The 72,089-nt window shown below is 32.8% G+C and overlaps 8 protein-coding genes across 8 annotated transcripts in view; 3 read left to right on the top strand and 5 right to left on the bottom strand.

Annotated features, from left to right (window-relative positions):
- The first annotated feature begins 19,211 nt into the window (after positions 1-19,211).
- Positions 19,212-28,148, top strand: HELRODRAFT_98795 (hypothetical protein). Its single transcript, XM_009016700.1, has 29 exons — positions 19,212-19,301; positions 20,303-20,374; positions 20,697-20,750; positions 21,089-21,187; positions 21,446-21,544; positions 21,942-22,049; positions 22,199-22,252; positions 22,401-22,473; positions 22,847-22,935; positions 23,062-23,115; positions 23,265-23,355; positions 23,493-23,617; positions 23,786-23,893; positions 24,035-24,142; positions 24,234-24,341; positions 24,441-24,602; positions 24,728-24,781; positions 24,913-24,966; positions 25,124-25,177; positions 25,452-25,505; positions 25,713-25,784; positions 25,928-25,963; positions 26,088-26,123; positions 26,445-26,513; positions 26,655-26,687; positions 26,810-26,933; positions 27,040-27,218; positions 27,314-27,529; positions 27,690-28,148. The coding sequence occupies exons 1-29, from the start codon at positions 19,281-19,283 to the stop codon at positions 27,834-27,836; spliced, it is 2,553 nt and encodes an 850-aa protein (XP_009014948.1). The 5' UTR covers positions 19,212-19,280; the 3' UTR covers positions 27,837-28,148.
- A 2,760-nt stretch (positions 28,149-30,908) lies between these two features.
- HELRODRAFT_77097 (hypothetical protein) lies at positions 30,909-31,924 on the bottom strand (the record flags this gene model as incomplete). Its single annotated transcript, XM_009016699.1, has 2 exons — positions 30,909-31,349; positions 31,565-31,924. 2 exons carry the CDS (start codon positions 31,922-31,924, stop codon positions 30,909-30,911), a joined length of 801 nt encoding a protein of 266 aa, XP_009014947.1.
- A 1,501-nt stretch (positions 31,925-33,425) lies between these two features.
- Positions 33,426-38,446, bottom strand: HELRODRAFT_170875 (hypothetical protein; the record flags this gene model as incomplete). Its single annotated transcript, XM_009016698.1, has 16 exons — positions 33,426-33,644; positions 33,780-33,980; positions 34,071-34,299; positions 34,452-34,588; positions 34,656-34,784; positions 34,871-35,066; positions 35,139-35,326; positions 35,602-35,829; positions 35,927-36,059; positions 36,251-36,447; positions 36,574-36,819; positions 37,053-37,131; positions 37,352-37,518; positions 37,684-37,770; positions 38,011-38,067; positions 38,234-38,446. The coding sequence occupies 16 exons, from the start codon at positions 38,444-38,446 to the stop codon at positions 33,426-33,428; spliced, it is 2,706 nt and encodes a 901-aa protein (XP_009014946.1).
- Positions 38,447-43,475: 5,029 nt separating this feature from the next.
- HELRODRAFT_170874 (hypothetical protein) lies at positions 43,476-45,002 on the top strand (the record flags this gene model as incomplete). The annotated part of the gene is made up of 5 exons (XM_009016697.1): positions 43,476-43,526; positions 43,633-43,723; positions 44,054-44,172; positions 44,462-44,534; positions 44,710-45,002. The coding sequence occupies 5 exons, from the start codon at positions 43,476-43,478 to the stop codon at positions 45,000-45,002; spliced, it is 627 nt and encodes a 208-aa protein (XP_009014945.1).
- Positions 45,003-45,850: 848 nt separating this feature from the next.
- Positions 45,851-48,065, bottom strand: HELRODRAFT_76904 (hypothetical protein; the record flags this gene model as incomplete). Its single annotated transcript, XM_009016696.1, has 6 exons — positions 45,851-46,009; positions 46,131-46,174; positions 46,316-46,457; positions 47,201-47,251; positions 47,489-47,592; positions 47,957-48,065. The coding sequence occupies 6 exons, from the start codon at positions 48,063-48,065 to the stop codon at positions 45,851-45,853; spliced, it is 609 nt and encodes a 202-aa protein (XP_009014944.1).
- Positions 48,066-49,940: 1,875 nt separating this feature from the next.
- Positions 49,941-58,732, bottom strand: HELRODRAFT_170872 (hypothetical protein; the record flags this gene model as incomplete). The annotated part of the gene is made up of 16 exons (XM_009016695.1): positions 49,941-50,096; positions 50,486-50,611; positions 50,891-51,012; positions 51,503-51,593; positions 52,430-52,590; positions 53,787-53,853; positions 54,130-54,222; positions 54,588-54,809; positions 55,023-55,083; positions 55,439-55,504; positions 55,827-55,973; positions 56,407-56,503; positions 56,744-56,827; positions 57,204-57,370; positions 58,008-58,060; positions 58,601-58,732. The coding sequence occupies 16 exons, from the start codon at positions 58,730-58,732 to the stop codon at positions 49,941-49,943; spliced, it is 1,845 nt and encodes a 614-aa protein (XP_009014943.1).
- Positions 58,733-59,180: 448 nt separating this feature from the next.
- HELRODRAFT_76926 (hypothetical protein) lies at positions 59,181-61,073 on the bottom strand (the record flags this gene model as incomplete). Its single annotated transcript, XM_009016694.1, has 5 exons — positions 59,181-59,326; positions 59,534-59,654; positions 59,850-59,964; positions 60,346-60,506; positions 60,867-61,073. Coding segments are annotated over 5 exons (750 nt in total), but the record flags the coding sequence as incomplete, so codon positions are not given.
- A 10,539-nt stretch (positions 61,074-71,612) lies between these two features.
- Positions 71,613-72,089, top strand: part of HELRODRAFT_77115 (hypothetical protein) — a gene marked incomplete at both ends in the record, with an annotated part of 1,949 nt that continues 1,472 nt past the window's right edge. The window contains one exon of the mRNA XM_009016693.1: positions 71,613-71,717. Within this exon, the coding sequence (XP_009014941.1) occupies positions 71,613-71,717 (105 nt within the window). The remainder of the gene's footprint in view (positions 71,718-72,089) is intronic.

Below are 72,089 nucleotides of genomic sequence, written 5' to 3'. Positions count from 1 at the left end.
CAACAGCGCAAACAACATGTGTGTTGTTTTCCTCGATACGCAAAACTTTAAAAAATATTGCGTTGCATCGCCGGAACAATAAATGTGTGGATGCACATGCGCCGTTGCAAATTATCTGAGCAGCCGTACGCTAAGTAAGAAGCAAGAAATGTTGATTTAAACAACACGCACAACAAACGCATGGTGGCCGACGCAGTTGTTGTCGTCGCCGCACTCGCTTCCATTGCAAGATGTGGAGTAATCAAAGTGCCCGCTTGTTATTTATTGGGCAGTGCACGCGCAGGCACTGATACACAATCATTTACATAAATAGATATACAGATATGCTAATAATTATAATGTTCTCACACTAACGTACACACACACACACAACACACGTACACAAAGTATATACAGATAAATACAAGTTACACTCACTCACGCACACACATATATAGAACCGTACACAGTTATACGGTACATGTACAGACATTAAATAATCTTATTCATAAATAGGTAAACCTATCTAAGATACTGCATAATTATTATTTAGTATGAATGTGCATGTGGTGCGTGCGTGTTTGCGTGTGTGTTTGCCTGTGTGTGCGTGTGCGTGCGTGTGCGTGCGTGTGTGCGCATGTGAGTACTTGCGTAACATCACATTTATAACTTGCTTATTGATTAATTGTTATTGGACTTCCGATCAGAAGAATTTACGTATGAAACAAGAAATGTGCATGTTAATGAAGGGTCGTTGTTTGTCGTACTATTGCTGCTTTTCATTACTTTGTAGTTGCTGCTATTGCTGTTTTTGCTGCTGCTGCTGTTGTTGTTGTTGTTATTGTTGTTGCTAAATTTGAAGCCAAATTTATCTTGGATGTTCACATTGCTTCTACCTTGAATTTATTTCATCATACGTCATTACTACTATTAATCATAATTTACTTCAAAATCTGTGAATCATTTGTTGCTCCAAATTGTTTGTTTTGTGTTTATACTGTTGTTTTTTGTTTTGAAACTTGTAGTGTTTTTATGGTTCTCAGGCAAAGATATATTTAAGTACAACCGAAATGATAGTTTTAAGAAACGCCCTCCTACCCCTTTCAAGTTTCCGTAATTCCGAATTAATTTGGATAACACGTGCAACAAACGGACGAGTTAAATAAATTAAAAATTCATTTGACTCAACCAAAAAAAACAAAGAATACAAATTCATAATTTCTACCACAATACTTGAACAAAATACTCACAGTTAACAAAAACACCTCTTACAAAAACACTACGGCTAAGCCATGCAAGGAAACTTTCAAATCATCATCATCATCATCATCATGTATCATCATCAGTATAGATCATCATCATCCCCTACCATCATCTTCATCATTCATCGTCGTCATCATCGGCGTAAAAATTAACGCAAACACATCCCCACAAACTTCATTCTTCACACAATAAAAAGACCACGTACATTTGACATCACACGCCAACATACTCGAGTTAAACTCTATTAAATTAAATTAAACATGAAAAAAACTTATAAGTAAACATATTTATACATATTATTTTATGTGTTTGCCTGTGTGTGCGTGTGCGCGCACATAAATTATATTACCGGTTCAATGATACTAGCAATGATACTGAATTAAATAAAAATTGTACCTACGGCACTGTCTCGATACAACAAAGCGAATACACCGGTGAAGATGACACTAAAAGTAATAATAATGACAACAACAGTCATAATAACAGCAACAACAGTATAACTGCGAATGCATTTAGTTATAACACATCAGAATCCGTGTTCAAATGCAATGAGAATCCTTTATGTGGAGGCAGTGTGATGACGTCATCTTATACACACATACATACATAAACACTTTGTCTATTATTTAAGTTACATGCACGTAAAATCAGGATTTGTCAGAAAGTTTTTGTGACACATACCAAACAACACGTGACTGTACGTACAGCCAAAGGTTTATATGGCAAAACATGAAAAAGCAATGTGATGAGCAAAAAATTGCTAATTTGTTTTAGAAACTCCGTAAACTCGAAGGCCCAAGCCATATGACACTCCCGAGTGAGCCAATGTCAGCCTACAACACATACACACACACCACACACTTACACACACACACAAACACACATACATAGTCACACACACGCACACACACATACATATTATATATATATATATATATATATATATATATATATATATATATATATATATTGTATATACATAGAACAAACAAATGCTTATAAATTATTGTATTAACAACTCATTTACATACATATCGGCATCACCCATACAAACAAAGACACACACACACACGCATGCAAACAAACAAACACAGATAATGCATATTTTCACACAAACACCTAAAAAATAAAAGAAAAAACACACACATACACTTACATACTCAAATAAACATACATATTAATGACCAACCAAAACGATCGAGGAATGTCTAAAAACAAAAACAGAAAAAAACATGACAACAAAAGATAAACACACAAACAATTATACAAACACAAACGCACATACACAGACGTACTTACACACACACATACACAGACGTGCATACACACACACACATACACACATTTATATATATTATTGTATATATGTTCAGTGAACTCGTTCTTTAACTCTCATTTCAATATATCACGTTATATCAATGTATGTACATAGAGAAGGCATTGATTTTATGCGCGTAAATAAATATCCATGTTCTTCTTTTGTCTATGTGGTTTTGTGACTTGTGCTATGTGTTACCTCTTACGTTGTATTTTTCATGTTATATGTTGCGTGTTACATGTTGCGTGTTACATGTTGTAAGTTGCGTGTTACATGTTGCGTGTTACATGTTGCGTGTTGCGTGTTACTTGTAACATGTTGCGTGTTGCGTGTTACATGTTGTGTGTTATAAGTTTCACGTTGCGTGTTATATGTTGCGTGTTACATGTTACACGTTGCGTGTTACGTGTTACATGTTATACCATGCTACTGATATATCTTGTACGTTGTAAGTCGTGTGTTATATTATATCAGGCGCTTGTTATTCTTTTATTTCCCACCGATAATTGTTATTGGCTTTGATGTAATTTTATTTCGAAGTCGTCATCACGTTTGACGTAGGTATTTTAAAGAGACACCTTTCTTGAGATGTTAGTGTGTGTGTGCGTGTGCGTGCGTGTGTGTGTGTTTGTGTAGAGATGTTGGAAAAAGTAGCAGACAGACGAGTAGATAGCCAGAATGAGTGACGTATATACATACATATACCCATGCACATACAAACAAACCACACACATACATACATACACATTTAAACAAACAAACAAACAAACCACACACCCACATACGTACATACACAAACAACGTTATGCAGTTTTGTACAATTGATCAGTATCACTCCGTGAATACCATATTGAGCAGGTTGACATTTCTTTGCATATAAAAACAAAAAAAAACTACACAAACTACAAAAAACAAAACAGTTATACAACCACAAAAAAAAACAAACAAAACAAAAGCAATAAATATTGAAACAGAAATCAACAACAACAACAACAACAACAACAACAGTAACAACATCAACAACAACAACAGTAACAACAACAACAACAGTAACAACATCAACAACAGTAACAACATCAACAACAGTAACAACATCAACATCAACAACAACAACAGCAACGACATCAACAACAACAACAACAACAATACTTATCACATCAAAGAGCGACTAATTCGCAACATTACAACATTTCAGTTCGGTCGCTAACAACAACATTAATAAAAAATTAAGAATGACAATAAAAAAATTGCGCAACTTTGCATCAAATTTAGAAATAACACACAACGTACAAGAACACACATGCACTGGCAAACAAATACAACCAACACACACACACGAACACACACATACAGACGCACGCATACAAACAAACCCACAAAAATAATAATCTAACATAACATGATATGACAAAACATGTCATTAGTCAGTTTGATGAGCTTGTAATTGTGACACAACAACAGCAGCAGCAACAACAACAACAAAAACAGCAACAACAACAATAAAAACAACAACAACTGCAACAACAGCCTTACGACATAATGTTTGTTTATTGTTTTGACATTGTTATGATGATTGAATTATGCAACTTCCGACGTTCAATTTAATTAGAGTTAATTTTTTAAAATTCCAACTTTTTGACTTTCAAACAAGATACATAGATGCCTATGCCTACATATTATCTTTATCAATTTGTCATTTGTTCATTTGTTTATTTATCATTTGTTTATATTCTCTTTCTCTCTCTCTCTCTCTCTCTCTTTTCTCTCTCTCTCTCTCTCTCTCTCTCTCTCTCTCGATATTAAGTAAAGTTAACGAGTTCTCAGAAATATTCATCTATATAAAAACCATTTAGGGTTTTTCTCTCATTATATGATGACAGAACTTATTATTATTGTTGTTGTTGTTGTTATCATTATTGTTATAGCTGTTTTTATCACAATTTTTCCTATTGTTTACGGGTTTGTTAATATTTAAATGCATCTATGGTGTCAATATCTTTAAACCACATTCCAAGAAGTGATCTGATTTATTCAAGGAGATGTCAATATTATGCTAAGCAACAACGCCAATAAGAAGTTTATTATTATTAACATTATTATTATTATTATTATTGTTATTATTATTATTATTATTGTTATTATTATATTTTTATGAATAAAAGATTGTTTCAATTCATTTCAATTTAATTATTATTATTATTATTTATATTATTACTATAAATAATTATTATCATTGTTATTAAGGTAATCATCATCATCATCATCATCATCATCATCATCATCATCGCATCATCATCACCATCATCATCTTGCCGATATTGTCGTCATCCTCATCGTATCATCAGCCTCATCGTCGTCGTCGTCGTTATTATTATTATTGTTGTTGTTGTTGTTTGAATAATATTAATTATACTAATAATTTTTAATAATACTTATGTATTACTGATATTTTTATATTGTTTGATCGACCTAAATATGGTTATCTGATTTCTCTACTATCTGCCCTAACTTAGTCATTGAATATTGATCGAAACACTCAAACAAAATTAATAATAATAACAACAACAATAATAATCAGTATAATAACAATTATTGTTATCATTATTATTATTAATATTATTATTATTATCATTATTATTATTATAAAAGATTAATACTACTAACGAATTCGTACACACTTGTTTTATGCCGAAAAAAAGTAAATAAAACTAGCAACAGCATAAATAAAAGCCACAACAATAAAACGAATCCATGAATAATTCATGACTCTCCCGCTAATTTGCATATTATGCTAATTTCAGCGATACACTGAGCTACTCGTTTATTCATTCATTAATTTTTTTTCTTTCTTTTTTTATTATTGACATTGTTCGTACTGAATGTTCTGTTTTATTGCATTCATCTGCAGCTATCAACAGGTCGATGAGGGTGGGGGTGAGTTGACCTCCGAAGGTCAGCGAATCACGTGCTTCCTTCGTGAATATTTAAAATGCAATTCTCCTCCTGGCATCATAATTGGGTTTCGGCCGCTGCCGCTGAACGTCGGAATTTTTTCTTCTTCTTTCGAAGAGGATTATTCTACATCGGAGATGCTCAATTCTTTCAGGGTGGTTGATTGTTTGTGGATGGATAAGCGAGCGGATGTGGTTATGCGTGAATTGACGGATGCATGGATGCATGCATAGATAATTATGGATGATAGATGAATGTGTGAGTGAATTAATGAATGAATTGACGATTAGTTTTCAAAATATTTCTTAAAGATAAGATTACTTAGCTGTTGAATGATAATAAAAATGAATTAATCAAAGGTATAGACTTTGAATATTTGATCAGTTTTATTATCTGGAAGAAACATTTTCATTCATTCATGTACATTTTTTGCAACGGTCAGCTTCTTACTCTTCAAGTCGAATTGATGCTATATGCTCTAATATTTGGATACAAAATGACTAGTTTTTAAATTTTCGCGAGTTCGAATGAAAGATATAATCATGACAATGATGAAAAATAAGTTAGATTTTCAGAATAGCAGGTTATGATGAAGTATAAACTCAGCCAAACATCCACGCTGGTCAGTTTAGTTTGACGATGCAAATTTTCTGTTTCAGATTAACTTATTTAAAAATTAATTGTTATGTTGTAAACATTACTTCGAAGTATGTTTGAAATTTAATTTTGGCACAAGTTTCAAAGTCGACGGTAGGGGGAAATAGTGGTTGAAAGAAATATTTTTGTTCAGTTCCAATTCGTGCATTCGGGTATATTTTTCGTTGGCATTTTAATTCTTACTTAATGATGAACAGTACTGGTCTAACTATTCCGATGGCTTACTGGAACATGTACATAATATGTTAATTATCTGCAATATGCAATTCACCCCATAGCAAAATATGCTAATTACCCTTTTAACAGGAATATGCTAATTACCCCTTAAGTTGCGACTTGAAAATTAGCATAGCACTTACAACTCTCGGCGATGCTTTTTATAACGCAAAATATTTTATTATACATATATATATCATTAGAATCAGGCCTATGTAGCAAAAAATTATATATTTTATTTATTGCTTTTTTATTTGCGTGAGAATGCGTGTTTGTGAGGGTTTGCATATGCAAATTGGCATGCGTTAAAATGCAGTTGTACGCAATGAAACACAGATGCTTTGTATTTATATTGCTTTATTAACCTGGGGATAAGGCGAAGGACAAATGTCCGACTGACTGAGCAAACAAGGAGTGAGCTGCGTGTAAGTTGAGTTAGGAGGTGATGTACGAGTTGCATCGCGTGGCGTGTATGTTGAATCAAGTGCTGGTGTGTATTTTCAGTTGTTCGTGTGTTTGTTCATTGTTCTCGTTTGTTGTATGTATGTGAGTGTTGGTGTGAAATAACCATTGGAGTTTTTGGGTCTCTGCGATGTGTGAAGTTTTTATGCAAACCAAACTATACGAGCGTTCATGAAGTACCTAATTGTATGTATATGCTGGGCTGTGTGTCTGTACGGTTTCCATGTAAGGACATTTGGTCGGTTGCTTCTGGGCAAATTTGCAGCTAGCCATTCAAGAAGAAATTGCAAATTCAAGAAATATAACGCCGGCATGTTCGTGCATATGCCTTCCAATCAGAATAAGAAAGTGCATGTATGCATGCATGCTTCCATCTGATGTTTGCCTGTGAATGGAGACTTGAGGGCAAGGAACTTTGTGTGCACGTGCAAATGTATGTGTGAATGTATTGATGAGTGAGTGCGTGAGTGAGTGCGTGAGTGCGTGAGTGAGTGAGTGAGTAAGTGAGTGAGTGAGTGAGTAAATGAGTAAATGAGTAGTCATGCATGCGTACGTACCTGCTGGCGTGTTTTGCTTGACAAATGCGTGGGCATTTGCATATGTGCCTGCATATGCTTAGGATGCATGCATATGTTCTTGCGTATGTTTGTTTGCGGTGCATGTGCGCTTACGCGTTTGGGTGCAAGCGTTTCTTCACGAATGAGTCATTATGAAACATGTGCGTGAAGTTCCACTTGTGTGCGTGTTTGCCTATCTGCCCTGCAACCCACACAAGTGGTGTGGTATACTTTATGTGTGCATATTTGTATTAACGCTTACATGTGATTGTGTCCTCTTGTGAGTGTGTCTTGAGTAAAAATGCAAAAGTATGTACCGATTTGAACAAAAAAGAAGTAGAACTGTGTGCGAAAGTGTGTGTGTGTGTGTATGTGTATGTATATATGTGTGTGCGTGTGTGTATGTTTGTGTGTGTGTGTAGATGTGTGTGTGTGTGCGTGCGTGTGTGTGTGTAGAGATGTTGGAAGAAGTAGCAGACAGATGAGCAGATAGTTCGAATGAGTGGTCATATTATTTTATCCTGCAAGTTGTACGCCTGTGTTTTATTGTGTCATATTTCAGTTCACATTTTGACGAGGTCATTTGCTTTCGTTACGTATCACGCTCCCACCCTCCTCCTACCTCCTACCGTCACGCACCTCACATGCAAAAAGTAAACTTGACGTTTTGATAATGAGTTGATTAGATGATTTTTTACCTCAATAATTTTAATTTAATTCAATGAATCGTAAAAATTAAATTATAATAAGTAAAATTTATAAGTTTGTTCATGCTCTATGTAATTTTTCTATTGTGCAGTTTAGTTTAATTCCAACAATTTTTCTGTTATTCATTATCGCATCGATCAACGTTCTCAACGATCCACCCTTTCACACACACACACACACACACACACACACACACACACACACACACACACACACACACACACACAACACACATGCACACACATGTTTGTATGTCAACATGGCTGGAATGGTGTGGTGGGCATTTATCTGATCTCTCCACACTGAAGATTTTTATGCATGTTGGTGTGTTTGATGTTGTTGTTGTTACTGCCACTGCTTCCTAGCTGATGCTATTGTTGATGTGATGTTCATCCTCTGACTGCTGTGTTTGTTGATGTTGTTGAACAGCTTTTTGCAATTTTCCATATTGTTGTTAATTGTTTGACGTTATTATAGATTCAGGTTGGTTAGTGTGATTAAATACTTTTTGACAGTTTGTGGTTTGTGGTTCCTTAATTTGAATCGGCAGTTACATCACATGCAGTCAGATAACATGTTCTGAATTGTACTCACTCAAAAAATTTACAGATTGTTGGTCGTGTTCGCGTTTTTTATCAAAGTTGTATGAACGCAAGAATGATTTCACGCCGTTTCTATCTGTATTATACTCTCTTTCTCTCTCTCTCCCTTTTCTCTCTCTCTCTTTTTTTCTATGTATGTGTGTGTGTTTGTGTGTAATAATATATGTATATATGTTCGTTCACGTATGTGCGGGCATGTATGCATAACATAAGCGGAAATGAAATGCTAATAAGTCTATGCAAATCCAATTTTATGTCGAATGTATTAGAATAAATTTAAATGCATTGAACGGCGAAACATTTTCGTCCTTTTTGTTTTTATTTTTCTTATTTTCTTTGGCGTATGATTTGTTTTTTAGTGGTTTTCAATATATCTTGCATCTATTTACTCCTAGAAACACTACAAACTAGCAGAAAAAAGGTTAAATAATGCTGTTTCACAGAAAACAAAGCATATAATTATTTTATCGGTAAGTTATTTTCAAACATTTTAATTTGTATCTTTCTTAAGTTTGTAACCGAAGGATTGATCTGTTCAGTTCACAGAATATCATACAATAAATGAAGAGGCATCATAAAGAGCGATACTGCTGGGCGCATCCATTGTCATTCGAGACGGAAAGGAGCTATATATATATACATTATATATATATATATATATTTAGAAAGCTCTCGTGGACTAGGTAAATTTTTGACTCAATAACGTCAAGCACATTCAACAAACTGTTGATTTTTAAAATTTAAAAATTCAAAGTCAAATGCATAAAAAAGATTGCGCTAGGATAAAATTGCTTTTGGAAAATAATGACCAATAGATGAATTTGTTCGCCCTCTTCAAACTCTCCTGCTTCCAATCTCTCAAAAGTGTACAGGCAGTCTGAACATGAAACAGATTTTAAAAAAAAATAACACTTATCATCCTTTCATTTTGCCTGTCAATTACAATGACTTGGTTATTATTTATTCACTATTGGATATTTCGTACACTGCTCAGCTCAGCAATGTACGCGAAGTGTGAACACAGCACACGATGAGTACAAACGTGAGGCCGCCAAATGCTGCATGTGCTGAACTGCTTATTGAATAACTTTCTACAAATGTCCTAGCCTTAATTAAGCCGATAATTAACGATTGATCCACAACAGTCTTGCACATATGCTTATTTATTTATTTATTTGTATATTTATTCATATATATATTTATTTATTTATTGAATCTTCTATCTTAGCCGACACCCAGTTCAGCGTCGCGACGTATTATTTGAAGTGTACTGCAAGTAGCGTAAATACGTAAATACCTATAATTACTTTTATTAAAAAGGCCATATACATTTTCATCTTTTGATCTAAATGCACATTATTAAATATAGGTGCAGATTTGCTTGCTCAACTGTTTATAAAATTAAAAAAAAAACATAGCCCAAAATTGAACTCTTTGTTCCCATATTTTTTGAAGGCTATGGTTGTATCATGTGTTCACACTTGGTGCCGAATACTCGCTTTATTTCATACTTCGATTTCCGTTTAGCCATGACAATCGGAGTGTCGGAGTTGGATATTTCTCATTCGACTGACTCCAGAGATTGTTATGAATTTAAAAGGAATGGTTTTTTTTAATGAATTTATTTAGCCTCAGAAACGCAATTATCTTTAATGATGAAAATAAAATGCTTGTATAATCACGTGCAATTTTTTCGAAACGTTTCAAAACATGAATATAAAGTAATTTTACTGAGAAAATCAATTAAAATCAAACCAACCAAACTTAAACAATTCAAACAGACCAATCAAAATATCCAAACATACTCTAACCAATCAAACCAAACCATATCGTCTAACCAAACAACCAACAATCCAACCAACCAACCAATCAATAAAAAAAGTAAATAAATTTATTACAAAAACGCACAAAACGGACACGAACAGTAAGAATGCATGACTAGCTTTTTCGTTTAAAATTTGTTTGCATATTTTGTTATTATTCTTAGTAAATTTCAATAGTGTCAAAATATTTTTATGTATTTACCTAAGCAAAACAATTGCATGTGTGTGTTTAACTAAACTGTATATATGCGTTTAGGGGATTGTTTTCCGGCATTAGTATACGCATAACTCCATGTTTCATACCGGTTTAGTTTAATAAGTTTGCATAAGATGTAAACATCCTTTTAACATGATTTCAAGTTTGCCTGCGTTGTTCAACTTGTTCAAAGTTCAACTTAGCTCCAAGTCAGTTTTAATTGTTGACAGGTTTCTAGTTTGGTTTGTTAATTTAAATTTGCAGCGTTACGTGATGTTGTTTTGTCGGAAACAGATTTTTAAAATTAGTTTGATTTAAAATTTGGTATGTTGTAGTTGCACAGCACATTGTGTTATATCGGCTGCTCTGATATAGTGTATCTACTGTTTCGATCATTTTCCATTTACGTAATCACTGTAGATAAAAATTGAAGTAATGAAATTGATCTACAGATTTGTTTGTTTGAAAACATATTTGGTTCATTGTTTAACACAAACGAATTCATTCTAATTTTAAGAATGTTCCTAATTCATAACTCATGTAAAATTAAGAAATAGATCTTGCGTGAACGTAAAAACGAGCGATGCCAAAAAACGCTCACAATATAATTAATGTGTTGCAATGCACTGACTAGTCACAAAATGATGCAAGAAATGAAGAATGTGATCTTTTCGTTTCAACATGTGAACATTTTCCAAAACTAAAAAAATGTTAGCAGTGGGCAATTATATTTGAAGACAAAACTTTTTAAAACTAAATAGTTGAGAGTGGTTAACAAAGTTGCAAATGATTCAAATTTACACAGAAGAAACCAACACTACTATCCAACATTCAACATCCAAAAAAAGCTAAATTAATTATTTATGCAATTATTTTCAAAAGAAAAATTATTATTTTTTATTTGCACTTTATAGATTTGATGGTTTTAAATTTTATGAAAAACGCTCATTTGAAATTTTGTAGAGTGTGGTGTTATTTTCTTTTAAACAATTATTTTTTGTTGTATAAAACCAAACTCAATCCAACAATTAAATTTTTAATGTAATTCCTATTCGAAAATAGACCTTAAAACCTGAAAAATTAAATAAAATATAATCTTAAGTTGAGAAAATAATAAAATGGTGCCGCGTGAAAATACCGCCATTGATCATTTACCATTTGTCAATGACCATAAATTACGTTGTCAAGGCTGTTCATGCTTGAAACCAAGCCTCCTACAGAAGGAATCAGTAATGTTTGATGTGGAATGTATGGATTTGTTGAACGAAATGATTAGACAACGTCAAATATTTCACATTATTTCATAACCCTGGTCAAGTTTTCTCTTTTTTTATCTTTCTTTATTATCATTGCAATTTTGTTATTTATTACAAATTCTCTTTGAATTGTATCCAATACGCCAAAAATTCTGATAAAAAGTTGCCATTAAATAAAATAAATTGGATTTAAAGCACAACTATGTCGCTACGATACGATAATTTGAATGCCTGTAGTTTCAAACCATACCTATTTATAACAAGTCGAAAAGCCTATATGTTTATTTGGAGGAAGATAGCATTGCGCATGTTTATATGTTTTCTCCGTATGAAGTGTCTTGAGCCTGTAGAAAGAGAGATAGTGAGAGGGAATGGGAAGAGTAAGAAGTTGATGGAGTAAAATTATATAGATGAGACATAACGATGTTTATATAAGTATCTGCTTCATCTATTTATATATGTTATACATGGTTTAGCTAAGCAGTAGAAAAATCATGGTTCTCCTATATGGCTTTATAGTCTGTTATATGTTACGTCAAGGTACTATTGCAATGTAACCGGGCATACATTTAATATGGAATGATCGTTCGTGAGTTTTATATGTTGATAGCTGATGTGTGTGAAATGTCTCGAAAAGAAGGAAAGAAAGAAAGCAAGCGCCTGAATAGAGCTGCATATTCAATAATTCGTTAGTCTTCAGTGCCCAGTGCCAGCGTTCAGGATTTGTTCGTTGCTGGGGCATTTGATGGGATTATTGTTTTGGTAATTGAAAGCACAGAGAAATTAAGCTTTACAGTATCTGTGCGGACTGCGCCGTTTAGTTTTTTGTCCTTTTCTTGAAGGAATCCTCCGAGGCTATGGGGAAGTTGGGTTTTGTTTGCCTTCTTCTCCTCGTCGGATACATTAGCATTGAAGCCAAGGAAATCAAAGGTCAGTAGTCAGTCCATTCATACTCAAACTTTTAATTCATTTGTGTTTCTGTGCAAATCTAACGCGTGTGATTTTTATGATTTTCAAAATGTTTATGTCGAGTGATAATTTTTGATGGATAGTTTTTATTTTTTCGTTTTTTAATGTTTTAACTCTTTAATGGCCTCCTCGCGATACAATTCAAAATAATTTCTTGTCGTTCACCATTCATGCCTCGACTGAAATATTCACAGTAATCAAAAAATTACGAAAGAATTTGTTAAAAAAAAATTTCGTTGTTTAGTAATAAAATAAACAACTGTTGTTATTAGCGTCAAGTTGCATGCATTATAATACAATTACATTGGTTATCATTGCTCCAAGCATTTACTACATTAGAGTAATACGAAGAAATACATATTGCATTATTTAATAAATACAGATCGTAACACAATGTCAACATCATGCCCAAATGATAGCCAATCATTTAGTTGCTAATAGTACAAAGAAATTTTCAAATGTTGAATACAATGACAAAATAAAGTTAGGGTTGAGACTGCCGTGCGTACATTTATTAAGATATAAAACCGCTGTTTCAACTTTCGTTAGTTTCTGGTTCAGTCTTTCAATATTTCGTAACGTATTTTTATCATTGTTTATCAACAAAATAGCAAACTATTTTACCGTAATTTATATAATAATAACAAAAATATTTTTTCACCAGATGGAGTCAGAAGCGCAGTGAGTAATTTTCAATTGAAGTATTTGTAAACGAATTATCCCCAACAAACCGACCACCGTGTAATTTATATAGCGCTATCTCCACGTAACATCCATAAACCTGGAACATTCAGAGATCCTTTCTACGTTCGAATCAAATCGCTGTTACTCTAGGCCTGGCGCTCTAACTAGTTGAGCCGTTGGGCCTAATCCTAACTGAAAATATTTAAATGATTCAATGGATTAAATACGGATCATTAAACCTTACTTATTGCTATTTTTCATTGTTTATTGATTTGTCAAAAACGTCATCGTACATAATATACTATGAAATATGTACGCGTTTGACGCTATGTGATGTATAGGTCTATATATTTCATTCAATCAATCCTATATATAATGTAATGTATAAAGTATGAACTTTTTTTTCTGTCCAATCAGAAACGAGGCCCTAAATTGAACCCTGAACAAGTCAGGACTTATTTTATTAAAATTAACAATTTTTATTTCAATTTAAAAATCTGGTTTTAAACCGGGTATATTCTTTAGCACGAAATATAATATTATTAACATTATAATACTCTACCTACACAATGTTCATCAAATCTTTCCATTAATCAATTGAAATTTCCATAATAACTTTTTGGCATATTCATATTTGAATTCAGCATTAATTTAGTCATAATAAATGCATATTTGTTTATGTCTTTGATTATTTATTAAGAATAAAATTTTTAATTAAATTGTTATTTATTTTACAGCCAAAAGGAGACGATGAAAGTCAACCTGAAGTAAAAATTAATTATTTAATAAATTAATTAATTGATTGGTTGGTTGGTTGATCAATTGATTGATTGGTTAGTTGGTTGGTTAATTAGTTGGTTGGTTTGTTGATTGATTAATATATTGATTGATTGGCTGGTCGATAACATTAATGTTTTCTACTCTGGTTTGTGTAATATGACATGATGTGATGTTATTTGACACGATGTAATTGGACGTAATGTAATTTGGTTTGATGCAATTAGAAAGATTTCAATGAGATACAATGTGATATTACGTGATATCACATTATGTGATGTGATTTAATGCCATATGTTCCACTGTTGTGTGACCATCATAGAGATTCAATGCAATACGGTCAGCCACAAACATCAACAGATCTGCGAGGGATATATTTATTATAAAATTTTAAAAATACGGATATAAAGAAAGAATGGTGACGAGGACGATGATGATGACGATGAAGATGTTAAGGATGATGAGGACGATGACAAGGATGATGAAAATGCAGATGACGAAAATGATGACGACGACGACGATGGTTATGACGTCATCGTAAGTGTAGTGTTGATGAATGTGAAAACAATTTTATATACATAAATCCAAATTCATCCACCGATATAAAATTTAGTATTAACAGCATTTTTAGTTTTATTTAGGGTACAAAATTTTGTAAAAACAAAATCCTTCAATATTCTTGATTGTTTTTCCGTTTTGCTTTTGTAATGAATTGTCTAAAAAAAACTAAAAATTCAAAAAAAAAAACAAAAACTTTTCAAAGGCCAACCCGTCAGAAATGTTCAACACTGACAAAGCAGGACCATACGGAGGAGTCCAACAATTACCCAGTGCAAGTGCTGTTGTAAGTCAATCACACTCTTTTATTTCTTATTATCTGACATTTTAGCACTTAGATTCAAATGCCTAGGATTCATTTATTTTTATATCTAAAAACACCAATCATTTTAATATTATTAAGTGATTTATTATTCACAAACTTTTTTTAATTTTGTTAAATTAAGTTTTTTTTTTTATTTTTTCCCGAAGGGTCAACCAGGACCACGCGGACCACCAGGACCTGTTGGTCTTCCGGTTAGTGATCAACACTTTCCTAATCCAATCTCAATCTTTTTTCAATATTTTATCAACCTTTTTTAAAATCTAATCCCAATCTTTTTTTGATCTTTTTTCATTTTATTTATTATCAGGGGCCACAAGGTTACCCTGGTACCAGAGGAGAGCCAGGAGAGGCCGGACCACTTGTGAGAATTTTGTTTCCCAATCGATAATTTATTTTAATATGTTAATAATTTATTTATTTTTTGCTTTTTTTTATCGACAAAAGGCTTTTTATTTTTATTTTAATTTAATCCGTTTACTAAATTATCAGAGTATTTTGCTTGTTAATAAAATAAAAATTAAACAATTCAAGTTTTTAAAAAACTTGATTTAAATAATTCTTAGGGACCACCAGGCCCTCGTGGGTTGCCAGGACCAGCTGGAGCTCCAGGAAAGGATGTAAATCCACTTTTTGCAAATTCTAATTTAATTTTTTTTTTCTAAATAAAAAACATTTCAATAATTACTTTATTAACAATTTACTTTTAAATCAGTTATACTGATAACCTTAGAACGTTTTAAATTTTAATAGTCTCCTATATGATTTTTTAATTATCCAGGGTTATCATGGGCGTGATGGTGATCCAGGCCCGAAGGGACCACCCGGACCACCAGTGAGTACCCCATTAACCTAATCATTATCACCACCATTTCCATATTATCACCGTTCGTTATCATCACCATCATCTTCTTCGTCGTCGTCATCATCACATTTGCTGTCATCACCATAGTTATTACCATCATGATTTTGTTCACTATCAAATTATCATCACAGTCATTAGTATCATCGTTATCAACGCAATCTTTATTGTTCTTAGTTTCAAGTGTCTTCATCGTCATTATTCGTATCCTTGTCATCCTTATAAGTGATTTCATTTGAATCATTGATGACATCACATGTGACATCATTTGTATCATCGTCATATTTCTTATAGGGCGTCAATGGAATGAACGGAGCACCAGGAGCGCAAGGAATGAAAGGTCACAGGGTTAGATGCATTTTATTCTTTCTTACATTTTTTCGATCTATATTTTTTTTACAATTATCTATTTATTTACCCTTAAAATGAAATTAGTTTTAATTTATTTAAAATTTGCGTTTGAATTTCAAGATCCTCCATCTACATACTTTTTGAATTTTGCTTTTGTCCGTCATTTCATTTTTTAACTTTTTGTCACAAATTGAAAAATTTTTCAACAGGGTATTCCAGGAATCGCCGGACCAAGAGGAGAGCCTGGCAAAGTGGGAGAGAGGGTAAGTTGTCGTTGATATTACTGATGTTATTGTTTTCCATCGTCGTAGCAGTCGCTTTGCTGCTAGATTTTCTACTGTTGTTTCTTGCGATTGCATTTATATTTTTGCTTCTGTAATGCAGTCATCTTGCGGAGTTGTTATGATTTTCATTGCATCTCTTCTGTTACGTCATACTTACTTTAACATTAATATTTTTTACAGGGTTAAAACTAAAAACAGTTTTATAATACATAATTGTTTTTAAATAACTGCTCCAATATGTGATGCTAAACTTTTAAAAAATTTGATTCCAGGGACCTGATGGACCAGCCGGACCCGTTGGTCACCAGGGAAGCCCCGTAAGTTATACTCACAATTCACGTCATTTTGCATACAAATGCATGAAATTTTATTTTTAATGATCCAATGTTACGTTGCGTTAGGGTGTTTTGTAATCAATAGTTAATTTTTTCCTTCCAAGAACCTACGCTTGTGTTTATAGACGAGTGTTACTGACTAATTCTTCCATTAAATTGTAGGGCGTCCGTGGAGCGCAAGGAGAGAGAGGAAGTGATGGCAAGGAAGGACCCGCCGTGAGTTTTTCTCTCAATTCATCTGCTTTTTTAAAATTTCATATTATATTTTCAAAAACTTTTTATAATTATTAAATACACCAAATTATTTGTCAAACATTTACAGTACAAATAAATTATAAGATATCATAATTACTAAGACACCGTTAGTTTACCGCGCCTTATTGGATTTTAATTTACAGGGGCCCAGAGGAGCTGACGGCAAAACCGGAGTAGCTGGCCCACAGGGACCCCAGGGACCCATTGGCGCCCCCGGAGAGGCTGGACAAGCTGGACCAAAGGTGATTGTTTACTTTTAACAATAGTGTAGATTGCACCTTTATCAATATTTTATATTTTTTTATTTGTTTTTCATTTATTTATTTATATGCTAAATTGGAAAAATCTTTAAGCGTATTAAAATTAATTTCAAATGTATGTTCATCGTGTTACAAACAATTTGATAGGGAGACACCGGTGCAGCTGGAGCCAGAGGTCTTCCAGGAGTTCAAGGTCAGCCAGGGCTAGTTGGACCTGCTGGAGCCCCAGGAGAGGCCGGAAGAGCTGTGTGTAGTATTTTTTCTTTGCTTCATTATTTGTACTTTCATTTCGAATCTTTAATTACTCTCTTTTTAATTATGTTAAATATCATCAACTGGAAGACGAGTTGTTGATCAAAAAATAAATATTTATTTATTTATTTATATACTACTTGCTTATTCAATGACATTAATATATATGAAACTACTCGTTTATAATGAACAAATTGTATAAATGATCAAGATGATTGTGTGATGATTTTTTTAAACAGGGGTCACCCGGTTCTGATGGCTCGCAAGGGTCTAGAGGAGAGAGAGTTAGTAAACTCTTTGATCCTAGAAAAATATTTTTCATTTATTTTATAAAATTTTGCGAACGTAATTTTTCATAATTGTTTAAATATTAACGTTGTGAAATGGAATGTATAAAAGATGAGAGTAATGAAAAAACATTGAAACCAGGGAGAACAAGGAGCTCCAGGAGCGCCAGGAGCTGCTGGTCTGCCAGGAGCGACAGGTATGGTCGGACAGCCTGGACCCGCTGGTCCCAAGGGGGAACCCGTTAGATGGATTGAATATTTCAATCATTTTTTTAAATTTATTTTTAGCTTTTTCATATTTTTTAACTATATATTTTTCATTTTTGTTTTGAAAATTTTTAATACAGTGCGCTACGTATTTTTTGATTGAACAATTGATTGATGACCGATTGATTAACGACCGATTGATCAGGGTGCGGCCGGAGCCACAGGCCACCCCGGAGATGCAGGTGCCAAGGGTTTGCCAGGCCCACAAGGAGACAGGGGAGAGTCAGGAAAGCCAGGAGAGGCTGGCAAAAGAGTCAGTTGTCAATGTTTAATTTTTGTGGTTTTATTAGAATTACCAAGATTAATATTATTTGTTGTTCATAAAAATTTTTCCTATTTAAAAATTATAAACTTTTTGTCTGCATTAACAACCAGGGAGCACCGGGCGTAGTTGGACCGCAAGGAGCTCCAGGACCGATGGGAGACAAGGTCAGATTTTTTTTTCATTATGGCAAATTGTTCCAAATTTATTCGTCAGTTGTACACCAGCTCCACACACTTCTCGCCGTACATTCATAGGCATGTTAGATTGTTCGTGTAAGCGTTGAATCATCGGCGCCGGGTATGATAGTTTTATGGGACAGACTCACCTAATGCACTTATTCAAATACATTTGATAGTTAAGACAAAGTTAAATACCATCAAGTAACGAGTGCTTAACAAAACAGTGCTTGCCTATTTTTGCCCGATTATTTTACGCGCAGATTTCATTGTAATTTTTATATTTGATTTAATTTTCAGGGTGTTCAAGGAGAGAGAGGTAGTCAAGGACCCACCGGAGCACCTGGACCAGCAGGACCCGTCGGTGCTCCAGGTCTCGCCGGAGAGATGGGAGCCAAGGGACCCGAGGTGTGTGCAGTTCACGATTTTTTTATTAATGATATATTCACACAGCCTATGATTGTACAAACATGTTTTATTTTATTTATGATTTTGATGTAATTTTTTATGAACCGTAAAGAGATTTTCATATTGTATAAAAATTTGCGTTAATTCTGCAGTAAAACTTCAGCATGCTTTTATCCCTAATTAAAGATGAAACAGAAACAATTTTGCGAATATGTTACTTTAGTAAATGCTGAAGAAACCTTATTTTGAATATTTTAGGGAGACAAGGGAAAGAAAGGAGCTCCTGGTTTGGTAGGATTGCCCGTAAGTTGAATTTTTTTTTCTTCAAAATTTCATTTGCTATATTTCAGGCGTTTCGTTTACCATTCTTTTCATTCAGTTCACAAGATGCAGTTATGATTTTACTGAAACACCTTTATTAAAAATAATAATTTCAACGTTAACGGTGCATTACAGGGAATCGCAGGCATGCCAGGGACAGATGGAGCTGAAGGCAAACAAGGCGCCGTGGTAAGCTGCATCGCTTCATCTTTTTACAACTTACGTGAATATTTATTCACCAATTAAAAACCAATATCGCACAATACATTTTGTAATCAAGGCAAAATACACTTCAACCTAAATAATTATTCATTGAAATTAAATATTAACTACCCTCACAAACGTAGGGAGCTCCGGGAGTGAAGGGACAAGATGGAGAACAGGGGCCACAAGGTCTGCAGGGCCCCACTGGTTTTCAGGGTGCCGCCGGTATTAAAGGATCCACTGTTAGTTATGACAAATAGAAGCTCATTATTATTTTTTATAAAAGTTTATTTTTTCGTTATAACTATCTGAAATTTTACATAATGTTCGCAATTCGCTCGTGCATATTTCAACTTAACAATTAATTAACACGATAATAAGCTATAATAAAGTTTGTGTAAAATAACAACTTTAATTTGATTAAACTATTTTTTATAAAGGGTGCCGACGGAAAAGACGGAGCTCCAGGACCACAGGGAGCCGTGGGACCAGCTGGCGAGAAAGGGAAGGATGGAGAGCAAGGACCGCAAGGAGCTCCAGGAGTTGATGTCAGTAGAATTTTCAAATTTTCATTTCAATAAAACAAATTTTCATTTCAAATTTGATATATAAGTAACTTAATAGAAACTGTTTTTAACAGAATTTTATTGATTTAAATACTTTGAATATTTGCCGTCAATATTCTAATTGATAAGTTGATCACAAGTATGTTATAATGTAATAACATTTCATCGATCGCTACAGAACCTGTTCTTGTATATTTCTACGAAAACTGTTTCTAAAATTAAATATTTTATATTTATTACTAAATATTTATTAAAAATATTTGAATAATATTAAAAATTCAAAGTACAATAATTATTTTTGAAGGGTGGTAAAGGAGAGGCTGGAGATGTGGGAGAGAAAGGACCAATGGGTCATCAAGTAAGTTCATGATAACGATGATGGTGGTGATGATGATTAGATGACGATGATGGTGAGGATGAAGATAATGTCGATGTTGACGATGATGACGATGACCATGAAAAAAATTACAACGTTGATAACAAATTGACGATGATTATATTCAACGATGATCTGATAAATAGTGATAAAAATAAATTTTGAAATCAATTTGTTCTATCTGAACCTTCATTGGAAACAAAATTGAAATCGTTTATACGTCAACCATTACGGAAAACGTGAATAAGTTGATTCATCTTAATTTAAATGTGAAAAGAGTAAAAATATCAAATGTGAAAACACTAAAATAACTTAACCAGGGACCAACCGGAATTTCAGGAGCACCTGGCAAACAAGGAAAAGCCGGAGACAAAGGAGCCCCAGGTCCCGCAGGTCCCACCGGAGCTCCAGGACCAGCTGTTAGTAATGGTGTTGTTGTTGTTGGTGGTGATTACCAAGTTGTTGTCGTTGATTGCAATGGGGATGATGATAAGATGATAATAGGTGATATTATTATTGTGGCTGATTGCAACAAAGAAAATTTTGTAAGTTAATATTTGAGCAATTTATAAGTTTAAACTTTTAATATTACAAAATAGTTATTCCACGACTATATATTTTTGTTGCTGCGTTGCTAAGCATAGAAATAATTATAAAAATGAACATGACGTCATCAGGGAGTCAGAGGAGCTCCAGGAGACAAGGGAGAACCCGGAGATGTTGGAGGCGATGGCGAGAAGGGAGTTCAAGGTCACGAAGGGCCAGCTGGACCACAAGTATGTTGTTGTTCGTTGTGTCATGTTGTTATCTGCTGTGTCACGTTGTTCGCATGCGGTTGTTTGCTGTGCCATGTTGTTCGTTTTATATTTCACGTTGTCCCTTGTTGTTGTTTGTTCCTTTTGTTATTGTTGTTGTTTGTTTTTTGCAATTGCTTTTTTTATTAAAATGCAGTATGGTTTGTGTTATTCTAAATGTTTTCGTTATCCACAAAAAGTTTTTTATTCAAATTTTTAAACAGAAAGCAGGTTTTGTTATTTTGAAAATATAACTTGTCGTCTTCAAATTTTCCTAATTCATCAGATAACAAAAATAATGAATTAAAATAACAAAACGACTTGTTTAATTTTCAAAATAGTCAGATCTTTTTAACATAGAGTTTTTTTAATAACGTAGGGTGCCAAAGGTCCCCAAGGAGATGATGGTGATGAGGGAAAAGCCGGTCTGCAAGGACAGCCCGGCCCTGCTGGTGACACCGGTGAGCCGGGAGATAAAGGACCACAGGTTTAACGTTGTTTAAATATGATCTTCCTAAAAATTCAATCAAATTAATTTCAATTAATTTCAATTAGAAACCAAAATAGCTTCTATAATTTTGAAATTTTGATAAATCTCCAAAAAAAACTATAAACATACTTGCTTACATTCTTCAGGGAGCTCCTGGCCCCAAAGGTAGAACTGGATCTCCAGGCAAAATGGGAGCACAGGTATCTTTTTTTGTAACAGCTGTATTTTATGTTTGTTTAGTTCTTGGTAGATTTTCAAAACATTTTTTGTATAAACTTGTAATTCATTCCGAACAAATGTTATTTTTAAAATTGTAAGTTTAAATAAACATGTGCTTGACAAAATTAGGGTGCCCGTGGTACTCCAGGATCTATAGTTTTGGCTGAGGGTTCTGCTCAACCAGGAGATGAAGGACCACAAGGTTGGTTGGTCAGGTGGTTGTTTGGTTGATTGGTTAGCCAGCTCCTTAATTGGTGAGTCGGTTGTCCAGTTTTATAGAAAGCTGACTGCTTAGACCTAATAGGTTTTAGTAGATTTGCATAATTTGTCTGGTTGATTGTTCAGCTAGTTTGTTGATTGGTCAGTTGCATTGGATTGGTTAGTTGGTTGTTAGTCAGTTGTTTGGAGTTCAATTCAATATATGTTTGAAATTTTAAACTCTGTCCTTTCGATGACAACAAAATTTTCAAGTATGTCATACCATTCCCTCTATCAACAAATATATTAACATACTGACTAACAACAAAAAAACGAACGAACGAACAAAAAACGAATGAACAAACGAACGAACGTAGGTTTAACTGGAGAGGCTGGACCACAAGGACCCCAGGGGAATAGAGGGCCAACAGGACCAATAGGCAAACCAGGTCCCGCTGGAGTTGTTGTAAGTTTAAGTTTAATGTTCCTATGTTTTATTTTTAGACTGTAACGAGAGGTGTACTTCATAGCAGATGTGCTAATTATTTGTTTATTTACGTTCAGATTGATAATTTATTTTGTATCTTTGCAGGGACCAACTGGACCTCAGGGAGAGAGAGGTGACACGGGAAACCAAGGACCAAGAGTCAGTTCATTTCGATTGCGCATGATTTGTTTCTGCTAATTTGCCATAAAACAAAATTAATAACGTATTAAAATTCTTAATTGACTCAGATGTGTTAATAAATGACGTTTATCAAGTAAGAGTTTAAAATATTTGTAATTTTACTACAGGGTGTAGCTGGAGGTGCAGGACCAAAGGGAGAGAGGGGAGCTCCAGGTCCCCAGGGTAGGGAAGGCCTAATCGGTGCCCCTGGATCAAAAGGCTAGTCAGCTGAATATTCAGTTCAGATAGGGTTCTTTGTAAACTGACATTATAATTGAACACGGAAAATACAATATCAATTATTAAAAAATCTTGAAAATAATTAAATTTGGCATTTTCATTGAATGATGAACCAGGACCAAAGGGGGGAACTGGAGAGGCTGGACCACAGGGACCTCAGGGACCGGCTGGAGCTCCAGGACCCGCTGGAGATGCTGGACCTCAAGGACCAAGAGGAGCTCCAGGAAAACAAGGGCCTAAGGTTTTTTTCATATTTACAACGATGTTTGTCTTATTGATCACAGTATTCAACGTTTAATATTTTGTGCTTTTTGCATTTGACGATAGTTTTGTTCTGATTGCGGACAAAATTGTTAATTAATAATTATTTGAAATAAAAAAAATTTAATTTGATGATTTCTGTTTTCAGGGTTTCCGAGGTGAGGAAGGACCACGTGGTGAGTCTGGTTTACCTGGTGCTGCTGGCGAAGACGGCAAAGATGGAGAGAGAGGAGAGAGGGGAGAAGTCGGATTGCCAGTCAGCATACACGCTTCAATTGATTAGATTTATTATTTTAACTGTTATTTACTGATTTAAACGTTTTTATTTTAATAATATACGTTGAACATTAGATGTTGAATAACTATTAAATCTATATAACCATGAAAACCAATGAAGGGCCCAGCAGGACCTCAGGGTAAAGCAGGTCAAGATGGAGACAAAGGAGAGTCTGGCGTTGTTGGAGCTGTTGGTCTTCCAGGTGCCTACGGAGCAACAGGAGCTAAAGTACGTTCTCATTCTTACACGTTTGTTGGTTTTTTTCATGCTCAAACCAAATAAAAATTAAATTCCAAATATTGTCAAATATAATTTGTAGGGAGAACCAGGCGCTCACGGAGACCAGGGTGACAAAGGTGACAGAGGTTTGCCAGGTGACCAAGGACCTCAAGGATCTCAAGGAGCTCCAGGAGAAAAAGGACCCGAGGTATAAACGTTTCCGTATCATCGTCATTAATATTTTTTAATTTTCTTCTGTCTGACATAATTGATTGTTTTATTTCCAATTTATTTTATTAACGTTCAGGGCGTTCCAGGAAAAGATGGACCACAAGGAGCTCCAGGTAAACAAGGAGAAAGAGGACCAACTGGTCCAGCTGGACAAGTTGGTGCACCAGGTCACGTTGGACCTCAGGGAGGAGTTGGAGCCCCAGGTGCTCAAGGTCAACCAGGAGAGAGAGGAGAAAGGGTAAGTGACGTTGGTTGGTACGATGATGTCGATGATGAGCATAGCAACGATGATCTGATGATGAAGTAAATGGTGTTTGCAGTATCAAAAGATGATGCCTCAGTAATGTAATTTTTTCTGTTCAGGGCGAACAAGGTCCCACAGGAGCTCAAGGACCAGTTGGACCAGCTGGACCTCAGGTTTGTCCTCTTGGCGCAATTATTTTGTAATAATTGACATTTCACAGAGTTTGGTAATGCATATTTTGGAATATCTTCATCGTAACGGTTACTTTATTTAACGCAAATGAATGAGTTTGAATGAATTGCAGGGCAAACAAGGTGAACACGGCGCTAAAGGAGAGAAGGGAGAGGCAGGAGATAAGGTTTGCTAGCTAATTTCATTATTTCATAAAATATCACTAACTCCTAATTTTGTTGAAATGTTTAAAATAACATGATATATTCATGAAATAGCACTAGTTTCAAGTTGTGTTAAATAATTATTTTTTTTATAAACTTTGTTAAATTTTTGTGGGACAGGGCGAGCCAGGATTCCAAGGTGTGACAGGACTTCCAGGACCAAGAGGACCACAAGTTTGTACATGTTCAATTTGTTGCTTGTTAGCTCGGCAAATTAATTTAATTTATTGTATTTCAATTTCTTGACAATTTTATTTAGCATTATTATTGTTGATTCAATAACATATAAAAATGAAATTGCATAAGCGAGTAAAACGTGACGAGCAATAAAGCCGGTTAACAATAATGGAATAATGATTTGATTTGATGAACATGAACAATGACGAAAATAATGTGACATGATGAACAAATGGTGATGGTGGCTGTTTATGGTTGATGAACATTTCAGGGAGAAGCCGGCTCTGCTGGAGCACCTGGACCATCTGGAGCTGATGGAGCCAGAGTATGTTTGTTTTTTGTTACTATTTCTTTGATTATTATTAGTAGTAGTATTAATATTTTTGTGATTTTTTACTTTTTGTAATGCGTTGATTCACGCGTGTTTACCAGCGTTGTACGTTGGTTGCTGATACATCTGAGAATTAAAATAATTAAAAATAATTTAATAATAAAGAAAGGGTTTTATTAAATTTCTGACCTAAATAAACAGGGAGAACCAGGACCTCGTGGATCGCCAGGTCTGCCAGGTAAGGATGGACATGCTGGAGTCCCAGGCGGAGTGGTAAGTGCAGCCGGCATCAATTTCAAGTTTTTAAACATTTTAACAACTTTTTTTAATTTTTAGTCATACATTTGATGAATTTGAACTTCATAAAAATCAGAATTATAACTTGATGACCACCGTAATTATTTTTTGTCCACAAGGGACCTAAAGGACCAGTCGGAAACACGGGAAGATCAGTAAGTTCTCCTTCGATTCAATTTTAAGATTTTAATCATTTATTAAAAACAGCAAAATTGAAAAATAATCTATAGTGGAAATTGTTTTACATCTTAATCATGGAAATAATTTTGCACCACGCAGGGACCGGTTGGGCCGGCAGGACCTCCAGGCCCTGATGTTAGTTTTTAACTTTTATAATCTTTTCAAAGATTACTTCTTCCTTCATCTTATGAATTATTATTCTGACTACATCTATAAAACATTGTTTTGCTCCCGCTGGGCTTCTTGTACGTTGAAAAGCGTCACTAATGTCTCTTCGGAAATGGCGTTACCTACGCAAGTCATTGGAATTCATTGACTGCTCTTTTCATTTCTCAAAAGTATTCAAAGCATATTACGACTTATCTACTTATCTACTCTTTCGTTTGTTTGTTTAGTTTCAACATATGTTAGACAATATTTTTAAACAAAAATAACCTACCCTAACGACAACAACAGGGTGAAGACTACCACGTGTCCTCCGCCATGGGTTACGTTGCCTCCCAGTACAAGGGACCTTCCGGATACGTACGATTTGTTCCTTTCCAGTTTTTAAATATTTTCTTCGTATATTTCACGAAGTTTAATTTTATTCAACAGATTCCCAACTATTAACATAAAATGAACAATAAATTTAGTTTACTAACAAATTATTTATTTTATCTTCAGCAATATGATGAGCCTAAACAAGAGACACTGGAGGTTAATTGATACGCTTTAAGTATCCACTTTTTATATTTCTAATAACTTTCTAAACTTGTTTTGTTCTTTATTGAAAGCTTCTTTTGTAAAGTGACGTAAAATCTGTTTTTCTTTTCAATCAGAGACACAGAAACTTCGGCAGAATTGGCAAGCTGATCGACTTAGTTAAACAAACGCTGGGAACAAAAGAATCGCCAGCCAGAACATGCAGGGACCTTTTCCTTGCCCACCCAGACTTCACGAGTGGTAAGTTTGATTCATGATTCTCAGCACGACTGCGAATTTCTAGTTTCATAATAAAACCCGCTATTCATTCACCAATAATTTATTTTGTAATTTCCTCTATTGCAAGGTATGTACTGGGTCGATCCCAACGAGGGAATCGTTGACGATGCCTTCGAAGCCTACTGCGACAACGAGAACAAAGCCACCTGCATCAACGCCAAACAACAATCTATCGACAAAGCCACATGGTACACTGGACCAACCAAGAAGACTTGGTTCGGTGAAGAAATCAGAGAAGGCAGCACCGTTAGTAGTAAAAACAGTTATTGCATGTTCCATTCCATTCAAATAAACATTCACATTCTATTGTGAAATGATTTAATGTTGCCGTTAACTTCCAGCAGATCACCTACCAAGCCGCTCTTCCTCAGATTCAATTCTTACAAGTTCTCAGTTCTCACGCCAAACAAACCTTCACATACTTGTGCAAAAACTCAGTCGCTTACATGGATCCAGAATCGAGCACCGACAGTGCAATCGTTTTCTCGTCTGCTGATGATGAGGAACTTGGCCCACTCGGCAGAAACCGCTACTCCGTTAAACTCGACGAATGCAAAGTTTGTTATTACTGAAGATTCATAAAAAAATATTATTGCAAAACAACCAACTTCCAACTTCCAATTTATATTTTTAACATAAGAACAGTTCAGGTCAACCAAACATTTCAAAACTTTTTCGTGGTCATTAATTCCCAAAAATAATTTAAACTTTTTCCAGAACAAATCTTCGTCTTGGGGGAAGACCATCTTCGAGTTTTCAACAGAGAAACCAAACCACCTCCCAGTTGAAGACTTCGCTCCGTCAGACATCGGTGCCGACGATCAAGCCTTTGGTCTCGAAATCGGACCAGTTTGCTTCTCGTGAATCAGTCATCTGCTTGATTAGTTGATTGGTATATCGACCGATTGGCTGATATACCAGTTGATTTATTAATTGTATACTGATTTTTATTTGTCCACCTTTAATTAAAATTACACATAGGACTGTTTGTTTGGTGTAACGATTAAATGAATAAATATAAAGAGGGTTCTAAATAAATTTCTAATGATGAATGATCGATAGAAGAGAAGATTGCAAGCCATCACGGATAACCACTGTTGATTACGTTGTTGATTTGATTATTTAATCTAATTTTTAATGGTTTGGAACATGTGAAAATAAAGTACTAATACAATATGACTGCTTTTACCTCAAAACTAAATAATTTGCTCACAAAACACACTTAAATGTAGTAATGAGATGGCAATGTCCACACTAAACGATCAGTTAGATTTTTAACAATCGCCATAATGAAATGTTATCAAATTTCTAAATGTAAAAACAATTAAAAATTAATTGAACTTGCTTTCTGAAAATCTTATAAGTACGTAGAAGAAAGATGGCTGCAAAATAAATACAAAATTTTTAATTTTTCCTGAGCGTATCGTGACTGGCATACTAGAGTTCTTAGATTGGATCTATGACGCCCAAACAAATTAAACATGAATTGGTTTAATAACTGATTACTTGATTGAATGGTAACAAACAGCTGCAATTCGTTTCTACCGATTAATAATGTACTAAAAAAGAGTAGACTACATGTTTTTAAATGATATTAAGAAATAAAACTCAAACGTTATCAGCGCTCAAATTTTAAGTAGAGTTTAGTAACTGATCTACCTGAGCACACCATTTTTTAACAATTAAAAATAGGGATGTACGGTGGTGTCTCCTCAATGAATTTATAGCAATCGTCACATGCCACAGAAACTTGATACAAAACGGAAGCAGAAGGAAGGGAATGATGAGATGTTGAGTAATTGCTAACGGTTAAATAGTTTTAGTAATAACATTCAGCCCATCATTTCACTGGAACACCTCCAGTCAGAAAACGATCATCGCAGAACCTCAACACCTTTTAGCAGCATAACATATTATAATTGAAGAGACATTACAAAAAGTTCTTCAACGTAGTAACATTAAACAAATCAAACAAATTAATCGCCAGTCACCATCAATGACCTATGCACAATGTTTGAAGATAATTTAATTTTAACAATTTTATAATGGAATACAAATTCAAATTGAAAACAATCAAGGATAAATAAATAAATAAATATATATATATGTGTTGGTAATAGACCATAATTTTTACAATATTCTATAAATTCTACCGAATGTTTGGCGTTAATATGTTTGTAGTTCGTTTTTTCGATTTTTCTCACTAAAGTTTTTTGGTGAACGTTTAGTTTATTAAAATTCAAAATAAACTTATTTTTCGAATTCATGCTGCAAATAAGGCCATATTTCGATTCCGAATGAATCATCGTCAGTGCTCCTTGCTGTATATATAGGTAAATATTGACTTTGTCAAGATTAACTTTGACGTTGTAAAAATTAACTTTGGTGTTGTAAAATTGAACTTTGATGCGAATTAGGTGTCAGGTTTCTTAATTGGCTGGTCATCTTCTTTGGTCTCCTTTTCTTCATCGATAGCATCATATTCTTCTTTGTCACTATTTACGATGCTAGTCTTTATTACTTCTTTGTTTTCGTTGTCGCTTTAACTCAGTTATCTCTAGGACTGCAGTTGTTTTTCAGTATTAGGTGAGACGTCTTTTTATTGTTGTAATAAAATCGGAGTTTAACTTTACTATTTGGGTTGGTTGGTGTGACATTTTTATTGATGATATGCTTAAGAATAGCTTCATCTACCTTGTATGCTGTTGACATGTGATTTCTGTAATACAAGATGATGTCGTTATCTTGATTGTTGGTACTAGGAAGGTTATTGCTGTGTAGTAATTTGTTTTTAACAATCTTTTCAATAGAGTAAGTCTTATATCCATTGTTTACAAGCAGGTTAGTGACCCTCTTTAATTCAGCGTCACGATTTTCAATTCGAATCCGAATTTATTACAACAATAAAAAGACGTCTCACCTAATACTGAAAAACAACTGCACTTCTAGAGATAACTCTGAGTTAAAGCGTAATCACGTAATATATGAATTTAATTGCCCCTTTGACGGCTGTGCACGTCAACAAGACTCATATATCGGGATTACTACTACCTCACTGACTAGAAGGCTTACGATGCATAAACAGAGTGGTGCTATCAAATCTCATTTGGACTCAACACACTCAATCACAATTAGCCGTGAAATCCTCGACAGCAACACCAAAGTAATATACCAGAATAGCATCTTAAAGAGAAGCAGTCCTAATCGACATCAATAAACCAAAAATAAATATACAACAAAAAATGACAACCTCAATTCCAACCCGGCGCTTAACCAACAACGAAAACAAAGAAGTAATAAAAACTAGCATCGTAAATAGTGACAAAAAAGAATATGATGCTATCGATGAAGAAAAGGAGACCAAAGAAGATGGCCAGCCAATTAAGAAACCTGACACCTAATTCGCATCAAAGTTAATTTTTACAACGTCAAAGTTAATCTTGACAAAGTCAATATTTACCTATATATACAGCAAGGAGCACTGACGATGATTCATTCGGAATCGAAATATGGCCTTATTTGCAGCATGAATTCGAAAAATAAGTTTATTTTGAATTTTAATAAACTAAACGTTCACCAAAAAACTTTAGTGAGAAAAATCGAAAAAACGAACTACAAACATATTAACGCCAAACATACGGTAGAATTTATAGAATATTGTAAAAATATACATATATATATATATATATATATATATATATATATATATATATATATATATATATATATATATATATATATATATATATATATATATATATATATGTGTGTGTTAGCAATGTGTATCTACTTGATTATTTAACAATTATTAAACAAATTGACCAAAATGGGAATTGATGAAGAAGTGTACATTCTATTTACAGAACATTTAGACAACAACATGCAGTGTTATTTACTGTGAATTGTGATACTTGGTAAGCTTATTGGTGCAACCAATCAACACCAACAATATCCTGCCTCATTTTCTTTCGGGGGTTTCAATTTTAAAGCATCACCAGAAGATGATGTCAGAAACATTGGTTTGGAACTGTGAAGTTTGTGGGCTAATGTTAAAAAAATCGACTCGACATGATCAGCTTTGGAATTATCTTTAGCTGAAGTTTCAAACAATGGCATCTGACGCCCGTCAGCAAATCGTTGAGCTAAACTAGTGAGAACAATTTGTTTCTCTGCATCACATTTATTGCCAATGACAATTTTAGGAACATCTAAGTTGACACCATTTGCAAGACACTCATCCATCCAAACAGTCAAGTTTTCAAATGTGCTCATACGAGTTACGTCGTAAACGAACACGACTGCATGTGCATTTCTGTAATAGTGCTGAACCATGCTTCGTCTAAATCTTTCCTGTCCTGCTGTATCCCATATTTGAAGCTGTCAATAAAATAAAATCAATAACAATTTATATTTTACTTTTCTAAATAAATTAATATTAAATAAAAAGATTTATATGATCATGATGAAAATAATATTTAAAATATACTTCAAGTAAGTAAGACATAAAACTATCAATTAAATAGAATGACTTGTATACTATAAAAAATAAAATTTAATAATAATTAAGAAACATCAGAGATTCTAAAACAAACTTTCAAAACATCCTGCCCAATGGTGACGGTTTTCTCTCTGAAATCAACACCAATGGTAGCTTCGCTCTTCTCAGGGAATTTTCCCTCACAGAATCGATAGGTTAAACAAGTTTTCCCAACGTTTGAATCACCGATGACAATTATCTTAAAGATCCTAACCTTCGAGAAATCTACTAATTTGTTACTAATTTCGTTTCGCTGTTGGTGTTGTATTTGATGTTGTTGATGATCAGGATGATCAGCTGTTTGTGGAGGCTGAAGTGGATGATTACCGGGTGGGGGTGGTTCTGTGATGCTGCTACTTTTTGCGTTCGAAGGAATTTCATTCTGAACGAACGTCGCGTTTTTAGCTACATCCATACCTGACTGATTAGTGCGATCATTTGTTTACAAAATAAATTTATGTTTATTCACTGAACCTGGATCGATGTTTGAAGATCGCTATTTAACATTGGTTCTTAGTAGAAAAGTTACTTTAAACAAAAGCCAACGATGGCATTTTAGCGGAGTCCTTCCTTTTCTTCCCATTATAATCTATTCTTAGAATCAAGATCAAGATTGGCATTGAAGTAAGCTGTACATTCATTATTTATATTCTTTAAAAAAAAATCAGCATATATAACATTTTAGGTTATATTTTAAACCAAGACACTCGTTCTTTCCAACAAAGTCTGAACTCAGAAGTTACCAAATAAGATTAGAAAATGTAAAAATCCAAACCACCACACCTTGTTTTTATATTGATTGCCCTTTCTTGTTATTCCTGTTATAAACAGGAAGCTAGTAGAGCAATGACGTCATACATTCACCATTAGATTTAGGTGATTTGCGAGAGCCATATATGTAGAATAAAGAGAGCAAATGAAATACAATGAAGCGAACGCTTTCAGATTACTATTCAGGTCAAATGTTTTATTTTAATTCAATTTTTATGAAGATTTCATTTGGATGATTACATATAATCAGACGCGAATGCCACCTTTGCCAATTCATCATACACAAATATTTTGTGTATCAAACAAATTAAAACTATTTGTCTTGAACCAAACTGTTTGTCTATTCAGTTCATGATCTCCACACAGAGATTTAACAAATCTACTTGAAAAATATATCGTATTTAAAAATCACATTGACTGACTTTATCTGCTTTGATAACTTCATAACAAGTACCTATTGATAGGGGCCATCGCAAGAATAAAGTTAAGTAGTTTGTCGCTTTAATTGTGTAGGTTTTTTATATTTTAAGCCAAAAAGGCGTTTAATTACGTCACAGTACTAGTTGCTGTAATTTTTATCACTGCAATCCAAATTATAAAACACCATCCCACAGCACCATATTATTCTGATATTCTAATTAGACTTTTGTATATTATTGGGCCCAGGCCTATTTCACTTGTCAATTTAGATTTGGTTTGAACCATGATTTTCAATTTTGAAACGCAGGTTTTTTTTAAACATATGTAATTTTTTATAAAAATTTAGAAATTCTAATCACTTATGTTCTTCCATTATATTATCATTTTGAGCAGTTTATAGCACTATGTTTTTGGTCGTCACCTTTCAGCAAAAGCAAAACATTTTGCATATAAAAATATATTTTAATCGAAACGAGAACCATAATAATAAAATAATAGTTTTTATTAAATGCAGATCTTCAGTGATGTTCTGAAAAAGAATTTAATTTATCTTCATTTATCAATAAAATCGATCAAGTTAAAAAGCTATGTTGAAAAAATTATTAAATTCTTATCAACTAATGTGCTTGCTATTACATAAATAATGTTTGCAAAAACGGATTTTCACCTTTAAGCAAGAGAAAGTCTCAAATATTTGACGAAGTTAACGTTTGCAGGTCTGACATCTATCGGATGAATCTTGAAGTCACTTCCTTAGTGACGGACATGGCTCTGGTGCGACCCAAACCTGGCATCCCCAATGGAGGCGCACCCCCGATGATGGTGGTGTGGTGGCGGACTGTGGCGGCGTTTTGGGCTTCTGCGCGATCTGCTCTGTGTTGGGCATCTTCCAATTCGGCTTGCACTTTACGATATTTGTTCAGTGTAATAGTCAGGACTTCTTCCTAAATTTTGGTTTATAGAAATTGATTTTTAACATTTCGATCAAAACATTTCAGATAAACTAAATTTAATGAGGTGCGAATGATTATTAACATGAAATAACTAGAACATTTGAACTAGCTAATTTTAAAACAAACATTCTGCTCAAGTTGACTTTTCAGAGCGTTGAATTTGGCTTGCCAGTTGTTGATGTTGTCAGCATATTCAATAACTAAGAGGTGGTCTCTTTCTGCTTGAACCCTGGTGTCTTGCAGTTGGCGTTTCAATTTTTGCACTTCATTCATAGCCTCCTTTCCTCTTCTTTGTTCAGCATCCAAATCTCTTTCCAAGTCAGCAATCTTTAAAATAAATTTCAAAAAAAATAATTTTTAGACGATAGAGTTTGTCTGTCACTATTTTTGGTTACTAAAAAATTATTTATAACAAACTTTGGATTTGTATTGCGAGAGAGCCTTTCTTCCATCTCTTGAAGCTTCCAGGTCTTCCAGATGAATTGAGAGCTCTCTGACTTGAACTTCCAGCTGCTTGTTGACAGCCTGCAAAGAGGTGGCAGCACTCTGTTCACTTTTCAGCTGCTCACTAATGCGAGCCAATTCAGCCGACAACTTGTCAGCTCTATCTTCAGCTGCACGACGGGAGCTATCAGCATCAGCAAATCTACAATTAAAGTTTTTCATGATTTAATTCTTGTTAAAATATCTTTTTTTGTAGATTTGATTTTTTTATTGATTAATAATTAAAAATATTTTTACGTTCAAAGTTGCCATTTCTATGGGCAATGTGTTGGTAAAACTATTTCAAAGTACTACCTGTGTTCATATCCGGCCAGATCAGCTTCAAGTCTCTTCCTATCATTCTGCAAGTTGCTGATGGTGACGTTGATTTCAGTCATATGCTGGGAAGACTCTGAGTTATCGGCCTCCAACTTTCTGCGTGCCTTTTCTGACTGGAACCAATAATGCATCATCTACGTAACTTAACAAAAATATTTTTATTCAAACTGAAAAACTAACGGCGTCATATAAGCTTCTGAGGTCATCAAGTTCAGCAAGGAGAGTGGCCACTTTACGTTCTAAATTGGCAGCAGCATCTTTCGCATCACGAGCTCCTTTTCTTTCAATTTCTAAGGCAGATTCGAGTTCCTTCAAACCGAAAAAAATATCACATTGATATGAAATACACAAAACCAAGAACATGTTGAAAATTTTTATCTAGGAAAGAAACGCACTCTGATTTTGTTGTATGCTCCTTTCTTTGCCTTTTCAAATTCAATGTTGGCTCTCTGCAAAGCGTCCAACTGGATTTGGTACTCCTGTATTTCTTGAGCATGCTTCTTCTTCAAGCGACTTCCTTCGTTCTTCAACTTGTTTTCTAAATCAACCAAAGTTGTTTGCAGCTCCGTGATTGTTGTTTGGCTTCTGTGCCTATGTTTTTTAAATGTATACTTTTAGTAAACATGTTTAAGAAAAAAAATGTTGACCGTTTATGTAAATTACTTGATAGCTTCAAGTTCCGCGTCTCTGTCTTTCAACTTATTCTCCAGATCAATACGGATTTGGTTTGCAGCTCCTCCAGCTGAATCCAGTTTACCCAAAACCAACTTTAAAACAGTTTCAAAACAAAAGTAAATTTTACAATATGGTTGGACCAATTTTGACTGTTTTTTTTTAATCATGAAGATAAACTGCAGAAAAATGAAAAAAGCAAAAATTGAAAATGAAATGAACTGACTTGGTACTCGTCTTTGAGATCTTGCAGTTGACTGAGCAGATTGTCTCTCTCTCCTGTCAACTCGCTGCGAATGATAGTCAGTTCCTGCACGTTACGATTCAATTCCTTGATGCTGCTATCATGTTCGCGGTTTGCATCTTGTAATGTAAATGAATTTTTGCCCATACATCAGAATTTATTAAATTTGTTAAATCAAATGTTGAATTGCTTCAAAACATTTAATTTAACTTTTGGCGTACCTGTTAATTTAGCGTTTTCTCTAGTCAAAGCATCAATCTTGTCCTGCAAATCACCGGCTAGAGCCTTCAAACGAGCAACTTCCGCATTAGCATTTGATAAATCAAGGTTGGCTCTCTGCAGCTCACTGCTCAGTTCATCACTCCTCTTCTGGAGGTCGGTTGCCAAATGTTCCAACTGTTTCGCTCTTTTCATGTGATCTTGGATGACATTGTTCGCCTGGTTGTGGAAGCGGAAACATGTTTTATAATGCATTTGCATTCAATTCACTCTCACAATATAATTTGGTATTGTAAAATGGTTGAAATGTACTGACATCTTCCAACTGCAAACTGTAATCTTTTATCTCCAATCCCAATTTGCTTTTATCTTTTTCCAATTTTGAGTTGCGAGATCGGAAGTTTTCAAGTTCACTTTCTAATTCGGCAACTCTGGCGTTGAGCTTGCGCCTTTTAACAAGTACATATACACAAGTAGATAAATGTACACAAAATTATTTGTTGTAATTAATCTGGTTAATGTATTACTCAACATATTTTGAACAGCTTATCATCAGGAAATCAGCAAAGTTTTGGACACATACGACGACAATTATTTGTTACTAGCTTAACAATTTACTAGAATTGCTTTTAAAAAAAACCTCAATTCTTCTACTTCGTCGCCACGAGCAGCCATATCTTTGTCATATTTTGATTTTAGGGTGAGGTACTCGGCCTGCAGTCTTGCCACTTGTCCTCTCAAGCCATCAGCGGCCTCCAGCTCCTCTTCATACAAAGCAACTACACGATCCAGTTCACTTTGAGCTTGGTTCAATTGATCACCAGTCAAACCTTTGCTCTATATTGTTTGTTTGTTTATCGAAATGAACTTTAGCAAATAAATTTTATTTTTTGAAGTGGATTAATGAAAAAAAACAAAACAAAAACCACGAAACAGCAGAAATCAGTATAAAAATGAACTTACTCTCAACTCGTCATCGTATTTTGATTTGAGCTCTTCCAAATGAGTCTGAATTTGAGTCTTGCTGCTTGACAAGATGCCAAACTTAGTTTCATAATCATGGACTGTCTTGAGCAAGTCGCCATTTTCTTGGCTCAGTTTGTTCTTGAAAGCCAAAAGTTCAGCGTTTTGTTTGGTCAGGTCTCCAACTTTTGCGTTCAATTTCTTCATTTGTTCCTCTAAGTCACGAAGTTTTTGATCGGCATAAACCTGTTATAAATGTTAAGTTAAACATTATGTTAATAGCAATAGGTGGTTTTGAATTATTAATCAATCCAACCAATGAATTATTGCTTAAAGTCCAATCAAATTACTTAACATCGTCTTTAATATTGTTCATTGTCTGTGTTAATTATTATTATTATTCCTGCACCATGAAGCATGCATCGTGCACCATGCATCATGCACCATGCATCATGCACCATGCGTCATGCAATGCTCACGTTATTTTTTCCAGCCTGGTCGAGGGTGGTGTTCAAGTTTTCAATTTCGATGACAAACGACTGCTTCTCTTTGTCCAGTCTTGAATTTTAATTTATTTTTATGAAGCGTTTATCGATTTAAAATTTTTAAAGTTATTAAATTTTTAAACATAACAGTCTTATTACAAATATGTATGTTTTCTATAAATACAGTCTGCGTATACTCCAGAAATAGTTATTAATTTTTTATTCTACTGTTTATTCTTCTGTAATAAAGCAATTTTTTCTAATTAAATGTAATATTTCGTTCAAAATCTGACTTTGATTTTTGTTGCCTCAATCTGTCGAGCTGATCTTCCAGATCTTTGATGATTTCAGAAAATTTCTTCTTCAAGTTAGCTTCAGAGGCGTCGTGGTTGGCCAGCAGAGTATCGTAATCCTTCTTCAACTTCAAGTAATCTGCCTCTCCTCTGCGGTTCGCGTCCATCTGATTGATTGCATTGCGTGAAACATTTACTTCAACGTGTATCGCATCAATGAAACTGACAATTGATGAATTTTACTAATAAAATAAATTGAAAAATATGTGCAACTAATTTTTTTAGGGTAATTACTTTACATGGGGTAAAATTAATATCTCAAGTGGATAAACCTGAGCTTGAATTTCATTATCTGCTTCGTCAACTTTTTCTTGCGCGGCAACAAGTTGGAGGTTTAGATCGGCGATTTGTCTGTCATACTTCATACGTCATGGAACGAAAAATAATTTTTTGTTGAAGTAATCATTCAATGAGTGACGTCTGATTTAACTTTCAAGTGAACTCTCTCGGTTTTAATTTAAGTTAGAAAAAACAAAATTTATCGTCATTGGTTCAAGAAAATTACAAGATTTTCAAATATGAATTTCTAAGATAATTAGGTGAAATCAATTTGTGTGAGATTGATTTTTTAATTGTAATTAAATTTTTAAAAAACATACTCTAAGACTCGTTGCTCTCTCCGCTTCAAGAGCTTCTTCCAATTCCAAGACACGATTCTATGATTGTCATTTAATACGTACATTATTTTTTTTAAACTATAAAAAAAATAATTTTGCAGTTTTCAGTTTCAAGTGTTCAACTGGTGTTTGATTAATAATAAAAAATACGTTTTTAGAAATGTTCTGTTGAGATTACTGTTGAAAAGTTAAATAAAATAGAGACTTGAATCCTGTTGGCAGTGGTAGGCGAGAGACCACGGTGGACGGTGTAGTTGCTGCCGCCAACGAGAGTAGCCGATGCAGCTGATGGTGCGCTGATAGTTGCAAGACTTCCGAGTGGGAGTGTCCTCAGAATGGAGGAGCCGCCGTAATCGTCGTCGTCGTCGATCGTTGATCTGCAAGGGAAGAACGTTTCAATGACACTCACCTCAGACATTTGAATGTCAATCAATGCTCTTAAAATCTGGCACTTTTAACATTTTCACAACAAACTGATGTATAATTATTGACTAGATGTAAACTGTAACAAATAAATTAAACGTCACATAAATCAACCACACGAACGCATCCTACCGTTTGACGATTCTTCTTGAAATGCGAGACATCTTGAATTGTTACGAATCCGCAAGAACTTCAAAAATTTATAAGAATTGAAATATTATTTTCAAACGAATTAACAAACTCAACAATCGCAAAGTTTCGAAGCAGACGCTAAAAACCCTCAGCGCGAAACCCAAGTGCCGCCGATCGAAAAATGTAACAAATGTAAATTCAAGATAGATAACGAAATGGCTTCGTTATATTTGCTATAAGCTGGTTGATGCCTGCGGTGCACATGAAATTTTTCTTCTTATTTTTTTCTTCTTAACAGTATTTTATTCTTTTTATTATTATTTTATTATTCTTCACATTATTGTTAATTCCTATTGCTTAATATATTTAACACGTATGTATAACCCTATGTTACGTGTGTGTGTTGTGTATGTAAGTGCAAAAGTATGTACGTTATTATATGCAGAAAATATTCACTATCTCATTAGCTCCAAGTGTAGAAAACTAATATGAAGTAATTGTATTAGGCAATGAAGGGAATGGCGATGATCCGATGATAAGACATCAAGCGGAATGATACTGGTGATCTTGGGGTATTTTTAGCTGTTGATAAGGTTTTTGATGTCTCTAAAAAAAGTATTAATTTGGTTATTCAGCCAAAATAAATTAGAATGTGTTAGGTGTAGATATTAATTGCGTTATTTGGTATTAATTTTAATTAGCTGAAAACATGTCAATTAAACCAATGTTTTAAATGCTCAATAACTTAAGTGAATGATTGCTACATGTTTATCAGTAAATGCAAATTTTACTAGAAGTTTGTGTGTAGGTGTTTTAATTGATGCAAATAAACGTAAAATGAATCTCCAGTAAAAAACCAAAATAACCAAATTTAGAAATAAAAATGCCAGGTGGGTATTTCAATAAACTGCAAGCCTGTACTACTGCGTGTGTTTACGTCTTTAATTGAATTAAACTCAAACTTTTTTATCAAATTTTTCTACAAAACATAAACAAATAAGGAAAAGTGAGATAAGGAGAAAGAGAAAGAAAAGAGAGTGCAGAGAAGTTTGCGAGATGTTGAAGGAAATGATGGGGATGAAGATGATGGAGAACAGCTACTGAGCTAAGCAATATTGCAAAAATTATATAGAGGAATTTGTTTTGTGGGTAAAAGATGATGAAAAAAAAACAAACAGTTGAACATCCGACCATCTAGAACACTAAATACATACTTTACACTTACATACACATACATACACATGCAAACAAATACATACATACACAAGCAATTGCTAGAAAACAACAACCCGTTTTGAAGCTAAGCAATTGAGCATTGATGCAAGATATTGTTATTTATCTCTCTGTATGTAGAGGTTTGTACGTATACCAACTTCTAGATCTATAATATATATATATATAGTATGGGTATATGTTTGCAAATAAAAAAAACTGGTGACCCGAAAAAGAGCTTATTGGGCTGCCATAACAGAAAATACAAAAAAAAGATAATCAAACATATACTGTTCACATAATCAAATATAACTAAGAAACCTTTAAAATAACTTCAACTAATTAGTTGTAACAGACCGGACCAAAACTATAAAACGAACAATTACAAAAGATATAAAAATAATCGTTAACTATTAATGGAGCAATAAGTTTTATAAATTAGTTAAAGTCGATCGATGATAATTTAAAACCGGCATTTAACAATGTCCATAGCTTAACACCATGAACGAAAATAGATCGTGAAAATAAGACGGTACAAAATGGTCGACTATAAAGTTCTGATGTATGTCTTGTTTTTCTTATAACAACTAACGATGATTTTAAAAGATACTTATGAAGATATAATACATGAACATATTTAAATTGATCATTTGGTAAAAACAATTATATTATGTTAATATATAAATAAATGATATATAACTATAATATATATATATATATATATAATTTTTCTACTATATATATTATATACAATATACATATATGAGTGTGTGTTTGAGTGAACATGTATGTATATATATATTTGTACATTTTTACACATTTTGTACATTTGTACATTTTTGTACAACATAAACAAAAATGTAAACTTCCGTTTTTTACGTAAAAAATTTTACGCATAAAAACAGTTATATACAGTAGAGCTTATTTGTCATGCATCAGTTTGTTATTACTATAAACATGCATAAACATACAAACGTGTACCCGCGCGCGCCCATACGCACACACATATATATGTATATATGTATATATGTATATATATATATATATATGTATATACATATATATATATATATATATAATATCACACAATCAATTTGTATACACAAATGTATACATAACACACAAGTAGTAGTATACGCATATCCTCATAGGTTTCTGTTCTTATTAGACTCCAATCAATTTGGACACGCACACACGCACGCACACACGCACCGGCACTGATGACGCAAGGAAAAACAACAGGATGTGACCTACAAAGGAATATGAAATTTAATACTAGCGAAAATAAAATTAAGTAGAGTAATACAAAAAGAGTGATTGTCAGGGCATGAACGTTGTAAAGATTGTTGTTGTCGTTATGATACAATACAATGAAATACAGTATAAATAGCAATCGTTAATTGCATCACTCATGTATATATATAAAAGATATATTTCTAAAAAGAATTATGGTAGATGCAAAAAATGATTCACTCTCATAAGATCAATAGCATAGCAGACATTCAAATATCTTGTTACTTGAAATTCCATGCTTATTTATAAACCTATAAATATTATTTTTGCCATTTCTTCAGAAATTAGTTGACTTGTGTAAGAAATTTTTATTTTGTAAACGAAACAAACATAAAAAAAAACACGAACATTGTTTCACTAATAACATAAACTACAATAAAACAACAACAATAGTAGTAACCAATTAAAAATATATGTGTGATTTTGCGTGAGCATTTGTGTGAGTGTGAGTGTGTGTGTTTGTGTAAGTGTGTGTGTTTGTTTATCTGTTATGAAATATCAATAAATCCTTTTTGTTATGAGCTGTAGTGGAAGACTTCTGCCTCCGAAGTCAGTTCTCCGTGTGATACGGCGAAACGTGCGTTTTAGGCAATGCGCAATTTGTTCTCTGTATCTATTTATAAATAATTTATAGTTAGCATATTTTGAAATGTTAATATAATTAATAATAATTTAATAATAAATGTGTAAAATGATTGTAGGAACATAATTAAATTAAATTATTTCGTTCATATACACCGTAGCCATTAATCTATAACGGTGTATTGGATTGATATGTGGTATTGCTGTATTTTTGTTTTGAAATGAAAGGCAGGCGAGATCTTCTAAAAAATTCTTGGGATGGTGATTTATAATATTGAGATGCGTTTGTTTGTGTGCGTGTGCGTGCGTATGTGTGTGTGTGTGTGTGGTGTGCGTGTGTGTGTGTGGTGTGTGTGTGGAGAAATAGTTCATCCTTTCCTTACTAGCTCAACATCTTTTTCAATAATTTTAATTTAATATATTTTTTATCATAATAATAATAATAATAATAATATTTCCTCTTCGAAAAGTACTTTTTCTTAGTACACGTGTTTGTTTTAATGGTTTGCTTGTTCGTTTGTAAAAAGAAACAGTCAACACCTTAAAAAGACACTTTATTTTTTCTCTTGATATTTTCGGAATGTTTCACTCAATAAAACTAATTTCAGTGTGATCAAGCGAACAATATTCGTTCTATATTTGACTTAACGTCAGTTTGAAACGGGAAATATTTTAGTTTGTAAAGTTTCATAGTTGTGTTTTCAAAGATCCTTCAGCGTTGTTTGCAGATAGTATTTAAATTTTCGTCAAAATCATGTATTTAAATTTTCGTCAAAATCATGTATTTAAATTAAGGTCCTTAATTTATTTTGTCATTTTAACAAATTTAAGAAAAGATAATTTATTTTTTTAGCAACATAATAGGATAAAATGAGCTACATACAAACAAATATGTTTTCTTGCCGACTGAGATTTCCAAGAGATCGCTGGAAGTTTGTTTACACGTACAACAGACTGACTGACTTGAATGTTTTGATAATTTGAGACTTGCTGTTGCTACATTCGCTAACCCATAAATTATTTTTATAAACTTTCATTATCGCTAAAATCATTTCGTTTACAATTATAAGATGAACGTTTCAATGTGAAATAAACATTGCTTTAAAAACCTGGACCTTTGCAACACGAGTCTAAACTGTGAAAAATGAAGTGTTTTATGGCATGATACAATTGTGATATACGCTAAAATGCACTCTGCTTTTTTTGTTACTATCGCCCATTACTTATTTTCACTTTATTTAAATTCACTGAATTTTTTAGAAGTTGGCGTTTTTGCTGATGTGAAAAATGGCTAAACTGTTCATATTGATATACGTGTACCTGAATCATTTTTTTTCTATTATGATGACACCTACATCAGTCAACAAAAAAATAGTTTAGTTATGAAAATATTGAAACTCAACAAATCTTCATTCGCTGAAAACAAATAGGAAGCTTACGTTTCAAACATGTCTATAGTTCTTTTTTTGTGAGTGATGAGTGCATCAGTAAGTATTTATCGCAAGCAGCTCGTTGGTAGTAATAAATATTTTATCAGCCTTGCGTCACCACTTTTGAACCATCTCCAACAGACAAAGCCTCTTTTCACAAATATTTGCATAATTAACTCAATATTTCATAACATCTAAATGGCCAAAAGTAGGTACTAGAAAGATAATGCTACTCGGCGAGTTTTTCGCTAAAGTTATTTGTTTTTGTTTGTTTACTCAATGTAAACAAATTTTGTGTTTTGTATTATCGCTACGTTTTAATTGCAAAGACTACTATATAAAACTCTTAATAAACTAAATTACTATTTTGTTACCATGAACAAAGGGAGAAAAATAACAAAAGAATGTTCACAATGTCTCAAGCATGTAAGTCGAGTGTTAGGCGAAACTGACGACTAATGATCTCATTTTATTTTTTTAAATTTAAAAATTTCAATTAATTTATTAATTAATAAATAAATTGCAAACAAAGGTTCCGTCAGCCCGTAAATCCTGCTCAGAATGTGGTTTCAAATTTGTCAGAGAAGTAGAAAACCTAACTGCAAGTACAACTACCACACCAAGTAAAAACGTTTTTTAAACCTAACTAAATTAATTAAATTTTCTATGGAAAAAAATTGTAAATCATCTGATTTTTTACAAAATGATAAGCAAACACTATATATAAATACTGCATGAAAAACGTAAATTTATCCTACAATGGACAAGTTGGACATAAGTTACCAGCAATCAATTTTTGACAGATGCTCCCATCGGATGTAAGTGACAATAAGATATGACATACACTTGCCTGTAGTATATTATTTATGATGTTTGGGGAAATTAAAATGTTTATGGTACAAGCTTCCAGAATAACAACTATGTTCAATTTATATTTTATTAAATATTGGCAGGCACTTCTAATGAATCAACATCACCAAACAAGTCGGCCATTGAAAATAGAACTAGGAGAAGATGTCGAGAGAAACCTCACTTCTTTGATTCAACTGAATACAACACAACTATCAAAAAGGTTGGTCTAACTTTAACTTTATGGCAAGAGGTGATAAATGATAAATATCAATCATTTGATGTTGAAAATACAAAGGAATTTATTTTAAACGGTTGATATATTGATAAAAAAATGTTTAATATTATTTATTGTTTTTTAGATTAAAATCAGAATTGTGTGTTAATATTATATATTAATCTTTTCCAATGCTGATTTTATTTCTTAGAAAATATTGTTTTATTTTTTACATTTATTATTAACAATTTATAATAATAATATTTTATATAGTGAAGCATTTTTTTCACAACAGAGAAAAAAGACTTTAGTGAGAAAATTTCCTGATGAACCTGAATCAAAAGAGTTTGAAAAGTCTAGAGACCAAGGTTTATACAGTTCATTATTTTTTTGAATGTGATCCTACAAGTTAAAAAAATTGAATTCAGTCAGTTCAAATGACATTTAAAAATTGTTTAATTGTGTTGCTTAAATTATGGTAAAATAAACAAAGATATGAATACAATAATTTTCCTGTGTTAATTAACACTATACAAAACATAGGTAACTCCCCTAAGGCATACGATGAAAAGCCAAACTCAACATCACCGACAGGAGCAAGCTCAGTAAAAGATGAAAAATCTAAACCTAACTTGAATCTAACAAACATAAAAGAGGAGTCATCCACAACAACTACAGCAACGACAACGACATCAAACTCAAGCCAGTCCACCAGTGACACCAGAGTTTCAGTGAATGGAGGCAAGAATTGTAAGGATAAAGATATCCACAACAGCAATATCCTTTCTGAAATCAATAGAAGGATTCTTTCCATATCCTGTCAGCCATGCATATAAATCTAACCTACTGATGAAAAACTAATCATTTTTAAATGTTTTTTTAATAAGGCCTAGATTGTTTTGTTTATGCATGCATTATTCATTATATTTACTTGTAAATTTTATATTTGTGTACCTTTTTAGATGAATTTTAGATGAATTGTAACATTTTTATATTTGTGGCTACAGTGGATAATTTGCTTATACGAATTGATTACAAGTTTCAAAATATCTTCATTCAAACTTATTCAATGATAAATTTATTTTAATAATGCATCTTTGTTTTACAAACACTAGTTATGTCCTAGATCAATTTGTTTAATTTTTTTTAATTTTAAAATATGAAACAATACAATGAAGACAAATAAATGTATAAAATATTTATAATCGTTTTTCTCTCGACTATCCAACATCGAATTCATCTTCGTCAACCAATCCTGGAAATAAGTTATCACTGAACTCTGAACTTTCACCTAAGCAACTTACATACAACTATCTCAATGCTAATTCAAGTTGACTAATAAAACCTTATTGCGCGGTTGAGTTTACTTACATTGTCGTTTTAATTCAAAGAAATCACAGGAAAAAGAAACTAAAAAGTTGAATGTTAGCCATGAAATAAAAGTTATTCGGTCACATGTTTTTAAATTTATGGAACGGATTTTACATGTTTGTCTATGAAATTGCAGTCTAATCATTGACAGTCACAATTCGATGGCGCAACTGTTCATTTCTTCACAGATTTGTATAATAAATCGATCAGTAGTGATAAGGTCTTAGCGAACATGTATTAGTTACATGATCAGATCGGTAATTATTTGATTGTCAATCGATTTTTAAGATTAAATATTTATTTAATTAATCAATTAATGTAGTAAGGTAGGTGTTGAGTCTTCATTGAAAGTTTTGACGAGGAACTGCTGGCAGAGGATGCGCATGAACTGAGCCTTCTTCATTTTCGACAGTTCGTACTGCACATCGGCTCTGTTGTTGCTGTTCATTTCCAGCTTTCCAACCAGGTGGACCTGAACATTTCAGATAACACTTGCATTCTCAATAAAACAGATTAATTGATGTAAACGAAGTTTTAACATTTTATAAATATTTTTATTAAAATAAATTGAAAATGATTTAAATAAAACTTACTGCGAAATTTCTCTTTTCAATTTCTCCCTTCCTGTGATGCATATCTAAACAGAATGAGGAAAAAAATAAACAATCTTGGCTATGAAAAAATAAATTTTATTATCTCTTAACATTTAAGAGCTACGTCGTGAAAGAATGTTAGCATGTATGCAACAGTGGCAAAATATAACGACGGAACTACTGACTGATGATGTATTCGAGCATGGTGACATCCCAGATGCATCTGTAGTAAGCGTCCATAGCGTCGAAGCACGTTCCTCGCTCTTGCAAACATTTGAAGGCAGTTGGATAATCCACGTCCTCCAAGAATTGACACAAGACAGCTGCCTGCATCAGATGTTTATAAATTTTCAATTTTTTTTTTAGTCTTTATCATTGCAGCTCTGACATACGCAGAACTACTTACAATGTTACAGATATATTATCTATATATCTTTATTATGTTCTTCATATCTTCAACCATTGATATGAAGCAGCCATCTTCGCCACAAAGGCTGTTTATCCTTTTCATACGACATACACATGTATTTATGTGCACGCGCAAGCACTGCATCATATATGCTGAGTATATGATAGCCAGTGAGATGTTTGACTCAGCCTGCATTCGAACCACTGAGCCATCTCGCCGGCCAACATGCGACAACTTACGTCGTCAACCCATTTACCAACCTCGAAAGGATGGACGGCTGGGTTGACCGGGAATCGGCTACCCGGATGAACCTGTAGAAACTGCATAATTCGAACCCAGGTCGTGGGAGTGGTAGACAGACACGCTAACCACTCAGCCACGAGACCCCAAATGTTGTTATCACGTAAGCAAAATGCACAAACATTATGATTATAATGATTATGACATGAATATGTACGAATACGAAAAGATACATGGCTCACTAAGTAACAACAACTATAAAAACCACATGGCGCATGTAAATAATAAGCCAGTGTAGAGGTAAACAGTTTAAATTTTAGTGTTCTACAATGAAAAAATTGACGACACCAATCCTCAACATTATTCGCTTAAGCCATAGTGCAATTGAAAAAAGAATTAATTTTAAAAAATGGAGCCAAACTTGAGTGTGTAGATTCAGTTGAATGCACGAATGGATCATTTTCTTGTAGACCTGCAACGTTTTAAAATGTGACACTTGTCAGTATATTGATGAATCATTATCCCAAAGTCATGTTTTCATTGATTTATAAACTCTAAAACATCTTTAGCTGCTAGCTTTAATACAGTAGTAGCAATAAAATATGGACGCATATATTTATAATAAACAGTAAGAAGTGGCAAAAAATGTTTATGGAGATATGTAGCACAGCCAGACTTGGTGTGTGTATACTTTACGTAAGAAAGAAACCTGATCGTCATAGACATTCTTCGTGAGAGGTTCCGAGAAGTAATCAGTGGCGACGACACCGAGATGCATGAAGAACTTCATACAGGACCAGTAATGCTTCAAGGCTGTTCGGTTGGCACGTGCAAAATGTTGAATTCAAAATTTTTTAATTGATAATTTATAAATGAAAAAATTATGATAAATTATAGGCTATTGACGTGTTTAGAATGCGTAAAAAACCGCGTTTCAAAAATTTATCAAGTTCGTCTCGTGACAATAATGACAAAGTTACCAAATCACAAAATGCTGATGATGCCAAAAACCGGGTTAAAACTAAATAAGCAGTTTAATAAAGTGTCAAATAATAAAGACCAAAATTCAGTAGAATTGACTAAACATAAATAAATATTTATACAACGAAAATTTTTTTAATTACTCCATACACATTATCAATTGAAAAGACAAATAAACGAAGAACTGGCCATTAACCAAATGATAAGTCGGCTTGTGTTCTAAGCCAGGATGTCTGCTGGTTGTTTATTGCCAATGAGTGATCCAAGATGCAAAAGACAGAATCAAGCAACTGCTCCTTGTCCATCAAACACCTCGAGATGAATGGTCAGGCAAATGGAAATTATGAATATTTAGATTTTTTTAAATTGGTTTAATTTATCTTTCCCCCCTGCAAAATTACTGTTAGGCAAAAAATGTGTAATTCCATCCTAAAAGTTGATTTTTATTTCAATCAGTAAGCGACATCAGTTTGCTACCGAGAAGAATGAATTTGCGTAAATTTGTAACACATTCATTACATAATAAAGGAACACACAATTTAAAAAAATATTAAATGAATTGTGATGCTTTCTATATTCATCTGCAAAGAAACTTTTTCAAAAAATTGTAAAAGACGTTAACTTGAAAACCCCAAAACAAAACTTTTATATAAAAAAATCCAGAACTGACTTATTGATAGCAGTGGGCCAGAAGACGAGATGGCTGCTGAATATTTCATCAGCTACGTCATCATCAGACAACTTGTAGAGTTTCGTCAGGCAGGATATCAACAGTGATAGCACTGTATCATTCTGGCGGTGGTGATGTAGATGATGACGATGACAGAGATGGCGATGATGATGTAGTTGATGATGATGGCAATGATGATGTGAATGATAATAATAATGACAAAAAATGATGATCGCAAATGATGAAAAGAATAATGACGGATGCATGATAAAAACAAATTTTTTGAAAGCAAACAGACATATATCTGTGAGATGAAAGTCATTAGCCAGTCATAAGAGATGGCGTTACTCAGTCGTGACTTGCTGGCAGATGTTGTTGAAAAGATTGGGGCAACTGTGTTGTGTTTGTGTTTATGTTAGTGATCAGTTATTTGTTGACAATAATTATTTGGAATTAGTAGTTAAGTAAGATTTGGCGCGTTGGCCATGAACTAGGGATAAAAATAATTAAAATTTATATTTGATTGTTAATCTGGTTTAATATTGAGATGAATAAATTTAATTTAATTGAAAAGGATCCACAATTTCGTCATTATTATTTCACTTACAATTCTTAAAACAAATATAAACGAAAGATTTCTTGAAAAAGTTCAAAACATCGGCAAAAAAAATTACATAAACACATTCACACAATCTCTCACTCAGTCATGTGAACTGTTATGTCTACAAATGAAAAAAAAAACAAGTAGAAACCAGTATCAAGAAAATTTTTAGCAAGAACTCGAGCAGATTTGATGTATGGCAGTTCCTTGCACAACCTAGCCACCATTTGTCCGAACTACAAATATAACATAATGTTTCCATGTTATTTATAAATTGTACATCCGTGTATAACTGTTATAATCAGAAGTATGAGACAGGAATACGGGAAGATAATGATAGAGTAACCTGTACGATGGCGTTGCTGATGTCCACACTGACAAGCTGGTCCCATTGTTCACCGTTCAGCAGATGAGTTACTGACATACACACTAGATCAGCACTTGCTTGTAAATTTTCTGCTCATTCATTCATTCATTTATTTATAGATCATTCGTTTGTTCATCCATTCATTCATTCATTTATTTGCTCGTTCATCCATTTATTCATTCATTTATATAGCTGATATACAAACAGGCAAAAATTTGTAAACAATTCACCGGCCAATCAATAAGCCAACCAATCAATAAGCCAACAAATCAGCCAACCAAACCAATAAGCCAGCCAACCAACCAACCAACAAGCCAACCGACAAGCCAATTAACCAACCAACCAGGTTCAATATGAAGAGACATAATACAGCTATGACATCTTTTGAAGAGTTCAGTTGAATCTGCATCACATTGATCGCCTGTTGATGTCGTTGTTGATTGCTTCGTATTCTGCATTCAATTAAAAAGCACTAATTAACAAATTTAATTATACAACTTTTACTTTAATTAATTTTAAAATTAACACTATAATGAAAAATTTTAATGTAGAAAATGTTTGACCTTTGACCTATCAATGACCCTCGTGAGGTCAGCCCTGAGAACCTCCCACTTCAACAACTTGACAACTTTGAACATGGTTGTATATTTCAATTTGTTGCTGGCATACGCTAGAAGTTCGTCAGCTTTGTTGTACATCTGCACGGCATCAATGAATGAATGAATGAATGAATGAATAAATAAATGAATGAATGGATGAATGAATGAATGAATAAATAAATGAATGAATGGATGGATGAATGAATGGATAGATGAATGAATGAATGGATAAATGGATGGATGAATGAATGAATGAATGAATGAATGAATGAATGAATGAATGAATGAATGAATGAATGAATGAATGAATGAATGAATGAATGAATGAATGGAATGAGAAAGTAAAAAATGAATGATGAATATATGAATGAAAAAATGAATAGACGAACGAAGATAAAAAAGAATTAATGAACACTGAACGAACAAAAAAAATTAATGAATGGCGTTTTCACCATCGGACAAACATCCATCTCACTAACAAAACCAACTTTAGACTCTAGACATGATCTGGCCTTAGCGATGAGGATGTGAACGAGTGTGATAGTGAATGTTGATTGATTCATTGTTGTCCTCGAAGACATAAGGACAAGTTGTATATCATTTGTTAGTCTCCACTGTGTGGTTGTGTATGTTTCGTGTGTGATCGTGTATGTTGTGTGTGATCGTGTATGTTGTACGTGGTAGTGTATGTTTCGTGTGTGATCGTGTATGTTGTACGTGATAGTGTGTGTTGTGCGTGAGCTTATGTTTTGTGTATTTTGTATGCTGTATGTAATTGTGTACGTTGTGTCGTGCTGTTTATTAACATGTCGTTGGCTCACGTTTAACCTTTACAATTCTCATCACCACATTTTCAACTTCCAAAATGACGATGATGATGAAATGATAACAACCTTATCGGTGAGAGTTACGACGTCAAGCCTCTGCAACTTGAGGATGAGGTCATGAATGTGTGTCGGGTCATAGGTCATCAGCAGCTTCTGCTCTAGGTTGCTTGTCCTTAAGCTGTCATCATCTGGGGTTGTTTGTTTGCGTTTTTGTGTTGTTCGTTTGTTTGTTTGTCTGTATGTAAAAATTGTTGTGTTTAGCTTGTTTGTTTGTTTGTTTGTGTGTTTGAGATGGAAGAAATAATAAATAGACAGACAGATGTCAACATCAGCATGATTAAATTAGATCACCAAAAATGATGATTGTCATCAAAATATTTCATAATTTCCAGCAGATGATGATGCCGACAGAAATATGATAATGAATTAATAATAAATGAATAATGATGGACAATGAATGTATAGAAAAAAACTTAAGAACAATTTAAGCAGATGCAACTCACCGGTATCAATGCAAATAAACGATGGTGACGACGACGATGATGATGGTGATGATGACGAAGGATGTGATGACGTCGATGATAATGTTGTTGTTGCTGCTGTTGCTGTTGTTGTAGATGTTGTTGTATTTGTTGCTGATAAAGATGACGGTGAAGATGAAGACGATGATAACAAAACCAGTTCTTCTTTTGTGAACAGTCCAGAAAGGTGAGTCTTCATCAGGCGTTGTATGAAGTTGAGTTGTGGAAAGGTACTGACGCATAGATACCTTCATAGCGTGTAATGTAATGTAATGATACTAATGTAATAGTGATAATCAGGATGGTTATAGCAATGATAAAGATAGCGATAATGATGTGGTAAGCATGATAACAATAGGGAATGGTAGAGATGATACAAGGTTCTGTATCGTAGATGATATAAATGATAATAATTGTATCATAAACGATGATACTAATACAAATGATCCCGTCGATATTGAAACTACAGCAATTAAAAAACAGAAAGATACAAATATAGACTTCAAACAACAACTACTACAACAACCACAACAACTACAAGTGCATCTACATCAACCACAACTACTACAACTGCTACTGCATCTACATTTACGACAGCCACATGAGCTACAACAAAATCCACAACTGTATCAAGGGGCTAGTTTACTTGAGAAAAAGTTTCAAATACTCCTTTTGACGTGGCGCAACTCTAAAAGCCACGCTGCTACAGACCTGTTGAATTTTGTAGAAATCAACATATCATATCATACCGTATCGTATCATATATCATATCGTATCGTATATCATATCACATAACATCATATCATATATCATATATCATATCATATCATATCATATCACATCATATCATTACAATACAATGCAACACAAACACCATCAACACCCTTGAATTTGTGAAACAGAGCCAAAAGTCACCATCATTCCCTACACAACAACATCTTCCATCTGATCATAATTCTTGCAATATCACCAAAAAGAAAAATACAACACCACAACTTATTGCACCATCACTCTCATCATTATCACAATCTATCTAGTCATCATCGCCACAACCACCACAGCCACCAGCGGCAGCAGCAGCAACCTTGAGAAAAAACTCGACAAGGCCATCAGTATAGTTGATAATCCGGATGAACTGAAAGGCAACGACCTTGCCATACATGATCCGCCGAATTGTATTGCAGACCAGGACCTCTTCATACAGACTGTCCGATCTGTTGATGTTAACACGCGCACAATTTTCAACTACACACATAAAATTATTAAATATATTTTAATTATTAATAATATTATATTAATTATAAATTCCATCGAATGGCTTGATTGATCGAGGCATAAAACAGTCAACCAATAGGTAGAATTAAAATTGCCAATCAATCATCCAATTTATCAGCTAGCCCCACGTTTGCATGCCTCATTAATCAACTGGTCACAAATAAATTTTGGCAAAACTAATCGACAAACTCTTCAGACAATTTAACAATCAATCCGCATCGACCAATAATCAGTCATCAAACTAATCAACCAATCAATCACTCACTCAATCAGAAATTAACCAATCAACCGACTGATATCCTCTAACAACCAACCAACCAACCAGCCAACCAACCAACCAACCAACCAACCAGCCAACCAACCAGCAAACCAACCTTTGAGCGGCCAAGGCCCAATCCTCAAGAGACAACCTGAAACTGCTTGTAAGTTGTTGAAGTATGAGGTCTTCTACCAGCAATGCTGTCAATCCCTTTTAACAAATCCAACCGACAATGATGAGAATTTTTTGAATTCGATTTATTCAATCGAATGTTTATTCAAATTATTTCAATTAATTCAAAATATTTCAATTTATTCAAATGTTTGTTCAGTCAGGTGCTCAATTTTTTGATGAATAGCATAACGATTTAACTGAGTAACCAATCAATAGCCTATAGCAACCATTGAATCGACCAACTACGTTGGTTGGTTGGCTTGTCAGTTACACAACCAATCACATAACCAAAATTAATTAATCAATCAATTAATCAAAAAATTAATCAATCAATAAATCAATCAATCACACAATCAATCAATCAATCAATCAATCAACCAACCAACCAACCAATCAAACAATCAACCTGCATATTATTCTTCAAACACTCTTGCACTCCTTCCTGGATTGTTGGTTTCATCAAAGTAAGTGGCGACTTTCCCACGATACCTGTTACGTTATGCCATGTCATGCCATGTTATGTTATACAATTCAACAGCTAACAAAATACAAAATATGTATAAGTGTCTGTATACAAAGTGGATGTATATGGATGCAGTGGATGCAGATGTATAAAATGATGTATATAAATGCGTAATGACGTATGTAAGGGATGAGTATAGTATGAGTGAATGAGAGAGTGTAGGCGGTATGGATGCTGTCAGAATGTACGCAAACATATCTATGCACAAACCTGAGCAAGCTTTCAAATATCCAGAACATTTGGCAGAATTGATGGTCATGAAAATTGGATCACTGATCTATAGTTGTTAAAAATAAATGATATTCTTACATGAGAAATGATCGAAAGAAAAGACCAATACTTAAACCTTAACGAAAGTTGTGCTGAGTGGTGAAATAATGGAAAGCAGCATAAATGAAACGTGATTTTTAAACAATGATATCAAAAAATACATATATAACAGAGCCAAACAAACAAAAACACACGACCACCACAACAAAAAACAACGCAGCAACAACATCAACCACAACAAAACAATGACACACGACAATAAGCTCCAAACAGACAGACAGACCAGTAGTTGAAGCCTGTTGCACTGTTCAAAAGAGGTCAGGGCCTTATCATACCTCCTCTTCATAAAGTACCAGCCACCAAGGGCGTACTGTATCTATTGTTAGCACCCAACCACCAGATAAAATTATTTATTTATTTATTCGTTGATTTATTTAATTATTTAATTTATTAATTATTTATTTATTAATTGCGAGTAATTAAGTTGAAATTAATTAATGGTAAATATGAGATTTTTATTTCTAGTTTCAAGAAATGAACAAATTAATGTGAATCAGTGAGAGTTGATGACCAGCTTAAACTAAAAAAAATATACATCAATATCATTTTTGAAAGCTTACCCACCCACCCATCATCATCATCATCGTCGTCGTCATCATCAACACCTAATCACAATCATTATCATCACAATCACCACAACCGTTATCATCGTAATCATCATCATCCTCCTCATAAATATACCTGACAATGAATTTCATTGGTTGAGACGACTTTACACATGGACCAATCACAGCTAGCGATTTTGTTGCCATTCTTAGCGCTACTATTGCAGCTAAGTATGACATCTTTGTTGCTGTTGTTTGACGGCTTCATTGAGATACTCTTCATGATGGGTAACATGCCTGAAACATTTCTGTTGCTTAGCATGGAAGCCAGAACATCAACCACATTATCTTCATTATCCTGCAACTATTTCAAACAATCATCAATGGTACATACGTTCAATTTCATCCCTCACGTACAATGTTAGTATGATCGTTGTAATCATTATGTTATTGCACTTGTTATTTAAACATTTTATAAATTAAATTTACAAAAAGATAATATAATTTTGTTTAAATCTTTACTGGAATACAAAAATGAAATAAGAATGGAATGAAATAATGAATTGCTTACAATTTTCATGACCATCTCTTTAGTTACTGCTGTCTGCAAGCTTGGATCCAACAAGCCTGGTCTATATGTGTAATGTGCATGTTTCTTTGTGTGCATGTGTCATTGTATATATAAGGTGATATATATATATATAAGATGTGTGTATATATGTATTTGTTCCAGCAGAGCAATATTTATTTGTGCGTATGTGTGTTTATATGTGTGTGTGTATGTATATATATATATATATATATGTGTGTGTGTGTGTGGTGTGTGTGTGCACAAACGTGCGTGAATTTGTATATGTACACAACATGTATACACACATTACCCAACGAGCTAATTACCTTCAAACAATGTTAATCAGTAACAAACAGATTAGACAGAAAGGAAGCAAAAAAAATAGCAATAAAAAAAGGAAATATTGAAAATCTAACATTTGAACGTGTGGAACTTTTGGAGGTTTGACAGGGAATCGATCCTCGACCAGGAATTTCAAGCACCTGTTCAAACGAACAACATCGAATGTTTAATTTACATTTTATCGTGAAGTTTAGAAATTATTGACACGATAGTATCAATATTTAATTACAAAATAATTAATAAAAAAAAAATACCATAAACATTTAAAAAGATTTGCCAAAAAATTATCAACTTATAAAAAATAATGTAAAAAAATTTGACAAAAAATGTTAAAAAACCAAACAAATGCTATAACTACATACAGCATGCATACATAAACAAATTTATAACTATAAACAAACATCAAATAATTTGAGTACATAGTTTGAAAACAAACAAACAAAATTTCATACAAAAACTAACCAGCAGTAGTAGGAAGCTAATGCTATGATGGTCTGTGGAAACAAGTTGTTGACATCAATCTCGGCCAATGGAAGCCTGTGGAGATCCTTGTCACATGTCAGTCGGATCCATTCCACGAGCAGGCTGTGCATGAAGCCTGGTGACAAACTGGAAGAATTTTCATTTGTGATTAAATAATTTATAAAATTAGTATTTTTTTACAAAAAAATATTTAAAATAATTATTCACAATAGTAAAAATAATTATAAAATGAATGATTTATCAGTTGAAAATGAATCATTGAGAAAAATTCATGTCAATTTTCTCAAATTTTATAAAAAATTATAACCAACTAATAATAATAGATAAGGTGGAATGGATGGTGTAATTGTTAAGGTATCTGGCATTGCCTATTTGTAGATACTGGGTTTGAATACAGGGAAATCCTCACCTATAGCGCACACAACATGTGTGTGTGTTTGCGTGGTGTATCGATTAATGTGCATATGCATTAGCTATGGTTGAAACCTCAGAGAAATGCTTCAACAAACCGCTAAAAAGAAAAAAATTTATACAAATCAGAAAACTTGAGTATACTAACTTTTTATGGAGGTATTCCAGATTCCAATTCAGATGTGAGGCAGCCTTCAAAGCAAGCATTTTCAGGCATCTTATTTTGTTATTTTCCACATTATCCCCTAAAACACATGACAGGGCGAGAATGAATAAATAACTTTGTTTATAATTTTGATATGAATGATTTTTTTAAATAAATTTGAAAAATATTCAACTAAAAGCAAATGCAAATTATTTTTCTAAATTAAAGTAGGTAAACAATTTGTAATAATAAATAAAGATAAATAAAATGATGCGGCTATGAATCAGGAAAAAGAGAATTTAAAAAAAATTGCCTAATTTTTTAGCATTCTCAAGATGACTTTCTTCATTAAGTTCTTTAAGATTGCTGGCTGCTACTTCGGCCTGGTAGAGGAAGATTGATATAAGATTCACTGCTTGGCGTTCTATTGAAAAAAATCAATTAATTAAATTGAAAATTTAAATTTAACATAACTCACTAAATCAGTAATTTAAAGAATGAACTTGTATTGTATGTTTATAAACACAACGATAACTGTTAACTGGCACTAAAAAATTAGATGTATATATTAGATTAGAATATTAGATGTGATATATTCTTATATATTACAAATTACAGTGTAATATTATGTAACACTTTTATTAGCTAAGTAAGAAGAAGTATTACAGTGATAATGTTATAATTATTTATTATGTAACAAGTAACACTTTTTTTCAACTCTCTTACAAAAATGAATAATGCTAAATGATAATCTAGTCTTATTACTTACAAGTCTACCAATTACAGTATTACACACTAACCAGAATTCAACTTCTCAAGATGTTCCTCAATTAAATTTTCGTTCAAGAGGTACATGAACCAGGAAAACGATTCTGATCCTCCATCATCCGGACCGCCTCCGTCACTCTGCATCATTGACTTGACAGTGATGGTAGTAGGAGTAGTAGGGTAGGTTAGCTGAGGACTTCTGATGAGTTTACAAAAGCACTTAAATAAAACTAATTAAATGTTTTTAAGAATAAATGTAAATATATAAATTTAATAAGACCATATATCAAATAAAAATATCATTCAAACTAAAAAATAACCAATTTCAAGATTAATAACTTTAAAACGGTAGCGATAATTAAGAACAACACCATAGATTAAGATAAATATTAAAAGTTAAGCCGGATTTTAATCAATGCATTTATTTTATACGCAATCTATTGGAACTTTTAATAAAATATTAAAAATTGAAAAAAATTTGTTAAAACGTAACAGTAACATGATTTGTTAATATGATCTGTTATATGTTCAATTAATAATTAATTTTTTTTGTCTTATACTTCAGGTTATCTCACGGATTTATCTGTATTAGCCGTTATTAATGACTCCAGCATCAACGTCATCAAAATTTATATTAAAAAAATTTAATTGTTAAAATTATTTCTGTTATTATCTTCATCATTTAGGATCAGTGCTGTACCGATTCAACATTTTCATTTTAGGTGTATCTTCAAGGAAGAATCAACGCCTGTTTTCTTCTGCGAAAAAGGATTGTTTGTTTGTCATCTGTACAAAATTTGTTTCGCGTATAAAAATTGCATGCTACTCCGACTAACTTCTTGTTAAAAAAATTTTTGGCCGAGTTGAATCGTATATTCTCAATATATACCTTTTAAAAAATCAAAATTCTGACGAAAGTATAGTTCGTTAAAACATGTGACAAAAAACATGCAAGTAGTTACAGAAAGCTACGTGGACTTCTTATCTTTTAGTCATCCCAGTTAAACGTGTCGTTCGTTGGATTGAATATTCAATAAAAATAAAATGCGCACAGTTCAATTGCGATATCTTCCCAAGAAACACGCACGCAAACACCGCCGATGCGAACGATGATAGCTGCTTGTTTTCTGTGGATACTGGATGGCAAACAAAACCGACAGAGCAGATTTCTACACAAGAGTGAGAAGAGGTCCAGTAATTAATAATCACCGCAAGGAAGCGACAGCGTCGTTGACGTGAGGCGAACGTATATGCACCTTTAAGGCGAAAGTATATGCACCTTTTCCCTGCTGTAATGTTAGCGATCTGATGCTCAACAACAGTGAAGCAAAACTAATGTAATAGAAATACATTAATTTTTATTGTACTTAAAGAAAATAAAAATTTGCAATTAATTCAAAAAAAGTGCGTAAAACTGCAGTGGACTGACCAGAACGATCTTGTCATGAAAACAAATAAATAACATTGAATACATACAAGCAAACAAGAACACAGATACAAGTAGATCAATGAGAGCACAATACTCAAAAGCCACCTCCAGGCAATCATTACTGACTCTCATCACACATCAGTTGCATTTTCACAAAATAAGCGGAAGCACTCGGTATAAAAATAATTAGAGATAGAAAACGACGTTAGAAAAAAGTGCCTGTCAAAAAATATCTAACATTTTTTTGGACATATATCAGGTCCGTTAATTCAATTATTTATACATAAACACGCACACATATACACTCATACACACACACACCAACAATTATATAACATGTGGTCATCAAATCAACATGAAAATAAATTATGCAATCAAAAAGGAATTTATGATTTGAACGAATAATAATAATTTTAAGAAAAAATTTTAAATTACGTGAACGTGATGGCAAAATGAACAATATTTCAAGCATTATTTATTTGTTAATTTGTTATTTATAAATAATAAATTTTATAATAAAAACGATAGAATGAAATAAATGCATCAAAAAACACGATAGAAAAAAATGTGACAGAATCATTCAACGAAATAATTTCTTTGAACATTGGTTGCAGTAGGGCCTATCATTGTGCTCCTTGAATGTTCCCATGTTGAGAGCCTGTAAGCAGAAGGTGCATACAAAATGTCCAGGGTGATACCTTCTGCTCATTGCCATCACGGAAGCTCCTAGTGGTTCAAACAAATTTCCAGTTGAATTTCATAGAGTTGACTCAGAACACATCACACCACATGATTTGATTATGTCTAAGATATTCAATACAAGACTAATTAAACAAAGCTCGTATTTTTTCATTAAAACATTGAATATTTCAACCAATGAATGTACATACATACATATATAGTTTATAGAAGAAGATAAGAACGTGATCTAACCCGTGATGGGCTGCTTACAAGTGAAGCACAATCCCCCCCTCGTTGCATTGAAGTGTCTCTCACAATATGGAAACCCATTGAAGTCATAAAAACTCCCAGAAGTAAATGGAGTTTTACAGTCCTACAGGTTTATTAGATTTATATCAGTATCGGTAATGTAATTATTAATGCTATTTAGGATGCTCAAATGACGTAAGGTTTCAGGTTTGTATCTTTAGTGCCACTTAAACAACAAATAAAACTCTAAAAGAAACCCAGCTACAATGCTAAAAACTTTGTAGCATAGTAAATCAAAAGAATCATACAAAGTACTAACAGTGCAAACAAAGCAATTGTTGTGCCATTTTTGGTTCAACGCCGTGACGTAGTTGCTTGTTATGGTACACCGACAACCGGAACATTTCAAGGCAAACAAGTTGAAAAAATCGCGACTATTTTGTTAACGTGAACGCATATGTATGTACGCACGTAGGAATGTGTTGTGTATGCATGTATATGTTTGTATGTAATGTATGTATTTTCTTTTCTTGTATGTATATAAGGAAATTATGTTTAGTTTATTACAGCCATTATACGTCATTTATAATCTTCATATGTCATAACATAGCCGCAACATGTAACAAGTTATTAGATAAATTACTAAATTTCACAACAACAAAGACCTTCAAGATAAAAAAATATCGTAAACAAATCTGCCAATATGTTTTACGTCAAACCACGTTTTTATGAACGTGCCATTGTTATTTGGTTCTATTATTATTTACTTACATGGCATCATGCAACTTTAATCATCAGCCAAAAACCAAGTAAACCTGCAATATGGTTGTCCCTCCATCTCATGAAACCCCACTGACCCTTCCTCGTCTCTCCCACCACCACCACCAACACCACCAGTAACTTTCAAGACGACTCCACAGTGGTGGCACGAGAAATGATGGGGGTGCCATGTTCTTTCCAGCGCGCTCACGCATTCCTTTGTTGAAATATTTATTTTCACGACGCAGAAATGCATTGAAGTTTAAATGCTCTCTCATGTTGCAGCATAAATAAATGAAATATTTCTAAACAAAAAAAAGTCAATGGTGAGCTATTAGTGGGGAAATATTTCTTAATAAAAAAATCAATGGTGAATAAATATCTTACATTCCAAACACCATTTTTCAATCTGGCATTAAACAAACAGATTAAAGGTATGAGTTAAGTTGATGTTGTAATAAATAAGCTAATTTTATAAACAAAAAAACTCATTATGTATGGTCTAATAAATTCTACAGAGCAATTAAACAGGCGACGTTTCAAACAATTTCAATTGGAAAAAGTTTCAAATACCAACATTAAGTATAGGATCATTGCATGCAAAACACTTGGGACTGAACAATTCGATGTAGTCGTGTTCACAGTAGGCAAGACCATCTCTCTCGTAGAATATGTCGGTTCCTATTTTTGTCTGGCAGTGAGCACATCTGAAGTGATCAACATGCCACAATTTGTCCAGTGCCGTCAGAACGTCTCCTGTTATGTGCTCGTTGCAGAGAGCGCATTTGTTCTCACTCTTTGCTGGTATAACGTTGCTAGTATTATTACCGTTAACGTCTTTTACGCTGCTGTTTTCGTTAATGTTGTTGTTGTTGTTGTTGATGTTGACGAAATATTTTTCCGACTGTATAACCTAGAGAAGTAAAATAAAGAACCAATAAACTCATAATCAAAAATGATAATTTGATAACTTTCAAAGAAAAACCTGTGTTGTTATGTTATCCTCTGATGCAATTGATTTTGGTTGGAGGTGTGTTGTGATTGCCTGCAGATTTGAGTCAAGTTGTTCCGATCGTGAGTTATGTTGTTGGTGTTTCAGTTGCTGCACTTGTTCATTCACAGGTGATTTGGTCACTGAGTCGGAGAACCGGGTGAAGTTGTCATATACATCAAAGTTTGCATTCACCTAAAATGTTATTTTGTTACTATTGCTAAATTTATTCATCACTTCATTTGGGCTAATTGAACTAACTCAACTTACATGCTGGTTGATGTTGAGTTGTGGAGTATACTGTTGTAGTTGTTGTAAATGTTGGTGTTGTTGGTGGTGGTGGTTGTGTTGTGGCAGTTGCTGGTGTTGTATTTGTTGTTGACGAAACTGTTGTCGATGTTGTGGTTGTAAAAATTGTTGTTGTGATTGTGATAACTGATGCTTGTGCTGCTCCGGAACCTGATGTTGCTGCTGATTTTGTTGAAGACCTTGTTGCTGAGGTTGCTGATGATGGTTTGATTGAGGGTGATAATTATGATATTGAGAGTTATTCAAGGATTGTAAATCATTTGATGGGACCAGATTAAGTTCATCCAAAGAATCGTAGACGCCATCACCTGCTCTCTCCTTCTCTTCAATGAATAACTCTTCATCTTCATCCTCGGTCTGATTGAAGTCATCCAAACTATCATAAAGACAATCCACTATTTGTACTTGCTGTTGCTGTTTTGGTTGTTGAAGCTGTGGTTGTTGAAGCTGTGGTTGTTTCTGCTGTTGCTGAAAAAAGTGAATTTTATGTTTTGCTAATTCATAAGAGGTCAATGTCGATGGAGCAGAGATAATTGACTGGAAGGAAGAACGACTTGATGAGTAATCATCGGTTGTGTTTAAGCTTTTGTTGTTGTTGCTTGTTGCATTTAAACTGCTGTTGTTGGCTACATTGTCAACGTTGTTGTTCACTACGCTATTATTTTTTAAATCAAGATGTCTGTTAATTATTGTAGTGGAGTTATCAGCATCAACTCTGAATTCATTCTGAATCGTACTTGCAGGAAAATTTTCATTCTCACTATCATCATACTGTTTTTGGTAAACAGATAAACAATCATATACAAAATTATCATGTTGCTGATGCTGTTGCTGTGAGTTCAAACCTGCTTCATATTTTTGGGATGGTTTCATAGAATTCTGATCAGCCACTAAATTGCTAACATGAGAACATCCATGAAATGTACTAGAGTGATTATAATTTAGTCTGTTGTTCAACATGGAAGTCTGCATGTTGTTATTGTAATCTTTGAAGTTGATGTGATTGTTGCTAAGGTTGTTGTTACTAATTTTGTTCTTGATGTTGTTGTTGTGATTGTTGGTGTAGTTGTTGAGGTCACCTGCTGTCTTCATGTCAATGCAATTGTTATTTTCATCACAATTCAAATGTTGCAATTTGCTTTTCACAGAACTTATGTCACTGTTTTCATCAAATTTTCTGCTCTGATTGACATTTCTGTTTCTAGACAATACATTACAACTGCTACCATTATTGATAGTAGTAAAGTTATTACCAAAGCTATCACTGAACTTATTATTATTGTTGTTATTGACCGAAAAATTTTGAATGCTGTTGTAATTTTTGTGGTTGAAGTTGTTAACATGGGAGAGTTTGTTGGTTGAATGAGCAGCAACTGACATGCCTTCAAAGGAGTGCCTCAACTTTAAAACATTGGAGTCACCACTGATGGAAAGATTTAAAGTTTAAAATGAAATTGTTTCATCATTTAATCATCAAAGATGACGATTGAGATGACGTGTTATGATGTTCTTAAAGCAGTTAAAAAATGTGCGAAGAAAGGATGTGCATTAAATTAAATTAAGATGTTTGTCCTTAAAATTTTTTTAAATTTAATTTTTTGAGTGTTGTGATTTTAGATTTTATTTCAATTTAGGTTTTTTCTTTAGTAATTTTAAATATCAACTATTAATATTTTTCACTGATTTCAAAAGTTCTTAATTGAAATAATGGCCAAAATGATATTGATGTTACTATTGAAAAAAATTGATGTTTACCTAGAAACATTTAATTGAAACATTTTTTCAACTTATATAAAACTTACTATATATATATGTACACACATGCGCGCACGCCAAATCACACGCGCACACACACACACACACACACACACACACACGCACGCACACACGCACCTACATACACACGCTTATTATGCACACAAATTTTACTACTGATGCACAGGCATTTGGATAGAAAGATCTAAAATCAAACACATAATTTGTGGAAAACTTTAGTTGTTGTTGCAAATATTGCCATAAATGAAACGACACTTCAAATAAATTTCAATGGAATGCTATAAAATTTAAGCTAGGAATAAACTAAAAATTTTCGAATTTTTTTAAAATTGCATACATACCTTGTCATGGCAGAAGTATTTGGCTTGGCTGAAAAGATATAAATAACATTTAATAATGCATGCAATAGATTATTTATCCACAATTTTTAATCTAAATGTAATTATCATGTCAGTTAGAAAATGAATGCATGGACATAAAATAACATTCAACATAATTGCGTGAGACCATCAGACGTCACTTGCTGAACTGAATAAATCATCTTGTTTAACAAGACAAATAGGAAAAAACATGATATGGTGCCATAATTAAGCAAAAGGAGCAACAATAACCAATAACGTTAATAGAAACATGGACATTGTTGTCATACTGACCAGGTTTTTTGCGAAGTAGCGTCGAGGAGGTGAGTTCTTCGAGAAGATCATCGAGATCACTGGTGGTGTTGATGGTGGAGGATAGTGAGGAATCATTATCATTCCTCATCCTCCTACTGCTACATTCTTCCTTGTTTCTCCAGTTGAGAGATGATGATGAAGAGAGGGGCAATATGGACATGGATGAACTATCATTTTTAGAATTTTGAAGCAAATTATAAATTCTATCGGCATCGTTCTCAACAAATTGTTGTGATCTACGAACTCTGCTTGTAGTGTGAGGCATATTTATAAGTGGAATGCTCTGCAGATGTGTATTATGATTTTTAACGTTTTTAACATCTCTCACCACTTGATTACAGTGCAACTCATCCACTTCATTAGAGTTCTGTCTGCATTGTTTAGCTTTGTTAATGGCGTAGTTATGTACATGGTTGTTAGCATTAATTTTAGAGAGCAGTTCATTGATGCTTCTTATCTTGTTTGCAAATTGTTGTTCATCACGTACATGAGTGTGCTCTTTACATGACATGCTGGCTTTGTTCTTGGCGTTCTCTTTATCAATGAAATAATCTACATCATTTACAACTGGTTTGTCGATCAACTTGGGTTTAGAAAGTGTTTTTTCATATTTCAGATCAAATGGAGGTAATATGGTAGTTGATATTCGTTCAATTTTGGTCTTGTCAGAAGATTTAGTTTGAACTTTACAAAATTTTCTTGTCTCTACATCTTGCAGAAGAGCATCTGTTAAAAATTTCAAATGAAAATGTATCAAAAACTTTAACTACTGATTCAAAGAAAGCCTAACAAAATGAGTATATGAGTATTTATGCACCAAGCATTGATCATGTTATTTCAAAAGTCTGTTTCAGGCAATTAAATAATCAATTTCAGATGCGCCTAACGCTGAAAACGATATAAAAAAGACAGGTATAATATTAATACATATAGATAATAACTTTAAATATGTGCTCTATGTACATATAAATGATATATAGTTGAATTCCAACGCATAACATTAAAGAAACATACACTGCATAGCACATAACACCACAACACATATGCACAGCCCATGCATGCATGGAGTGAATGAGGCCATTCATTGGAATGAAACCATTATTCATCTATAATGAAAATGAAATTATTCCTCCATCATCACCGTCACCACCATCTTATTAGTCATCATTACTATTACCGTCGTCATTATAAACATCAACGCCATGGCTATCTATATCTTCAATACTATCATCCTCATCACCATCATCATTGTCATCATCATCATCATCATCGTCATCACCAACATCAACATATATGAAATTATTATTTTGACATAGTTCATACGTATTGCATTCCAACTTATTAATAACAATTGCAATAGAAATATTTACATCCATATGACATTACAAATGTGTGCATTCACCACTTGAGCAACAGAACACCATGCTATTAAAACATATATATATACACACGACAGCAGTATCATATGGATGGATCATTGAAAACTTAATGAAGCGGCTTAACGGGAACTTTTTCAAAAAAGTTAAAACATCTTTTTCACCAAGTTGACGATGACAATAAATCACTAACCATATCATGATTACCAAATTTAAGATAATCACCATCTTCATCATTACCATCTTCATTATTGTTATTATTATTTTATGTAATTTATCATGTGACTGCTAAAAATAATGAGTTTGAAGATCGTGAAATTTCAAATTTAAACAAAAATATACATTTCCCTGAAAAATAAAAACAAAATAAAAAAAAATAAAAAAAAATAAAAAAAACACCAAGATGAGAAACAAGGTAAATTCATAAACATCATTATAGAGAAATAATTCTCCTTCAATATTTTAATTTGATATGAATTTATTCAAAGTTAAGTAAATGAATATATGAACAGTTTAACATGAAACAACATATTGAAGCTGCTTGGCATCATTGATGGCATTAACTTACACACACCCTATTTTACAAGGTATAGCTCTCTCTATATATATTTATGACACTTTTTTATATAAAAATTTTACCATTAGAAATTAAAAACCTTAAAACAACTCAAATAAGCAGCTAAATAAAACTCATTCCTCAATTAAATATATATATATATATATATATACATACATATATATGTATATATATATATATACATATGCATATACACACGTTCAAAATTAAAAATATATACATAAACACATTCAAGTTTTTGATGTTAAAATGCAAAAAACATATTATTTATCATAAACCCTTTATTAAATACATAATGAAAGAATAAATAATGTGATAAAGGTTGTGGACATAAATAAATAAATATAAAAGACATGAGAGTCACATAAACTGAACCTTCAAACCCATCAAATAAAATGATAAATTAAATGACCTCAAAACTGCACATGGAAACAAGGATGTTTCAAACTACTACAATTCATAAATATATCTATCTTACCATAATGATGTTATGTTGTGAGATGCTGCATGCAATCTAAGTGCATACAGGCATCCCACTTCAATAGAATTCAATTTTGTTTATTTCCTAGTTTTGTGATGTGTTGTTTGCATGCAAACTAAGTATGGCTGTACTATATCGTAATATTGTGTGAGTGTGGTAAGTTTTTTGAATATGATTAAATGAACTAAAAAAAACATTGGCAAAGCATATTAAGAATTAAGTGAATTGATAAATATTAAACCTAATAAATTACTGATTACAAACCAACTTTGGCTTAACACAAAAAACCTATCAAAAACATTAATTTAAAAATTTCATCTGAATTAGCTACAACGCAATAAAATCACCACCATCATTACCGAGAATAAAAGACAGACTGAGGTAGAAGAAAATAAGCAGATATCAGAAACAGAAAAGGGCTAAAAATAACTGAAACAAATGTGAGCAAATACAATGTACACCTTCAATGAGTGCGTGCACAAACATGAGAAGAATATGAATGGTGGTACTGATAAACATAACATCATTGTAAACAATCTCCTCCAGCAGTTTGTATTTATTACATTTTTATGGTTATTTACACCAATGTACCACATTATAAAAATAAAAAAATAAAACATCACTATTTAGTACATGATTATATAACTATTATATTAATGTATTTATAATATTTATACACAGTTCTTGTTACACACACGCAACACACACAACACACAAACGCAACACACACACAAACTCAAAACACATACACAAACGCAACACAAACGCAACACACACACACAACACATACAAACACACACACATATACACGCAAAAACACAAGCACATGCAATTATACAAAAAGGTACCAATTCAACATGGGATGTAATAAAATGAAGAGGATTTGAAATCTATGACTCAATTGTGAATATAAACAGAGGATGATATATCCTATTGCAACCTAGGAGCTTTAAAAATTGATTTTTATAACAAATGCTTATAAGGCAACTAAGGTAAAATTCTATTGAAAATTCTATTATGAAGTTATCAGTTTTAAAAATGGTCTACTTTGGAATATAACTTTACCAAACAGTTTGTCAACTTTACAATAAGACTCAATAAGAATTATTTAAGGAATGTAATGCTAGGATTATTTTAGGACTAACTAGCTGTAGAAACATATCCAAATCCAAATGGATTGCTCTAGATTATAATCAATAGAGCATACTAAACTACAACACAAACACAGGAAAATAAGCACACAATGAACACTGATGATGAGGACAGAACTATATTGGCCTTCATGCATCAATGAACATTATGATGGAAAAGATAGATAGATATTCAGAACACAATAAACATACCTACACACGTATTAATTATACTATTATACTATTATAGATATACTATTCACTGACTTGTTTAATAAACACTTTTACTAGCATTACATTTTTGATTATTTCAAAAATTTAATAATAGGAGTAAAATTTACAGAAGAGACAAATTTGTGTCAATATTAAATCAAAATACACACTGTTAATAAAAATAGATGAAACTATTCAAATTCAAATTTTCAAACAAACCTTAACTTAAAATGATGGCATAATCATAATTTAAGGTTTAATACTTTAATGTGAAGGAATTTAATTAAATTTTATAGGAATAACTAGGAAAAATAATTTTGCTACTTAATAATTATAGCAATTGAAGGTGGCTGTTAGAAGAAAATCGGACTTTTCACTTTTGTTTTAGCTTTGGCAACTCACAACAGAATCAAATCAAAATGAAAAACAAAAAAAAGCTACCAAAAATGTGATCAAATAATAAAATTGTTCAAAAATTTATCAATTTACAAAATCAATACCAGCGTAATATAATCATAAAATTTAAAAATTTAATAAAAAATAATTAAAGTCTCAACATTAGAAACGAAAAAACTTTGAAATTCAAATTAAACGTTTGCCAACAACAAGAACCTGCAAGCGTCCAAGATGGTAGTGACGGGTCCGACTTTATGTGGATGTCCACTTTTATTTTTTTAGGAAATGCGCTCATCGTATAACGAACTCAAAAATTACTTAAAATTAACTCTTTTAAATGACTATTTAACACTAATTTTTAGTAGGATAATCGAAAAAAATCACTTAACTGAATGGCATTATTATATATATGACATATATATACGTCGAACTTATTGTTCTATTAATGAATATTTTATCAGCAACTTAGTTTTAGAGCAGGATTAGATGCCGACAACCAGACTTCATTTGCAGACACGTTATCGAGTGATACTGAAATTTTATCCTATTTATACAACTCCTTGGATATTCCAAAATATAAACTTTGATAGTAGATAGCTCGATCACATGTTCTCTTCTCTCTCTCTCTCTCTCTCTCTCTCTCTCTCTCTCTCTCCCCACACAAACTATTTCCTATTGATTCATATAATGCGTATTAAGTACAAGGTAGGTACATATATACGTGCTTGAATGTATAATTCTTTAAGAATATCATCATATAAAATGAATGCGATAGAATGATTTAATGTCTAATAAAAAAAAAATAAAAAAAATTACCTCAGTAAGATAGATTATCCATTTTTTTCAGGATTTTTCAAATAATTTATTGCTGGTGTGAACCGAGTTGAGCAAATTATAAACTGGCTGAAGATAAGTGATTATAGAATAGATATTTAAGTTTGAATAATGAAATCGTCGTTTTTGCAGTGAATATATAAATGTGGATAAGTAAATAAAAATGAGAAGCTTAAGCGAAAAAATTATTAAACTATTTACAAACTGTTTGTTACTGAATGTTGGTAAAATATAAAATACAAAAGATACCCCATGATAACATGTACAGTAGTAACACATAAGTAGCGGTTCGTAATGTTTAAATAATTAGATTACTTTTTAATTATAATATTTTTCGTTGTAAAACATAAGATAAAATGAAAATTGTGAGAGAGTGTGCTGGAACTGATGTTTCATCGTGCATGATGCCTAACATTCGTTTTTGGTTCAAAACAAAAACAACTTAATTTTGTTTTGTCATATATATAATATATATATATATATATATGCATAAAAACATAAGAATATTTATGTATGTATTATATATATATATATATATATATATATATAACTGATTGTACTTTGGAAAATATATAAATAATGGTACAAAGATGTATATTAATATACTGCAATGTGTGTGTGTTGATGATGGAAACAACATTCAAGGTAAATAGCAAATACTCATTTACTATCAGTATCTATTTATTAACAACATAACGGATGGTTTCGTTTATACTGACAATAGTGCCATTACGCTCATTCCAAATGTTGGTTGAAAAATAACTTTTTTGATAAGTGAAATTCATACATTCCTATTTTTATTTAAGTAGATATCTCTGTCATTCATCATCAGGCAAAAAAAATCAAAAGTTGTTTTTCTTAGTTTCATAGTTCTAAGCAACTGTTATAATTGTTATTAGCAATTATTATTCTATGGTTCTAGTTATTTTTTCTTATTCAAAAATTTTAAAAATGAGTTTCATATTTTCCAAACAAATTTCATGCAGTGGCAGATCTAGACAAATTTGATAGGGGGAAGCAAAATTTTGAAATTTTATTTGACGAATGGGCCTAGAAACTAACCAAATCTTTGTTTATGTGGTCAATATTACGATCTTTTGGCTTATCACGTCAAATTTTGTTGATTTTCTATATAAGACGGCGTTTTCCCTGTATAAAAACTGAGTTTACTGACTGTTAAAAAATACAGCTCACAACAGGGAGGCAGGGCCCCTCGCCTCCTTCCCGGATTCGCCACTGTTCACAATAGTTACCGTATATCAAAAACGTCTGGATCTCGATTACCAAATAATTATACATTTTCGTGTTCAAAAAATAAAGCACTATATGACTCTGCCAATAATTTATCAGCTTAATTCCTTATCAGCACCACACATCCCAATAGAAAATCAAACTCTTGTGTCTTTGGTAAAACATTATGATTGTTATTCTGTCGATTCAAGTTAATATATATAAAAAAACATCGTGTTTCCATTACCAAATTATAAATTTTCATGCTCGTGAAATTGAGTACAACATGAATCTAGTAAAAACTACCAGCTTAATTTACTATATTAGCGCCACATTCCAAAAATTATCGAACTAAAGAGTGAGTTCAGTATAATTATATATATTCAGTTGATTCAAGTTAGTATATATATATCAAAAACATTAAATTTTCATGATAAAATTATATATTTTCATGCTTAAGAAACTGAGTAGTAAAACACTACCAGCTTAATTCACTAATTTTCACCCATACACACTTATAAAGCTTTAAAGTATTTTTCGATAACATTAGTTTTACATCTAAATATTAAGAATATTTAAAAGAAATTAATATACATAGTCAATATTTGGCATCAAAATAACATATCTATAATGATTTTTTTGTCAACCGTTACAATTTTCATGTTTTTTTTAAATTCTAATTTCTCTTAGCTATAATATATGTTATTTCTGCATTAATATATTATCTTCTAATCAGCTTTTGACGATTTAAATTAATCGACAGCACATTTCATGCGGCACATCACTACTCTGTGAAAAGCGGAAATAAACTTTCTTTTTCTTGATCGTTGTAAAGATGATCACGCAAGTTGGTGAATCCTTCGTTTTTTCATGTATTTAGAACAACTTAAATATCTTTTGAGCCTATTTTTCATTTTACTAAAATGATTTTTCTATTTCGGCGGCGGCGATTTTTTAAATCAAACTATTTTTTTGTTCCAGCGTGCTGGTAAATAAGGTACTGCCGACATGACACGCTTATTTAACATTTTATATTAAAATTGATTTTATGGTAGTGTGTAGCTTGGCAGAATTAAGGACTAATTATTTCTTTGATAAAAATATTTAATTTAAGTTCGCCCGTCATCATGCCCTGCTACCAAATACAAATTTTATGTCAGCTATTTCAATTTCATAAATTGATTTCTAATTGGTTTGTTTCTTCATTTCATATGATGATATTTATTTTATTTTCAACTTTTTGTAATTACTGATACTGTTTCTGTGCAAATCAGTTAATTTTATCTATCTGTTATTTTTTATTTATATGAGCTTAATTTCATAATTATTTTTATTTCAGACCTTTAAGAGGTTCGTTGAGATAGGTAGAGTGGCCTACATTGCGTTCGGTCCTGACGAAGGCAAATTAGTCACCATTGTTGATGTCATCGATCAGAACAGGGTTAAGTATCTTTTTGAATTTTTAATATTTATTTGTGTGAGTGATTATCAAATGCATCATGTTCCTAATATGAAATATTGATGATATATGTTCCAATCTAAAGTTGTTAGGAAATTTTTTTTTTCATCAAGCTAATACTTATTGGCTATTTTGCATGAATAAATTAAAAATTTTAATGATTTAATTATCGTTTGTAAAAATAGTTTTTATTTATTTTTATCATAAGGTGAAAATATGTTAAATAATCATTCAAGTCCAATTTGTTAGGCATTTTCTTATAGCTCTATTTAGAAAAAGGTCGGTACAATTTGTAATAAAATATGGTTCCAATCCAAGCACTAGACATGCACAGATGGGTAACCATTCCCAAAA

The sequence above is a fragment of the Helobdella robusta genome (genome assembly GCF_000326865.2).
Source record: "Helobdella robusta unplaced genomic scaffold HELROscaffold_19, whole genome shotgun sequence".
Taxonomy (NCBI): Eukaryota; Metazoa; Annelida; class Clitellata; order Rhynchobdellida; family Glossiphoniidae; genus Helobdella; species Helobdella robusta.
The sequence above is the reverse complement of the archived record's forward strand: the minus strand, read 5'-3'. Positions and strand labels throughout refer to the sequence as shown.

Coding starts and splice junctions, on each gene's coding strand:
- HELRODRAFT_98795 (XM_009016700.1), top strand. CDS start 19,281: ATGGGAGCCAAGGGACCCGAG. Junction 21,545..21,941: donor AAGGGCCAGCTGGACCACAA/GTATGTTGTTGT, acceptor TTAATAACGTAG/GGTGCCAAAGGTCCCCAAGG. Junction 27,530..27,689: donor TTAAACTCGACGAATGCAAA/GTTTGTTATTAC, acceptor AACTTTTTCCAG/AACAAATCTTCGTCTTGGGG.